General features: G+C 37.4%; 3 protein-coding genes and 2 long non-coding RNA genes across 5 annotated transcripts; 2 read left to right on the forward strand and 3 right to left on the reverse strand.

Moving 5' to 3' along the window:
- The first annotated feature begins 17,463 nt into the window (after positions 1-17,463).
- Positions 17,464-18,702, forward strand: LOC124542751. Its single transcript, XR_006967377.1, has 3 exons — positions 17,464-18,028; positions 18,260-18,450; positions 18,581-18,702. It is a non-coding gene; the product is annotated as an uncharacterized LOC124542751 (long non-coding RNA).
- A 258-nt stretch (positions 18,703-18,960) lies between these two features.
- On the forward strand, positions 18,961-19,573 carry LOC124542713 (putative nuclease HARBI1). Its single transcript, XM_047120632.1, has 2 exons — positions 18,961-19,043; positions 19,112-19,573. The coding sequence occupies exons 1-2, from the start codon at positions 19,001-19,003 to the stop codon at positions 19,492-19,494; spliced, it is 426 nt and encodes a 141-aa protein (XP_046976588.1). The 5' UTR covers positions 18,961-19,000; the 3' UTR covers positions 19,495-19,573.
- Positions 19,574-20,255: 682 nt separating this feature from the next.
- Positions 20,256-21,426, reverse strand: LOC124542711 (pre-mRNA-splicing ATP-dependent RNA helicase prp28-like). Its single transcript, XM_047120631.1, has 4 exons — positions 21,400-21,426; positions 21,115-21,224; positions 20,870-20,936; positions 20,256-20,731 (listed from the first exon to the last, which is right to left on the reverse strand). Exons 2-4 carry the CDS (start codon positions 21,190-21,192, stop codon positions 20,256-20,258), a joined length of 621 nt encoding a protein of 206 aa, XP_046976587.1. The 5' UTR covers positions 21,193-21,224; positions 21,400-21,426.
- On the reverse strand, positions 21,427-22,987 carry LOC124542714. The gene is made up of 3 exons (XR_006967361.1): positions 22,500-22,987; positions 21,921-22,053; positions 21,427-21,491 (listed from the first exon to the last, which is right to left on the reverse strand). It is a non-coding gene; the product is annotated as an uncharacterized LOC124542714 (long non-coding RNA).
- Positions 22,988-29,123: 6,136 nt separating this feature from the next.
- LOC124542638 lies at positions 29,124-29,705 on the reverse strand. Its single transcript, XM_047120565.1, has one exon. It carries the CDS (start codon positions 29,703-29,705, stop codon positions 29,124-29,126), a length of 582 nt encoding a protein of 193 aa, XP_046976521.1.
- Between the last annotated feature and the right edge of the window lie 42,384 nt (positions 29,706-72,089).

Here is a 72,089-nt window from a genome sequence, read left to right on the forward strand (position 1 = left end):
GGAAAAATAATGAATAAAAAAAACAATTGAAACAACCTATAGCTAATTTATTTAAAAATAATCTTAATTTTTAACACTAATTCAAAATATTGAGCAATCACAAACGACCGTTAATGTGAGATATGTATGACAAACACATAAATAAACACAAAACCACAATTATAAATAAACGATCTTACTGCTAAGTAGTGACAGTACCGACACTCTTACCGACCGACGACTGATGACAAAGTGATCTGCAGTCTATCGAGCGGTCGTTTTTATACGAGTCGGAAGGTACGCCAACTACCCGCAATAAGTTCGGTTTATACACTCCTGATCGTGCGTCGTCCTCGACTGCACCTGAGACCTCTCTATCGGAAGTGCTGGTAGTCACGGTGAAAGTTCGGTCGTCACTTTCTTCAGATCTGGTCCCGTCAGTAGAAGCACGAGAAGGCTTACCCATAACGTCAGAGTTGCGTCATTACAACTCAGCTAATTCCTTAGTATGTTACACGCTTAAAACGTGTCTGCAGGACATAAGTCCACTACAAAATAAACATTTTGTCTGCAAGGTGTAGGTGTAGCCTAATACACATTAAAAATGTGTCTGCCAGGCACATAGCCCAATACACATTAAAAATGTGTCTGCCAGGCATGTAGCCCAATACGCATTAAAAATGTGTCTGCCAGGCATATAGCCCAATACACATTAAAAATGTGTCTGCCAGGCTAATGCCTCATGCGTACTCAGTGAATACGACTACCGGGAAAACACCCATTGCGCATACACAGTACACGAATTCCGGGATAACACCCATTGCGCATACACAGTACACGACTTCCAGGATTACACCCGAAGCGCATACACTGTACGCGACTTCCAAAACCAGGCACTCCAGGACATCAGCCTCCGGGCTGCACCAACCACCCTTTCCACCAGTTCAAGCAAGCACCCGCTTTACACTCACACGCACATATTCTCAGTACACGTGTTACTAAAACATAAAAAAAAATATTATTGTGGTTGAAAGTTACTATCAAAAAAAAAAGTAGCAGAACTCTCGGGACACCATTCGCCTTTCCAGTGTACCACATACTGAGCTGCAGCCTGAGTTGTTTTGCCTCAAGCTCCATTTAATAACTTTAGCTCGTATCGATCACTTGGTAACACTTTAACTACGCGGTATGGACCCCTCATGGCTCGATAGAGGTCTATGCGGGCTTACATGAGACATATCTTTGCATGTGTGAATCGGTACCCATAAAAGCATGTTTCACTCTAAAATAACAACAATAAAAACACGGACGTGTATGCCTCGCAGACATAACATACCACACGAACCACGACTAGTCAGTCAATAATAATAATAAATAATCTTTATTCACATAAAAAGTTACAAAGTATAATGAAGTCCCTGATTTCTGAGCTAAGCTCAAAGACCTGTATTACAGAAATCAGTGTCCTCTCTCATATTTTAGTGTCATATCGTTCTATGTAAATAAAAATAAATGATAAATAATTATTTCTTACTGATGTATATTTCTTATTTTATTTATTTTGTTATACAAATAAACTGCTTTAAAATCATGTTGTCGTTTGGCTGAAGCTGTTCGACATACAGTAGCGTGCAAAAGTTTTGGGCCATCCTATTTTTTATAAATATTACACAGCAATACGAAGGTAAAATAAATAAAAACAGTCGATTATAACAGATATTTATTTATTTTCGAAAATAACGATTTATATACATTGATATTATTCTCAAATAGCATTTTTTTTTTTCAAAATATTTCTATTAATAACTGTTCAACATATCGGGTCACACGTTATTATGTAAATAAAAAATCAAAAACCAAAATTAACAAAGGTGAATTAAGGATAAATGTTTTCTATTTAATTATTTGACTTAATACTTTGTTGCCGTGCCCTTGGCAGCGATGACTGCAGCGCACCGACGAGGCATTGAGTCAATTAACTGTGAGATTAGGTCTTTTGGCAAATTTTCCCATTCTTTTCGCAAATGATTCCACAATTCCGTCTTATTGGAGTGATTTTCCGTTCCAACCCGAACCTTTAGGTCTTGCCACAAGTGTTCGATTGGATTTAAGTCCGGTGATTGTGACGGCCAGGATAGTACACGGACTTTTTGGCTCCGAAAAAATTTTTTGACAAGACGCGAAGTGTGTTTTGGATCGTTATCTTGCTGAAAAATCCAACCACGAGGCAAATTTTTTGTCGCAAATGGAAGCATGTGGTCTACCAGAATATTCTTATACATTACAGCGTCCATATTACCTTGAATTTCCACCAGCGGACCAACGCCATCAGCAAAAAATGCTCCCCAAACTTTGATGTTCCCACCACCGTGTTTCATAGTAGGAGTCTGATACCTTACATGATATCTAGTACCTGTCGGACGTCTTACGTACTTCCGACCATCGCTTCCAAACAATTGGAATTTCGATTCGTCAGAAAATAGCACTTTCCGCCAATCTGATGCTGTCCAGTATTGATATTTTTTTGCGAAGTCCAACCTAGCCTTCTTATTTTTTTTGCTAATCAGTGGTTTCTTCACGCCAATACGTCCAATCAGTCCCACGTCTTTCAGGCGTCGAGACACCGTACTGCGACTAATATTGGCTAGATTTTCGCTGCGTAATTCACGTGAAACATCAGCTGCAGTTTTTCGCGGATCGGCAACACACTTTCTTCTTATAATTTTGTCGACACGAACTGAAGTTTTTCGCGGCCTACCGCTGCGTTTTTTATCGCACAATAAGTTAGTTGTTTTATATTTGGAAATAATACGATTCACAGTACTTTTACCGACGGATAAAGCCCTTGCAATAAAACGTGAGCTTTTTCCCTCTGAAGAAAGCTTAATTACGATTTCGCGAACCTGAATGTTCGTGTGTTTCGCCATGGTGGCCACAAGGTAGCTACTTTTCCTTTGTGGAATATTTTTTGACACCAGCAGGCATAAAAAATTAAACAAACCGGGAGTACAAAGCCCAGGCGTGTAGTGGCCCGAAACTTTTGCACATCAATATTAGTTATTTTACGTAGTACACGTAAAATATGCTAGGAACCAATCAAATGTTTGATGTTTTCGTCTATATTCGAACTATCTTACATATTTTAAACAATGGACCAATGAAAAAAAAATTTTTTTTTTCAATCAAATGGAAAAATCAGAGTGGCCCAAAACTTATGCACGCTACTGTATAACAAGTGGACATACGTTTTTAATGACACGTTGTTTACTGTATTCGTCGGCATGATAGGGGGTTATTCTATGTTGTTGGATAACCAATTGATAGACGTATAGTTGCCTAACCGTAAGGAGTTGATATTTTTCATACAACTTAGTTGTAGAAAATCTGTATGGGCTAGAGGTCATGACTTTTAAGATAGATCTATGCGCTCTTTCCAAGTCTAATATAAAGGTTTTACAAGCACCACCCCAAGCTTTTATACAATATCCAATGACTGACTGAACTAGTGCATAATATATTGTGCGCAGAAGATCTAAATCAGCAACCTCTCTCAACTTCTTGAAAACCCAAATAAGTTTTCTGGTGCGCGTATTTGTGATGTCTATATGAGGGCGCCAGCTAAGCTTTTCGTCCAGAATAACTCCTAGATATTTGACGGTCGTACATTTAGTTATCTCAAAGCATGAACAGGAAGCAAGAGAATCACTGGTGTAGTTACATGTGTGAACCTTAAGACTAATGTTCTCTGGTTTTGTTTTGGCCATAGAAAACTGAATAAATGAGGTTTTGGAGAGATTCAATGTCAACAGGTTTACACTAAGCCATTGATTGACTCTGTGGAGTCCTAATTGAGCATAATACCGTACTTTGTCCCAAGTCTCTCCGTGGAATACAAGCGCAGTATCATTCGCGTAGGTAAAAATTTTACCATTTCTTAAAGTTTCTTCACATAGCTCATTAATATAGATCAAAAAGAGAGTTGGGTCAAGAATACTACCCTGAGGGACGCCACAAATGACAGGTGCCTGAGAACTGACGTGATCACCAATTTTTACCTGTTGTGAACGATTTTCCAGAAAGCCCTTAAATATCAAGAGCGGTTTGCCACGAATACCGAGGCATTCCAACTTGTTCACAAGGATGGGAATTGAGACGCTATCAAACGCCTTGGCTAGGTCAAGGAATATACCTAAACACTTTTGCTTTCTATCTACCTGAGAAGTAACATAATTCGTTAATTTGATGATTGCGTCTTCAGTACTTTTCCCAGACCTAAAACCAAACTGTGAGGCAGATAAAGTTTTGTTGTGTTCTAGAAAATTAATAAGTCTGTTATTTAGAAGTTTTTCTAATATTTTGGAAAGGGATGACAAAAATGATATAGGTCTATAATAAGAAACTTGGTCTTGCTTCCCACCCTTGTGAACAGGAGTGATAAGCGATCTTTTAAAGACCTCAGGGAACACTCCCTGAATTATGCAAAGGTTAAAGAGTTTAGAAAGAGCTGGGACTATTATATATATATATATATATATATATATATATATATATATTTTATTTATTTATTAAACCAAAAGAACAATACATTAATAATACACAAAACGGTACAACAAAAACCACAGTCGATTTTCCTGCGCACCGCGGATTCAAACGACGATAACAACATATTAAAATGATAACGAATTAACAATGAGTATGAGTAAAAATAATAAGTGTAACAGAAATACAAAATTGAGGGTAGAACTAAAATAATAGCTTTGTAATAATGGTCGACGCTCGCGCACTGAACTAGTTTCAGGAATTTACTATTTGAATAGCTACACTATACAGCTTGTTCCAAATAGATTTTTTTAAATTTGTTTTTATAATTTTTTTATGTTTAATTGTTTTTTTATATCATTAGGGATTTTATTAATTAGAGTAGGAATAAGATATTCCAACACTCGCTTGCCGTAGTTATTATAGTATTTAGGAATATTTATTTTTTATTTTATTTTATTTTATAAGGATCTCCAACGTTAGTACACAAAAAACTTACACTAATACATTCACAAAACTTAACCTATACCTATGCACTCACAATTATAGGAGAACACAACATGCTTCGTATTTTATAAAAATATCTTAAGACTAGACAGACATTATATTACAGATATTGAAGACTTTACATTACATTTTTAATAGTAATAATTATAAAAATAAAACTTAAGGATAAACACACAATTTACTACAAATATTATAACATACTGTAACAATTCTCACATTTTTTGGCAAACACTGACAGGCTATCGTGACCTATGTCTAAGTCCGATTCACGGGTCGCACATAAATTATATGCAATCGACATGCGAACTAGCGGCGCGTTCTTACCTAATTTAGTTTTACAAGCACCATTTGTAAAATATGCACGTTGGTGCCTAGGTGGCGCGTGAGGTACATTTATACATAGTTCATGTAATAAATGTGGACTGTCAATATCATTGTTAAATAATTTATATAAAAATTTTTGGTCTAGTATAGATCTACGAGCATAGAGCGATTGCATCCCAAAATATTTAAGTTTTTTGTGGTATGTTTCAAATTCCTGTGGGATCTTGTAACGGAATGCTAGGCGTCTAATAAACCGCTTTTGAACTCTTTCAACCCTGTCTCTATGCACTTTATATGAGGGATTCCATACCTGGCAACAGTATTCCAATCTACTTCTTACAAAACAGTTAAATAATTTTATTAAGGTAGTGTAATTTTTAAATTCCCTGGACTGACGGAGGACAAAACCGAGTGATTTAAATGCCATAGTTACGACTGAATCTATATGTTTATCAAATCTTAATTGGCTGTCAAAAAATATTCCCAAATCACGAACTGTATTACAACTTTTTATCACTTGGTCTGAAATATAGTAAGAAGTTAACATTGGTTGTTTCTTTCTAGTAAACGTAACGTGGATACATTTGGAAGAATTCAAATACATTCGATTACATTTGCACCAATTAATTAATCTATTGATGTCCTCTTGTAGTAAAATCATATCCGATTCATTCTTAATAACCTTTACTATTAATTATATTAATTAATATTAATTTTTGATTACTGACATTTCTTAATTGCATGTTATAATTATTAGTTTTTATTGTTTTATTTACATTAAAATTAAAATATTGATCTGTTAGGAGCATGAACTCAATTTTAATATTAACTGGCATTACCTTGCAATAAATAAATAAGTTGTGATAATTAGTTTTATATAATTCTTTAATTTTTTTTTGGTACAATTGTTTTTAACAATCTTAGCTGCAGTTGATAAATTTGTTTAATATGTGTTCTCCCTGTTAAACCATAGCTGCTGAGTCCGTATGAAATTATAGATTCGCCGAGAGTTTTATACATCATCAATATAATTGAATATGGAATTTTATTACGTAATAGACTAAATTTTGCTAAAAGGGCTCGTAACTTATCACAGACACTATTTATATGGTCTTTCCATTTAAGACGGTTTTCAATAATTAAACAAAGATATCGCTGGTTTTGGACCATATCTAATGAGGGACATTTACAATAATTATTACTATTTCTGTGTAAACATGTATGACTATGGGCAATGATCTTTAAACTACCTTTATATCTGTTGTGACTTGAACTAATGTACATAGAATTTGTCTTTGTGACATTTATTACAAGACCTACATCAATAGGCTATTTGACAATGCGAAAAATAAATCGTGAATTATTGTAATCAGGGTATATTATGAGTTTAAAAATGGTTATTTACTAACGAAACTTGAAAATAATAATTAATTTATTCAAAAATCAATAGATAAAAATGCATTTTTGCAAACGTTTGTTCACGTGACACAAAACGCTCTTGATTGGCCGGGCTTATGATGAAGTCACTTTCTTGTAAACCTTGCTTTTCAACCGACTTCCAAAAGGAGGAGGTTATCAATTCGTCTGTATTTTTTTTTTTTTTTTTTTTTTTATGTTTGTTACCTCAAAACTTTTCACTGGGTGGAGTGCTTCCCGTGGGGTCTCATTTTTTTTTTTATTTTTTTTCCCAATAAAACCCTACAGTATATCTATCAAAAAACAATACGAGAATACTTTAACAAATATGTTTTTTACAAATTACCTTTTACACAATAATATACTGGATCAATCAAGGGGCTCGTATCGCTTCTTTCTTTTGATTATTGGGGCAAGGGCACCGTGGCTGACACAGGCTCCAAATATACCAATAACTATAACTACATGATATAATCGTTAATCGACTTTTAAGTAGTCTAATATTTTTCATTTCATTTTACTTAGGAAGACTCTAAAAAATATGTTGAATACACAATTATTTTTATTACTTTTTCGTGCATATTCATTTATTTTAAAATAGTGTTTTGTTTGAAGTCGGTTTTTCTTTTTGTTAAAATTTTTATTTATGTACTATATATACTACAGATTAAAATACAGCAAAGTGACGTCACCGACGCCATTGCAGCGCCATATTGTCCAAGTATCGTTTTCGCGCGTTATTTAAATATAAAATTTTTAATATGATATTTTTCGGCAAATATGTACTAGAAATAAAAAAATCACCTTGTACTGGATCCCTTAACCTCTACTAAATAATATAAAATGGATTTTAAAAACCAGTCAAATAGCCTATTGACCACTTCGCAAGTACGTCAAAATCCGATTGAATTTATTTTAATGCTTCGTCTATGTTATTGTGCGCTGACAGGAGACATGTGTCGTCTGCAAACTGATACATTTCACAACTTTTAATAGCATTTTCTAAATCATTGACGTACGTTATGTAGTGCAGTGGTCCTAGTACCGATCCTTGTGCCGTTCCGTGTGAGACGTATACTTCATCACTAAGCGATTCACTGATTTTAACACTGTATGCTCTGTCTTTTAAATAGTTTTGACACCATTTTTAACAAAGGTCCTCTAATTCCATTATTTTCCAGCTTTTGCATTAAAACAGTATGTCTGAGCGTGTCAAAAGCCTTACTATAATCTATAAATACAACTATTACATGTTTTTTATCATTTAAATGCTTATTGACAGAGTCGGTAAATTGCTTATGAGATAAAATATTGTATCTCTTTATAATAACATTGTTTTTGTTGACAAATATATTTTTCTACTATTTTATCTATTGTTGGTGTAATAGGTCGATAGTTTTCGTAGTCATCACTTTTACCTTTTTTAAATAAGGGCCTGACTAATTCAAATTTTAAATCTTTCGGATACTTACCTGCAGTTATACAGGCATTAATCAATTTTGCTATTATTGGAGCAATTTTATCACTTAATTTTTTGAGATCTATGACACGTATATTGTCTATGCCTGGAGATTTGTTATTGTCAAGTGACTCAATAATATTAGAAACATTATACACACTAGCCTTTTCAACCGACTTCAAAAAGGAGGAGGTTATCAATTCGTCTGTATTTTTTTTTTACAAAAAACATATTGTTACCTCATAACTTTTTACTGGGTGGACCGATTTTGATAATTTTATTTTGTTTGAAAGGTAGTGCTTCCCGTGGGGTCCCATTTTAATTTTATTTTTTTCCGATGATGGTATCCGTATGAAAACGACATAAGTCTTAAATTTGCATTATGTATGTGCGCGATAAATAGGTGAATAACTCAAAATTGGTTGGCACAATTTTGATGATTCTTTTTTTAATATAAAGGATATACTTTAAGGGTACTTTGCTGAAAGTTTGGTAAGGTTCTGAGCACAGGATCCATGACAAATTAAGGGAACGGGAGGGAACGGAACAATTCTGAGGAGCACGTTAGCAATACTCCGTCGAATCTTTTATTTATGGGTTACTTGGATATTTGAATCACCTTCCGGAACGTGGTTATGTTCATGTAATTGTCATAATCGAATATTATAATCAACTAGCGACCCGCCCCGACTTCTCACGGGTGCAATACTGATACTAAATATACTAAAGAATTTGTTTATTTACGACATCACATTGCAAACTTCTAAAATTGTCAGTGTTTCTTTACTATATTGTTCATTTATTATATACACAAACCTTCCCCTTGAATTACACTATCTACTAAAAAAAACCGGATCCAAATCCGTTGCGTAGTTTTAAAGATATAGGGGCGGAGAAAGCGACTTTGTTTTATACTTTGTATTGACGGAACTCCTAAACGGCTTACAGTTAGGATGCGATTTGGGGCAGAATTTCTTACTGTCTTTAATCAAATTTTGTGTACATGATGTGATGTCATATGATGTACGACATAGCATACGAATAGCTCTTTTGCAAAGGTTTTTTACCGAGGTCGATTACAGCTCTTTTGAGGGTGGTACCTTGTAGTTCATGCCGCATGACGTATTAAAGCCGAATTTCGAAAGTCTATTTTTGCTTTATTCGAAAGTTTGTTTTGAAATTGTCCCCGAAGTAGTTTCTGATTCATATAAACGGCACGCTTAATCTATCCATATTAAGCAAAAAATAGTTAGTCTACATCAGCTTCACTTAAAATCAAAAAATAAATAAAATTTTAACAAAAAGAAAAACCGACTTCAAACAAAACACTATTTTAAAACAAATAAAAATGCTCTAAAAAGTAATAAAAAGAATTGCATATTTAACATATTTTTGAGAGTCCTCCTAGGTAAAATGAAATGAAAAATATTAGACTACTTAAAAGTTGATTTACGATTACATAATGTAGTTATAATTATTGCTATATTTGAGTCGGTGTCAGCCAATCCTATACTATATCTTTTAAAAACAATACGAGAATACTTTAAGAAATATGTTTCTTACAAATTACCTTTTATACGATATTATACTGGGTCAATCAAGGGGCTCGTATCGCTTCTTTCTTTTGATTGTTGGGGTAAGGGCACCGTGGCTGACACCGGCTTCGAATATACCAATAACTATAACTACATGATATAATCGTTAATCGACTTTTAAGTAGTCTAATATTTTTCATTTCATTTTACTTAGGAAGACTCTAAAAAATATGTTGAATACGCAATTATTTTTATTACTTTTTCGTGCATATTCATTTATTTTAAAATAGTGTTTTGTTTGAAGTCGGTTTTTCTTTTTGTTAAAATTTTTTACACCATATAAACTTGTACTTATCCTTAAGTTGTAGTTTTGCATTCCATAATAAATTTTTTTATACGGTGTTAGGGATTCTCGTATATATACTATTTGTTGACCGGACCTTGTACCTGTATTTACAACAACATCCTTTACAGATATCTTACACTTTTTTGATGTAGTAATCCATTTGTTTTGAATAGTTTCATTTTTCATTTTTAATAGTATCGGTCCCGGCATTTCATTTCGACTAGAGCCCACTTTTGTCTGAATACTTACTACATCATCTTTTGGTAATTGCAATTTATTTGCAATTTCTTCAAAAAAATCAAAATCAACCTTAAAAATCAGCGAAGTATCGTCAGCAAACAACACTATATCACAAATACCCTTAACATAGAAAGGAAGATCATTTATATATACTAGGAATAGAAAGGAACCCAAAATTGAACCTTGTGGAACTCTCATTTTTAACGTAGATCCAGAAGACTTTATTCCATTAATGAAAACTTGCTGGATTCTTTGACTTAAATATGAAGCGATGAGATCAAGAGCTTTACCTTTAACACCGTAATATTTGAGCTTATAAAGAAGCGTTTCGCGTTCTACACAATCGAATGCTTTAGATAAATCACAGAATATTCAATAGCGTTCTGTGATTTCTCCCAAGCATCGTAAATATGTTTGAGAAGCGCAATCCCCGCATCAGTTGTCGAGCGACCTCTTCTAAAACCGAATTGCTCACCATGAAAAATAGCATTTGTACCGAAATGGACGAGAAGTTGATTTAAAATAATTTTTTCAAAAATTATTTTGAAATTTAATTAAATTAATTGTTATTAGTCGAATTGTTTTTAGTCGAATAGTTTTTTAGACGAATTGTTTTAGTCGAATTTTCCGTAGACGATTCATCCAGCTTGTCACTCATCTGGTGGTCGTAATACTATGGAATTTCACTCTTTTTTTTTCTCGCTGGAAAAACGCATTACGCGCTTCTCCCACGTGATGGAAAGTGGGGGAGTGTGTGGGTCTCCCCGGAGCCCTGGACGCCGAGTGCGTCCAAGTATGCCGGGTTTACCCACTAAAAAACTAGCGGTACCCTCTCCGCCTTTCGATGGACGCCACGGGATCGCTTACGCATGCTACCGTGACGCCCTGACGGTCGACCCACCTATGCGGGCCTCTAACACCTAGGGGTGATTCCCGGGGTACTGGGACCCCCCTAGTCCCTGCGGCGCCTATTGAGGCGGTGGGAGAAATGGGCGTAGCGCCTTTTCCTCCTCCCCGGTCGTCTTTTGCGAAGCGAGTCAGCGACGGCACTCTCCTCCCGCTCCCGCTCCGCGGCTTCCTTCTGCGACATGACACTTTTGCAGAAGGAGCGCATCTCTGACCAGCACATCTCGCTACCGAGCATGGCGTTGATGATGCTCGGCAGCGAAAGGTCTCCGCCTACAGTCGCCGCAAGGGTGTGCCGCCGCCTCTGGGGCCCCCACGCAGCACACTCGTACAGGGTGTGGTACGCCGTATCCACTGGCGCACCACACTCGTGGCAGGAGGGTGACTCCTCCCGCCGCGCTATCCCGTGCAGGTACTTACCGAAGCATCCGTGTCCAGTAAGTACCTGCGTCATTCTGTACGACAGTGTGCCGTGCTTCCTCTCGACCCAGCGACTCAAGTGGGGACGGATTGCCTCCACTGTCGCTAAGCCCGCCGTGGGTGACCCCAGATCTTCCTGCCATCGGACGATCAGGGCTTGCTGGGCTAGAGCCCTGATCCGCCCGATCTCCGCCGACCCTGGACGTTCGCCGCGGTCCCTCGCCTCGACCCGGAACCGGTACACTTCCGCGAGCACCTCAGCCTGGAGCTCCCAGGGCGAATCGCCCGCGAGAAGTGTCGCCGCAGTCCACGACACCGTACGGTACCCTCTGATGCCTCTCACCGCTATGACCTTCTGCGGCTTGCGCAGCAGGGCCCGATTTTTAGTGGTGAGGGCGTCTATCCAGATCGGGGCACCGTACAGCGCCATCGACCTCACTACGCCGGAATAGAGACGCCGGCATAGTGACCCCGATCATAAAGTCATTAATTGTATAGTAACCTTTTGCACACAAGCATTCCTTAATAATTTTCTTAAATTTGGCAACAGAGGCATTTTGAACGCTTTCTGGGATCCTGTTGTAAAACCGTATACATTGCTCCACAAAGGAGTTACTGACTCTATGTAGTCGAGTAACAGGAGTAACAAGTTTGTGTTTGTTCCTTGTACCAATGCTATGAGTATCACATTTTCTCATGAAATCATTAATATTTTTTCGTAAATACATAACATTGCAGAATATATATTGAGAAGCAACAGTCAATATCTTGATTTCTCTAAATTTATTCCTTAACGATTCTTTAGCTCCTAGGTTATAGATTGCGCGAATAGCCCTCTTCTGTGGCACAAATATAGTATGGATAGCGGCTGCGTTGCCCCACAGCATAATACCGTATGACATTATACTGTGAAAGTAACTGAAGTATACTAAGCGAGCCGCATCAACATCGGTACATAATCTAATTTTTTTGACCGCGAATGTCGCAGAACTCAGTCTATTCGCCAATCCGTTAATATGGGGGCCCCATTGCAACTTGGCATCAACAGTAAGGCCAAGAAACTCAGCAGAATCAATTGGATCCATAGATTCCCCGTTAATGAGTACATCGGCTTTTACATTATGTACATTTGGTGTACTAAATTTCACAATTTTTGTTTTATTATTATTAAGCCTAAGATTGTTTACGCTAAACCAATGTACTATATCATCTATAGCATTGTTTACGTCGTCGTACTGTAACTGTTTTCTATTAATTTTAAAAACTAAGGAGGTATCATCAGCAAACAATACTATATCATGTTTGTTCCCAACAAGAAAGGGCAAGTCATTTATATATGTGAGAAACAGAAAAGGTCCAAGAATTGATCCCTGAGGGACCCCCATACCAACTGAGACCCCAGGAGACCTTTTTCCTTTAACGTCAACCCTCTGAATTCTATTGTTAAGATAAGAAGTCAGAAGGTCAAGCGCACATTTTCTAATTCCATAGTGATAAAGTTTCCTGACCAGAGTCTCATGTTGAACACAATCAAAGGCTTTGGATAAGTCACAGAAAACCCCTAAGGCATCCCGTGACTCTTCCCAGACTTCATAGATATTCTTAATAAGCTCGATACCAGCGTCTGTTGTCGAGCGACTCCTCGTGAATCCAAATTGTTTACAATGAAGCAGATTATGTTTGTTAAAATGTTCTAATAATTGATTCAGAATTATTTTCTCAAATATTTTGCTCAGGGTAGGTAGAATCGAAATTGGCCTATAGTTATTGGGGTCTGAAGAACTACCAGATTTAAATATTGGAATAACTTTACTATGTTTCATCAGGTCAGGAAATATACCATGTTGGACACAACTATTAAATATTAAAGCAATTATTAAACTATTAAATATTAAAGTCCCGCCCAATCGCTGTGACGAGGGTGTCGTCAGCGTAACACAACACCCCCATCCCGGGAAGGACGGGAGCCCGCAGGAGCCAGTCGAAACCGACATTCCACAGAATTGGGCCGAGAACCGACCCCTGTGGAACGCCGCAGCTCACTTGATGCCGAATGAGCCTCCCATCGGCCCCCGCCCAGAGGATCTCCCTGTCCTGGAGGTACGCCTCCAACAGCCTTCTGAGATAGGACGGCACCTCATGGTATCGAAGTGCCTCCCGTATAGTCTCAAAGGGGAGACTGTTGAAGGCGTTAGCCACGTCAGAAACCGTCAAGACGACTTGCCCCTGGGCCACCGCTTCCGTCGTCCGAGTCTTCAGGGCGTCCAGGGCGTCGACCGTCGACCGGCCTGCCCTGAACCCGTACTGAGCCTGCGAGAGACCCGGACCGACCTCCTCGAGGTGCTGAACGAGACGGGCTGCGAGGATCTTCTCGAAGAGTTTTCCAGTCTCGTTCAGCAGCACGATTGGCCTGTGTGCCGAAGGGGAATTCAACGGCCGACCTTCCTTCGGCAACAGGACCAACTTCCCTTCTTTCCAAGGCTTCGGAAACTGCCCACTGCACAGACACTCGTCGAACAGCTCCCGAAGCCTTGCACTTAGGTATTCCAGGGCGTCACATAGAACACGCCCAGGAACCCCGTCAGGACCCGGCGCCATCTTCTTGGCCTTCAAGCGACCGAGGGCCATCTCCATTTCCCGCTCCTTGATCAATGGTGAAGCCACTGCGTCTTCGGTCAGGGAGCTCGGGGCCATTTGTGGAGGGACATGCTCGCCTGGGTGCGGAAAGAGTTCCCCGACCAGGCGCAGAAGGAGTTCCGGTGGCAGCGTCTTGGTGAGAGGGGCGCCTTGGGTGCGGAACTTCCCGCGCACACCGCGGTACGGACGCCCCCACGGGTCTCGGATTGAGACCCGCCAGAAGCTCCTCCCTGGCTTTCTCTTTAGCCTTCCTTATCGCCAGCTGCAGATCTTTTTTCAACTGGCGATAAATGTCTAGCAACTGTCCCTCCAGATCCGTGTCGAGGCCGTTAAGCCTTCGACAGCGGACATAGGCCCTCCGCGCCCGGCAGCACGTCGCCCGAAGGTCGGCGATTTCGGGCGACCACCAATAGACGTGCTGGCGCTTTACTCTGCGCCGGGTCTGAGGCATGGCCGCATCACAGATCTTCTTGAGTGAACTGCGCATACGGCCCGCCAGCTCCTCTGCGTTTGCGCCCTCCCTCCTTCCTGCGGAACCCCACCGCTGCACGATGGCGGCCTCCTTGACCAGCTCTCGATCAACCCCCCCCCCCCGTTGGCGAACGCAGGTGTGAACCTGCCCCCTGTTGAGAAGGGACAGGTTGGAGAGCAGGGCCCATACTTGAACGGCCCTCCCTCGCGGATTCGTGGCGGGGTTGCCCCAGGCACGCGACTTCGCGTTTAAGTCACCGAGAACCAGTATTGGTTTCGGCGACTGCCTGGCTACCGCAGCTCTGACAAAGCCGAGATATGTCTCGAACTCAGCCAGGCTGCGGTTAGGGAAGAAGTACGTACCGACGATGACGTACTTCCTCCACCCCACCACTACGTAGCCCGAGCCCCTCTCGATGAGTGAGAGGGGGGGCCCCGTTCCACTCCTCGCGAGGATCGCCACGGTGTCGTCCACGTCCCCTACCCAATGAGTTAAGGGAGGAACGTAATAGGGCTCGCAGGCCACAGCCAGGTCAATCCCCCAGTCCGCCATGGACTGCAGCAGTAGATCCTGAGCCCCGGCGCAGTGGTTGAGATTCGTCTGAAGGAAGCTGAAGTCGGTACTCGTGTTGACATTGCAGCTTCCTCCTCGGCCTGGCGCCGTCCGACGTTGTTGGTGGTCTGGGTAGCGAGGACCACCTTACCTTTTGTGATAGGGGGGTGACATTCTTTCGACCCCATCACGTGCCCGGAGGGCTTTCCGGCTTCTGCGCACACCGCGCAGCGCAGCTTCCCGGTGCATTCAGCCGATTTATGGCCTTCAACGCCGCACCGGAAGCAAAGGCTCCCTCGATCCGCATTGAATGGGCATAATATCCTAGTATGGCCAACGCCCATGCACTTGTAGCAGCGCAATGGGCGCTGCTCTAGCACGCATACCCTGGCCGAGCTCCACCCAACCAAAAGACGACCGGCGTCAGACAGTTTCTTTGCCGCAGCTATTGGACATGTCACGCGGACCATACCCATGTAACCGGGCCCACGTGCAATCTCTCCGCATCTTAGCTCTTCAATGGCGCAATTCCCCTCGCGGGCGACTGCGGCGATAATCTTATCTTTGGTGACGGAGTCATCTAGCCCCGTCACCTTAATGTCCACTTTTTTTACGGGATGAACGACGCTGGCCACCCCACCCAACACTGTGCGGAGCTTATCGGCTAATTTTTCTGCCTGGTCCGACTGTGCTCTCGGCAGCTCCAGCACCCTGGCTCCCGTCGCGGAGCGTCGGACTTTTAACCCTCCATTGATGTCCAGTTCTTGCAGTTTAATGCCTTGCTCAGCGCGCTCTAAGACCTGAGCATATGTGACACCTTTCTGCTCCGCTCTGGCTGCAGCGTAACCACTACTGCAGTTGTACGAGGAGCAGTCAGCTTAGGCTTGGCCGTTTGAGGTGTCTTAAGCACCGTGTTCGCCACCGTGGCATTTGTTCCAGCCGGAGAGTGAGCCTGTTTCCCCTTCTTCCCCTTTTTTACTACAGTGGACCAGGACATTTCCTGGACCACCTGAGGCGGAATTGTCTCCGACACTAGCGAGGCGCTTGAACAGCCAGCAACAGGTGCCGGTGGGGCAGCTGGTGGAACCCGCTTAGGTAGGGATGCAGAAGTCAACGGTGGAGCCGAATTGACTGCCTGCGCTCGGGACACAGGAATTTGCTGTGCTGATTGACCTCTTATCAGCAGCTAATGGTGGGCGCTGTATTTTAGCCGGAGGAAGGCGTTCCTCCAATTCGGCAAATCGGGCGTTGATCATGACGCCTATTGACGATATAATTGAGGCTTTTATATTATCCACCGCCCGAGCATCCTGTGCAGAACTGGTGGATGCCTCATTGACCACAGCGACCTTGGACCGCATCTCCGCAAAATCGCGATGGTGAGCCTTCACCTCGGCCTTGAGGCTGTCCACCTCTTTGCGCAGGCGTCCATTATCAGCGCGGAGCTTTCGAGTCTCCTCGGCTTCCGTCCGAGACGCTAAGGCATCTACAATGGCCTGTAGTGCAGCCGCTGACTCCCTCAGCTTTTTGCCAAATCCTCCTTTTAAGTTGGAGGACTTTTGTGCCACCTCCAAAATGAGGGCTGCGCTTCGACCAGCCTGTGCGCGAAGTTCCTCGGCGCCCATTTTTGTGGGATCCTTGGTGTGGACATCCGAGGAAGAAGATTCCTCAGAGTCCAAAACAGCCTGAGGAGGTTCCTTTCGAAACGCTCGACTACGAAGCGATCGTTCGAAGGCCTCCTCTCTAGCCTCATTGGCCTCGGCCTTCAGCTCAGCCTTAGCCCGAGCAAGACCACTTCCACGACCTTTAGCAGTTTTGCCGCGAATAGCAGGCTTGCTTTTTGCAGCATCCTCATTTCCGTCTCCGTATCGGAATCGGAGTTAAAAATAACGAGGCCCTCATATGGCCTTTTTCGGCGAATTAGGGCATCGGACGACAATTCAGTATCGACTTCCATCGCCAAGAACAAACAACATAAAAAACAACAAACAAACAATATATGTATTTATATCAATATAAATGCATAAATCTGTAACAATAAATATGGTCTAAAAAGACCACTTAACAACAACAAAACCAATCCGTAAGCAAAACAAGTGTCCGATAAACAAAGCAAATAGTCCAGGGGGCTTAGACAAAGTAACATTTAAAAAACGATAGCGAAGTTAGAAAAGAACAAAATGTATGGGATTGACATAAGCCGCGCTAAGTCACGTGGTCAATCGACATCGCTATCGCAAATTGGTAGACAATGTTAAAATTCATTACGAAACCATAGATTAGCGAACTGTTATCGAACGTTATCCACGTCGTTACCATACAAATGCGTAGACAAGTAGCACTTTTTTTGTTCGCCTTCGTTGCGATCGCGGTTGTCAAAAAAGTTATCGAAGCGAATACAAAGATGCTGTAGATATCGAAACAACATGGCCGATTTCATTCGACAGCTATTATTTTAACTCGTAAAAAAAATGCATTCATTACGTTTATTGTGGGCTGCACATAATGAAAATACATGGCAGAGGCGCCAAAGGCGATCAACGTTAAGAAAAGATATGGAAACAATTGAGGAAATGCCAGAGTTGTTGTTCATGCAACATTTCAGGCTAAACAAAGCCACATACCGTAAATTATGTGACGATCTAAGGTATCGTGCTAGATTAAAAGGATCCGCTGAAATTTCCCTGGAAATAAAGGTAAACAATTTATATGTATATATATATATATATGTGTGTGTGTTTTATGGAAGCAATTAGGTGCTTGTGAGTACAATTTTGTTGATTGCTGTACTTAAATAAACTCACCGAAATTAACATCCTAGCATAAACGTTTGTTGGTTACAATAACTACCTGCCACACAATACTATGTACACAATACTACCAAACTAAGTAAGTAGAACTTACTTAAGTATTATTGTAACTTTCAGGTCTTGTGTGCCCTTAGCTTCTTAGCTACAGGGTCCTACCAAAAAATTGTGGGGATAGGCCATCATTTGACACAGCGTACAACAAGCCGTTGTATCAGGGAAGTTGTCAACGCGCTGAATCATAAATGGATGGTCAGCAGGTGGATAGTATTTCCACAAACACCCCAAGAAAGATCATTTATCAAAGAGAAGTATGTAATAATATAAATATATACTTATATAAAAAAATAATTGGAAGCTTTCCTGAAGCTGAAGATTATGTATAAAATTACTACCTAGCTACTTGTTTGTATTTATTGTTTATTGTCAACTGATTTACAGATATCTAAGAAAACATAATCTGCCTGGAGTGATAGGGTGCATTGACTGCACCCATATTGCAATTGTCAGACCAAATGAGGAAGAACATATTTTTTTTAATAGAAAAGGATACCATTCCTTAAATGTTCAAATGGTAAGTAGCTAGAAAAATTCTATTCATATGAAGAATATAAAAAGTGTAAAAATATAATTATGTAACTATGTTTCTCACTATTTATTATTAACTCTTTCATGCAATTATTTTGTCAAAATCAAGTCTGTGAAAACCAAGTAATATTGATATATATTGTACCTACCTACTTAGTTTTATATTATTTTCAGGTATGTGATTATGACCTTAAAATCATAAACGTAAACTCCAAGTTTGGTGGAGTAACGCATGACTCTCACATATGGTCTACAAGTCAAGTGGGGACATATATGCAAGAGCTTCATGGTAATGGGGAACAGGTTTGGTTATTAGGTAAGACATTGACCCTGGAACTGGAGTATGTACTCAATTATCCTTTAATTAAGAATTAATATTTTTAGGTGATTCTGGATATCCGCAACGGCCCTGGCTAATGACGCCTATATTAAACGCTGAACCAGGATCCCAGGAAGAGGAGTACACTCGGCGTCATGTCCAAGCCAGGTCTCGTATTGAGCGCTGTTTCGGACTACTTAAGGCACGTTGGAGGTGTCTGCTTCGACATAGAGTTCTTCATTATCACCCTGACATGGCTAGCAAAATTACCAATGCATGTTGTGTGCTACACAATATTGCAGTAGCTGCTAGGATACCACCTCCCAGTGATATGCCAGTCAATGGTCTTGAAGATAATGAAGACCATTCTATGCAACAAAGCACCACCGACGGAAATGAGTTAATTCGAGGCAGGGCTATACGCAATGTTTTGGTTAGAAGAATGTAGTTATTTTATATATATATTATAACATTTTGAATAAAACTATATTATTGATTAGTATATTTTAATTAACAATCAACCTTATAAATTTTTTAGACATAAATCATCCAATAAAACTAATAAATTGCTGGGCATAATCTAATACGAAAGATAGATTTATTGATTACAAATTAACTAACATAAATTGTGTCAATGTGTGACACTTACTAATTTTAACACTTAAAAAAAAAAACAAGAAACAGTCTTAACAGTTGAAAAACATAGTATAACAGTCTTATCGCAGTCTTAAAATTAACGAGTAAAAATTAGTAATTAGTAACAATTCAATAATTTAACAGTCTTTGTACCTATAGGTACTCAAATAAAACAATGTATTCTAAAACAATCTATACCTATATAAAAACATTTACTTAACATTTAGTTGGTGGTAGGGCTTTGTGCAAGCTTGTCTGGGTAGGTACCACCCACTCATCAGTTATTCTACCACCAAATAACAGTACTCAGTATTGTTGTATTCCGGTCTGAAGGGTGAGTGAGCCAGTGTAGCTACAGGCACAAAGGACATAACATCTTAGTTACCAATGTTTGTGGCACATTGATGATGTAAGGAATAGTTAATATTTCTTACAGCGTCATTGTCTATGGGTGATGGTGACCACTTACCATCAGGCCCATATGCTCGTCTGCCAACTTACAACATAAAAAAACAAGGTTTGAATACTATCGCAATAGGAACAGCACCATCGCTCAACACTGAAATTGAATATTTATTCAATGTTTAGCGGTTCTGTGTTGTCCCTGCTGCGATAGTAGTCGAGGCAGGCTTGTGCTATATTTACGAGAGCCCGTAAAACATCATTTCGCTCATGATCAACTTCGAAAGCCCTCATATCACGCTCGTGCTGCAACTCTAGAGCTCTTAAGTCGCGCTCGTGTTGAAGTCTTGAGCGAGTTTCCTCCGCCTCCAGTCGTCGTGTTTCGATGGCCACAAACTCGGTCGCCGCTCTGTCAAAAGGGGTCGGTGCCTGCCTCCGGCGGCGGGCGCGCCGACGCGGGCGACCGGACGAGCCCGCAGACTGCGGCGTGTCTGGCGTACGGGGGGCAGCTGTCCGCCGCCGCCGGGGGGTACCGGGCGCTACCAGCACTACCGGTGGAGATGGTGAGGCCGGTGGAGGTGGTGGGGCCGGTGAAGAAGACGGAGCCGGTGGGGCTGGTGGAGCCGGTGGCTGTGAAGTGGAAGGTTCTAGAACAAAAAATTAGAGTTGTTTTGAAAAACATCCAGTTCTATTTTAGAGAACTGGAGGCATGAATTTAATTAAAATTACAGAATTCAATGTACCTACATAATTACAATAAAATTAATCCACTAAAAAAGACATACCATCTACAGTTTCGAAGTACTCCCTATCATCTATAGCGACGACTTCTTGTGCAGAAGATTGTGATCTCTGAAAAATATGTCATTTTTTGCTATTATACCTAGGTTGATTAAAAAAGTATTACGTAGGTACAACTGCTAAAAAACCATAAAGCATAATGTAAGCATATCATATATAAAAACATTTTAATGGCAAAATGGTATAAAAACGCGAGAATGGCAGCTTTGAGGAGCCCCAAGATACTTACATAAAATCCAAGTTCTTCTATAGAAGCTTGTCCTTCCACCGCTAGAATCCCCATTATTGCCAACAGCCTCTCCTCCATTGGCGACAAAGTTTGCCGGCTTGCTGACCCTCCTATATATATATATATACATATATATATATATATATATATATATATATATATATATATATATATATATACATATATATATATATATATATATATATATATATATATATTTTATAAAAAACATTTTAAATGGTATAAAAACGCGAGAATGGTCAGCTTTGAGGAGCCCGAAAATACATAAAATCCAAGTTCTTCTATAGAAGCCCTCCTGCGTGTCGCCTTATACCTAATCCCTTTTTTTTTGTCTTGGACTTCCAATCTGCCCACACCTGTATTGAATATAGATCAGTTAAGTATATATTTGATAAGCACTGGGAAGATTTGAAATATTATTTGAACTTTTTGTTTATTTACTTTGACACGTTCAAGGCCACAACATCTATAGCAGTCTGAAAAGATTAAGCTGTACGATGATAATTTCAATAGAAAGGGATAAAAATCAATGGTTGTGTCCTTGAACGTGTTAATAATGCAATTTTTGCTACTGAAATTTGAAAAAAGGTTTAAAATAAATGGACCTGTATTACTGAGTTAAGGAGTTGCTAGTTAGGCTTGAGTTCCATTGGAGCTAGTTGTGTAATGGATACTTCATTATCCATTTTCTGATTTGAACTAGTTTAATAAGAGCTAAATATAGAAAGTATAGCTAATCACTGTTTCATACAATAAGTCATTCCAAGAATATTCATGGTTCTTACTTTTTTCCACTTATCTGTCGTCTTGTTCACTCCACCGCCTACAGCATTCAACATAGTCGACAGTTCTAGCCACAATCTGTCGGACTTAATTCGACCCTGTGCTCCTCCAAGAGGCCTAGACAGGTCACCATGACTGTAACATAAACAAACTTAGATTAATTAATAGTGTTCCATTGTTACGGTCGCGTCATTGTTTACATTAGATATAAAACTTGCCGGTACGGATTGGCCGCGGGGATCGGCGGCGCAAAACTTCTATATCAAATTTTTCTCTATATTGCTTAGAAAATAATCGTTTTTTGTTACAAGACATAATGTTTGATAGAGATTGTGGAGTGCATGATTTGAATAAAAATCGGTATATAGAGGGAAAATTACTTATTCTTTGTTCGTACAATCTCTTTACTACATGTTTCAATTTATGCCGTGGGTGACCAGACTAGTATTTCAACAATAAAAGTCTCTGTGTTCATTTTTCACCGCGACTAGAACTAAACTCGTTTGATCACGGCACCAATACGCCGCGACTACCGCCGACTGATAAATGTTAATTAATTAATATAACCTGCATTTACTTACGTTTCCATATACTCAAGCAGAGTTGACAATTGCTCAGGACTTGCCCGAACTCTTGAATCCATTTTTTTAACTCTAAAAATTAACATAGAACTTCATTTTAATTTGAACTTGCGCCATCCACAAAAATCAATCATTTTTGAATGCCATTAAATTTTGGAGACTACTTTAAATAATAATACTTAATTTACTTACCACTATCAAATTAACGCAGCACCACTTCTTTTCAATTCAATTCAATTCGTAGTTTAATGGCTTTTTTAAATTTGTACACACAACTTTCAATTCAACTGACACTTTATGACACTTACAGTGACAGCTAAAATAACAGTAGTATTCGATACCATAGCCAATATTTGTTTTTTTAGCGAATAACGATTTCGCCACAACGATCGCGACAGTTGTAGTACATTGGCTAGGAAATTGCTATCGTTATCTCAGAGACGATAGCGAATTTCGGTATCTTTTCGCTACGAAGCGATGTTACTTTGTCTAAGCCCTCAGATGTTACTCGTCAGAGATAACGAAAACCAGTTTTCAAGCCAGATGTCGTTTAAATTCCTCAAGTCGTAATATTTAATCGCAATATTCAACACAACCTCCGTCTAAGACGTCCGAACGTTGAATCTGATGGAATTACACTCTGGAGGAAACGTGAAATTTTATGAATTAGTGTTTTTTTTATTATACGCAGTTGAAGTTTCGGCAAGCTGCTTTCCTATACTAGAAAAGTAATTATTTACAGAGTCTATGCTATTATTGATATTCCTGTTAGGACTTAAAAGATTTTGAGCTGACGTTTTCTGTTTCGTATAATCTATAATTGATTTGATTGCATTCCAAGATTCTTTATTAGTTTTTGCATTACATAAAAGCGTTTTTTTCAAAGTTTCTTTTAAGCTTTCTCAACAAAGAGTTACAAAAGTTCCGGTATCGCTTATATGTAACCTCGAGCATTACGTTATTTGGTTCTTTTTTTGTGTTTTTTTGTGTAGTTTATCTCTATTCCGAATACAGCGTAGGAGTCCAGTGGTTATCCATGGTTTAAGTGTTCTTTTCTTACTAGGTATACGGCTAATTTCAGAGTTCAGTTTAACAGAACCAGACAGTATATCAACAAACCTTGATGCTGTTTCATTTGCATCGCAAGATGGTGTGATAAAAGAGAAGTCCACTGTCTCTAAGTATTTAATGCAGGCATCAAAATTAATTCTTTTCTAAGTTATTGGTTTTTTAGACTTACAGGGGGCGAGGTCAATGCTGAGCAGTACTGAGGCGTGGTCCGTTATGGTAGAATCAACTACAAATACTGATGCTCGAAATACTGTTTTTAGCATAATATGATCTATACAGTTGTGCAACCTAGTAGAATTTGTGTGCCCAGGCAATAGTCCCAGTTCCGCGGTTACATTTAGGTAAGCTGCACAGTTCCTATCAGTAGAACAGGCTTTAATATCAATGTTTATATCTCCGGCAATTATCAAGTTATTTCTCGGGCTAATCGGACGAATAATATTCAAAATCAAAAATCTAGTGAAGCTACCACCGGTTCGGAAAGTAGATTCTACCGAGTAGAACCGGCAAGAAACTCAGTAGTTACTCTTTTTCAACATTTAAAAAAATACAGTCATGTTAGTTAATTTTTAAGTTAATACAATTATTAAATTAATATATCCTGCCTGGAAGTCAACAGGTATTAATTCCACGCTTTTTTATCATCTACAAAATCTTGTATCGAATAATACGCCTTTTTCACCAATGTATTTTTTATAAACGATTTGAATTTACGAGACGGCAAAGTTAAAAATGTCTGTGGAATTTTATTATAGAAATGGATACCTAGCCCCAAGAAAGATTTATTGACTTTGCGGAGTCGGAAACTTGGCGTTATAAGCTTATCCTTACTTCTAGTGCATATACAATGATTATCACTGATTTTATCAAAGTTATCAATGTTACTGTGAATATACATGATATTGTTGTAAATATATTGCGACGCAACAGTGAGTATTCCTACTCTGTTAAAAACATCCCGAAGAGAGTCTCTAGCTCCAAGATTATAAATAAACCGAATTGCTCTCTTTTGTAAAATAAAGACAGATTCAATGTCTGCAGCGTTACCCCAAAGTAATATGCCATATGACATAATACTGTGAAAATAACCAAAATAAACTAAACGAGCGGTATCAATATCAGTTAGTTGTCTAACTTTTCTAACCGCGTATGCTGCGGAGCAGAGTCTCCCTGTTAGGGACGACAAATGGGGACTCCACTGATGTCTGGAATCCAATTCTATTCCCAAGAACACGGTAGTATCGGCTACATCAAGCGGGCCACCGCTTAAAGATATATTATAATTTTGCTTCCTAACATTGGGTAGGGTAAAAACTACACATTTTGTTTTTTGAGTATTCAAAACCAAATTATTTACATTAAACCAATCTTGTTTCTGTGATAAGGCACCGTTCACATCGTCATAGTCAGTTTTTTTCCTGTCAACCTTAAAAATCAGTGAAGTATTGTCAGCAAACAATACTATATAACAAATACCTTTAACAAAGAAAGGAAGGTCATTTATATATACTAGGAATAGAAAGGGACCCAAAATTGAACCTTGTGGAACACCCATTTTTAACGTAGATCCAGTAGACTTTATTCCATTAATGAAAACTTGCTGGATTCTTTGACTTAAGTATGAAGCAATGAGATCAAGAGCCCTACCTTTAACGCCGTAATATTTGAGCTTATAAAGAAGCGTCTCGTGTTCTACACAATTAAATGCTTTAGATAAATCACAGAATACTCCAATAGCATACTGTGATTTCTCCCAAGCATCGTAAATATGCTTAAGAAGCGCAATTCCCGCATCTGTTGTTGATCGACCTCTTGTAAAACCAAATTGCTCACTATGAAAAATTTTATTTGTACCAAAATGGATAAGAAGTTGATTTAATATATTTTTTTCGAAAATTTTACTTAAAGATGGGAGTATTGAAATAGGCGGGATCGCTCCTATTTCCATTCTTAAAAAGTGGTAAGACTTTACTACATTTTAACAAGTTAGGAAAAGAACCCGTGTCCAAACTCTTGTTAAAAATTACTGCTATATATGGAGCAATATCGTGTATGATGTTATTTATGAATTTTACCGAAATGCCCCATACGTCGTTAGTTTTTTTAATATTGAGTGTTTTAAATACTTTTATAACATCTATTGCAGAAACTGTTTCAAAAGAAAAATCAATAACGCATTTAGAAACATGTTTATTTAATAATCTAGCTGCATCTAATGTAGATGATTTTAAATGAGATGTTATTTTATTAGGTATTATTTTATCAAAAAATATTTCAAATAAATTTGCAACTTCCAAATCAGAATTTGTGTATTTACTGCATGTGTTTAATTTGATAGGTATACTTTCCTTTTTAGGTTTTCCTCTAACACTTCCAATAATGTCCCAAGTGGCCTTTATTCTATTATCGGAAGTCAAAATTTTGTTCTTTATGTATAAATACTTAGCATAAATACATACTGTTTTAAATATTTTGGAATATTTATTGACATATCCTAGAAAGGCTTCGTTTTGATTCCACTGCTTCATACCATATAGGTCATATAATTTATTTCTACTTTTATATATACCAATAGTAGCCCAGTCACTAAACTTCAATTTTGTATTATTATAAAATGATTTCATTTTGAATATTTCATTAAATTTTATTAATATTAATTCAAAAAATGAATTATAAAGTTCATTTGGATCTTGTGTCGTTAGATCTAAATAAGCTAATTTACACGCCACAATATCTTTAAAACAGTTTACTTTATGAGCCGTTATTGGCCTGTACGTTATTTTTTTTTAATGAATAATTTCTTAGGTCGTATAATTTATTTCTACTTTTATATATACCAATAGTAGCCCAGTCACTAAACTTCAATTTTGTATTATTATAAAATGATATCATTTTGAATATTTCATTAAATTCTATTAATATTAATTCAAAAAATGAATTATAAAGTTCATTTGGATCTTGTGTCGTTAGATCTAAATAAGCTAATTTACACGCCACAATATCTTTAAAACAGTTTACTTTATGAGCCGTTATTGGCCTGTACATTATTTTTTTTTGAATGAATAATTTCTTTGTGTTCTAAAGAAAACTTCTGACCACAATGATCAGAAGTTAAATTATTTATAATTGAAAATTCATATATTTCACAGTCACAAAACACATTGTCAATACACGTAGAAGTATCGTTGGTTATTCGTGTTTGTTCATTAACTCGGTGCGTTAAATTAAATGACCTACAATGTGACTAATCGAACAATCAGCGATGTAGCTTTTAATAAGTCTACGTTAAAGTTGCCACATACAATTATATATTTATTACTTTCGCTTATCTTTTTAAGAACATCCTCCATAGTGGTCTCAAATAAGCAAAAATCTCCCGATGGGGGCCAATACACGCATACTATAATGTACTGCGGAAATTCCACGCAGGATAATTCGATAGTACGTTCGACATAAAGAGCCACAATATATTTTCGAGATTTACAAATGATATCATTCCGTACTAATATTAATGAGCCACCGCGAATAGCATTCCCTCTTACGAATGTACTTGACAATTTAAAGTTTGGGATATTAAATATGTCAAAACTTTTAATCCAATGCTCTGTGAAACAAAATACATGAGTTTTGTAATTTTCTGAAAATAATTCTATTTCATGATCTTTGCCACCTATGCCCTGTATATTTTGATGTATAATATTTAAGTAAGAGGGCATAGGTTTTGTCATTTTATTCAGTTTAAACTATGAATTTTAATATTCTCACTTATCAATAGAGTTTAAAAAACTGTCTGTGCATTGTATGGACTATAAATATGGATCTATAAATAGCTAAAATGAATATGTCTGGTTCAATTTTAATAAGTAAAAAGTTGCCTCCTATTGCTTTGGGTTCCGTTATAGAACATTTTATGTCTTTTTTCACGTATATGACTATACCGTCGTTTTGATTAAGGCAATTACTCGAGTAATAATAATCATAGTTATCAATAGTAGGAATAGGTTTGTGACTATTTAACCAGCATTCTGTTAGTATTATAACGTCACACTCAAACTTGAAGCGCGACAATTGATGTGTTAAATTGTCGAAATTTTCAACCGACTTCCAAAAGGAGGAGGTTATCAATTCGTCTGTATTTTTTTTTTTATGTTTGTTACCTCATAACTTTTCACTGGGTGGACCGATTTTGATAATTTTTTTTTTGTTTGAAAGGTAGTGCTTCCCGTGGGGTCCCATTTTTTTTTTATTTTTTTCCGATGATGGTATCCATATGAAAACGACATAAGTCTTAAATTTGCATTATGTATATGCGCGACAAATAGGTGAATAACTGAAAATCACGTTAACCAATTATGATAATTCTTTTTTTATTATAAAATATATACTTCAAGGGTAATTTGGTGAAAGTTTGGTAAGGTTCTGAGCACAGGATCCATGACAAAGTAACGGAACGGAAGGGAACGGCACAATTCTGAGAAGCACGTTAGCGATACTCAGTCGAATCTTTTATTTATAGGTTATTTGGATATTTGAGTCACCTTCCGTAATGTGGTTATGTTTATGTAATTATCATAGTCGAATATTATAATCAACTAGCTACCCACCCCGGCTTCGCACGGGTGCAATACTGATACTAAATATACTACAGAATTTGTTTATTTACGACATCACATCGCAAACTTCTAAAATTATCAGTGTTTCTTTACTATATTGTTCATGTATTATATACACAAACCTTCCCCTTGAATCACACTATCTTTTAAAAAAAACCGCATCAAAATCCGTTGCGTAGATTTTAAGATATAGGGACAGAGAAAGCGACTTTGTTTTATACTATGTAGTGATGGAACTCCTATACGGCTCGCAGTTAGGGTGCGATATGGGGCAGAATTTCTTACTATCTTTAATCAAATTTTGTGTATGTGATGTGATGTCATATGATGTACGAAATATAGTTGGTCTTTTTCAAAGTTTTTTGCTGAGTTCGATTACAGCTCTTTCGAGGGATCCTTGTAGTTTACGCCGCGTGACGTATTAAATCCGCATTTTCGAAAGTCTATTTTTGCTTTATTCGCAAGTTTCCTTTGAAATTGTCCTTGAAGTAGTTTCTGACTCATATAAACGGAACGCTTAATCTATCCATATTAAAAAAAATGAGAAGAAGACTACTTAAAAGTCGATTTACGATTATATAGTGTAGTTATAGTTATTGTTATATTTGGAGTCGGTGTCATGTCATGTCATTTGAATCAATCATTGCAAATGACAGGTATTAATTTGGTACAAAATAGAATGTTAAAGAATACATGCTTTGTAAGAACTACGAATGCTAATTGTAACAAATCTGTATTGAAATTGCTATTTGTGAAACATGATATTGTGTATAAAAGTTAGTCGAGGTACATGTGAGTGAAATATGTGTACTGGTGTGGGTGTGTTACAGTGATATAATATGATGAGAAAATTAAGCTTAACATTAAAAAGGCATATCAAACGTAAGAGATAATTAATTGCAAAGGGCAAACAAACAGTATAAATACAAATTACCACTAGTCATTTTTCTTGACGTAGTCTGTGAAGGTCCTCTTCATTTATAATATGGATTTGCTTGTGGCCGTCCATTCTTCGGAGGAACACCTTCCCGAAAGCAGTCCAACAGTACTTATATTCATTTTCTCTCGCAAAGTTACGTTCCAGATGGTATATACTATAGATATTCGGGGTCAGCTTTTCAGAAAGGAAGACTGGTTTGGCAGGCCCATCCAATTTCAGGTGGGTCGTGTTGAGTTTATTTTCCTTATGCCTATTATTAAACTGTCGAGCGCCTTTAATCACATTTTCTTTAACGTAAGCACTGTTGAAGTCGACTAGTATAGTTGGCGCATCCTTTTTTCCCGTGCGGAATACATCCCTGATATCATGCCGTTCAATTGGAGTTTTAAGTACCTTAGATATTTCCTTCACAATCTCACAGATGTCTTCCTTGGTTTCTTCTAATATTTTTGGCACATTTTTAATTTCAAGCTTTGTTGAGTATAGCTGATGTTCCAAAGTATCAACTTTTTCTTCAAGATATTGAATATGACAGCGGTCCGCTTTACGTTCCGACTCCAAGTTATCCAGTTTAACAATCATGTCGTACTGCTTGGAAATGAATGAAATACTTTTGTTTAATTCAATATTTTGAGCAAGAATTTCCGATATCGACGCCTGGAGGGCTACAAACTTAGCCTTGGTTTGTGCGGCGGATGTTGACAACAGTAAGCGGTCTCCTCAAAACAGGCATCTTCGCGTTTTCGTTTGAAATGAGAGGTAATGTTTTCATTATCAATGGCTGTTAAGTTCGGAGTAGAACCAGATTGTGGTATCGACCGAGCACTTAAGTTCATATTACTATCTTCAGTCAGGGTACTCGATGTTTTAGGTGGTGTACGATTAAGCGGCATTTCAATTTAAGTGTAGAACAAACGTAAGATAGTGTTATTAACAACGCAAACTATAATTAACAAAGTCCAGTTTACTCAATCGACGGCCGTCTGTCGAGTTCGCGAGAAGAACATCGTAAGTGATCGATATAGGCCGTCGCTTACGCGTATATTTTTTATTTATTTAATTTATAAACACTTTATTGCACACAAAAGACAAAAGATACAGTGTACATAACATTACAAGAACATATAACAAAAAAGAGAAGCGTGCAAAGGCGGTCTTATTGCTTAAAGCAATCTCTTACAGACAACCCTTTAGAGTATGAATTTGTTTGTGGGAAACGGGATGGTGCAAACAAGCATGTTTTATTCTTAAACAGCTAAAAATTAATTTTTAAATAATACAAATAATATATAACAAAATACATATATATATAACATTAATAAATACATATGTATTATATATACCAAATAATTATTATTATTATTATAAACCTAGGCTTACGCCGCGACTTTGCTTGGCGATTTCTTGTCGCAGACGTGACTAGGGCGATTATCGGTGTAGATTTTTTATCATACTACAATTTGATCATTGACTGTCGCAATAAACTATTAATCGATAACACGACTAGTCTCGCCGCCCCGGCTTCATCAACCCAGTCACTTAAAAATATTTCGTCAGTCAAAGTCGCGACTGCTAGTAATTCGATGTACCATAAACTATTAAGGGACTTTCCACAGATCACCCGCCCAGCAGGCCTACCTCGTGTAATCAAACATAACACACTACACTACATCAAAACTACACCTGGTCCACCAGTAAGTTGCACACCTCGACGATTAGCGCCTGACAAACTGAAAGTTGCTAGGGACGAGTTTTCGGATATGCTCAAAAGCGGTACAGCCAGACTCTCAAACTCACCTTGGGCATCACCACTCCATCTAGCGCCCAAAGGTGATAGTGGTTGGCGTCCTTGCGGCGACTATCGGATGCTCAATGCACGAACCGTGCCCGACAGGTATCCTATCCGCCATATCCAGGATTTCACTCATAGTATAGCCGGTTGCCGGATCTTCTCGACTATCGATATGGTGAAGGCTTATAACCAAATTCCTGTTAACCCTGAGGATATTCCGAAGACAGCAATCACCACCCCGTTTGGCCTGTTCGAGTTTCCGTTCATGACGTTCGGACTTCGTAACGCAGGCCAAACTTTTCAGCGTTTCGTGGACGAGATGGTGAGAGGTCTAGATTTCTGTTATCTTAGTATTTTCTCGCGATGAGGCTAGTCATACCGATCACCTTCGCCAACTTTTCACTAGGCTGAGTGAATATGGCATGGTGATTAACATCTCAAAATGCATCTTTGGGGTACCTTCAGTAAAATTCTTAGGTTACAGTATATCTGCTGAAGGCACTAAGCCTTTACTAGATAAGGTTCAGCCAATCCAGAACTTCCCAGAGCCCAAAACATTGAGGGAGTTGCGTCGTTTTCTCGGGATTTTGAACTTTTATCGGAGGTTCATCCCTTGTGTCGCGCATTTTCAAATACCAACATAATACCACAAATGCTCTTTTAACAGACTCCTTTAAGGGTTCACATCCCGTCACCTTCACAGACAAGGAACACGATGCTTTCATAGCGTGCAAAAACAGTCTTTGCAATGCAGCACTCCTGGCACACCCAGACTGTAATGCTAAACTGGCCTTGATCACCGATGCATCAGATACGGCGATAGGAGCAGTTTTACAACAGTTCAAGGAAGGTCAGTGGCAACCACTAGCATTTTTTCGCGGAAATTATGCCCTCGCAAAAAAAATACTCTCCATACGATCGCGAACTCCTCGCCATCTACGAGGCAATTAAATATTTTCGTCATATGGTAGAGGCCAGGAACTTCATTATTTACACGGACCATAAGCCTATCGTCTTTGCGTTCCACACGCATAGGGAGAATTGCTCGCCCAGACAGTTTCGGCATTTGGATTTTATATCACAGTTTACTACTGACATCAGACACATTTCAGGGAAGGACAATGTTGTGGCTGATACACTGTCTCGCGTTGAGGAAATTTCTCAACCTATCGACATGACCGCACTTGCTAACGCCCAACATTCCGACCCTGAGCTGCAGCGGTTGCTGAGTGGTAATGATTCTTCCCTACGCCTTAGGAAGGTCAAGGTCCGTGAATCCAATGCCGACCTGTACTACGACGAGGCGTGCGGTGCTCCTAGACCATACGTACCCAAGTCAATGCGGCGACAAGTATACGACAGCCTACACTCGCTGAGCCATCCCGGCGCGAATGCAACGGTCAAGTTGGTGGCAGAGCGTTACGTGTGGCCAAATATGCGGAAAGACTGCAGGGAGTGGGCTCGCTCCTGTATAGCATGCCAAGGCGCGAAAGTGACACGACACGTGTCGTCACTCCTAGGCAACTTTAAGCTGCCGCGATGCCGTTTTATGTTTGTCCATATCGACATCATAGGCCCCATCCCAGGAATATAGATACTGTCTCACAGCCGTTGATCGCTTTACCCGAAGGCCAGAGGTAATACCAATTAGGGATATCACGGCTGAGACAGTAGCTAAGAGCCTGTTGAATGGTTGGATCGCACGATATGGATGTCCGACTGACATTGTGACGGATCGTGGCAGACAGTTTGAGTCGGCACTCTTTTCACAATTGTCGAAAATTGCCGGTTTTCAACATCGACGAACCACCGCATATCACCCTGCATGTAATGGACACGTGGAGCGGTTTCATAGACAGCTGAAAGCAGCCATCACTTGCCATGAAAGCGCTAACTGGTTGGAAATCCTTCCACTATTAGGTATCAGGGCTACATTCAAGGATGACATACCAGCCTCACCCTGTAGTATATATGTATGCGACTATGAATGCGAAAGCGCAGAATTAAAGCAACATGCGAGAGTGACAGACGTGCTATTAATTTACTCCCCATATCCCAACATTACATGGCGACCCTGCCTGTTTATCGGCGGTCTGCTTGGGATTGATCGTGGCAGCGTTTAAAATGTGTGAAAATTAAAATTTAAAAAACAATTGAACTTATATTTAAAGTAAAATGTGTCGTTCCGATATACAAAAAGACGAAGTGTTCATTACACAAAGCGCCTCAGGAGGCTCGAACTCCGCCCAGGTAGATGAATTAAAAAGTCATCTGACTGGGATAACCGTCGTGTTGATTATAATCTGCACCATTTTGGGCTTGGCCTTTATTTATGGAGTATACAAAATATACAAGAAATGCCACACAACATGGATGAGAAATGAAATGATGATGCATAATTTGCGTCGGTCTTTCATGTGGTCACCGGACTCCGGACCTCGTGTATCTCGGGTATGCTACGAGTGCCGCCACGAAAAGCGCCAGGAGACACCAAATATGTGAATATGTGACTATGTGAATAATGTAACATTTTTTTTTTATTTTTTTTTTTTTAACATTTGTATTTTTTTAAACTACATTTTAATGTCTAGTGAATTAAGTAAAATATATGAAAAATTAAAAAATATAAAAACCAATTTCGAAAATTTCGACTTTAAAACAGCGGTGTCACTCCTACCAGTGATGACGGGGGAGGAATCGATCACCAAAAACTTGATGGACTCGATAGAGTTATATAGCTCTTCGCTTAAAGAAGAATAATAATAATAAGTAACTTTATTCACCAAGAAGAAACATATACAAAATTAAGGTACAAAACCATAAAAAAAAGAGTTAACAATATGATATTTGATGATTTGGTGAAAAGGTCGTAGTCTCAGCTAGGCTGCTTTTCAGTCTACGCCTTGTACATATGCTGCCAACACAAACGTTACAGTCATTGCAGTAGCAGTTAAACGAAAATATAATTACCAAATAATAAAAGTGAATACAATTTACACGCCCAATAGGCTAAAATAAAAACATGCAAGCATTATTAAAACAGAGAGGTTTGTTTTTTTTATTCTAGTAAAAGGAAAATATTTCATATTGAATAAAAATAATAATATTTAAAATGTATAAGTAAATAGCGATATATATTTTAATAAATTACAATCAAATTAATAATCAAATATAATAAGTTTATTTACACACATTTGTCCAGACACATTGCGTCTTTTGCATAGATAGAAGCCATTGCTTGCATTGTGCCTTAAATTTACTTTGAGACGTACTATTCTTAATCGGAGGTGGGATATCGTTCCAACACTTGGAAGCTGCGAAGCGAAAGCTACCTCTAAATTATTGCAAATGTGGTCTAGGCAGTATTAGTCGCGGAACTCGGCTCAATCTACAATTTGATTCATTTGTTTCGGACCATTTAAGTTTATCCGCCAAATAATTGGGAATTTTACCATATTTTAAGTTGAAAGTGATATTATTTAATTTAAGTATACGGCGTATATATATATATAATATATTAAATATTTCATATTAAATATATTCTTGGAATTTAAATAAGGTGTAATATGTGAATATCGAGGTATATTGTAACAAAATCTTAGACAAGAATTTTGTATCCTCTGTATTTTCCTTTCAGTCTTTTTATAAAGGCAGGGGCCATAAAGAATATCACAGTAATCCAATTGAGACAGAACCAAGGATTCCACAAGTTTAGATCGCGCTGATTCACTCAAAAATGGTCTAAACCTATAAATCATTTTGAGTAAACCGTAACACTTCGAAGTAACAGATGATATGTGTTCTTCAAAGCGTAATGACCCATCCAACTTCACCCCAAGGTTCCTCGCTAGCTTAGACTCAACCAAAGAATGACCATCTATATAAATCCTATGACATATTTGACCAATCGATACCATTTGTTGCCTAGTACCAAAAATTATGTAAGTACATTTTTGTGGATTTAATGACAGGTCATGGTTCTTCGACCAACTAAAAATTTGAGAAAGATCATCATTAACATTTTGGATAGTTTCATCATTATTTATATATGGATTGATGTTCAATAATAACTGTGTATCATCTGCGTACATGTGGACTAAACTAGTTTTGACACATTCGTGAAGATCTGCCGTATAAATTGAGTACAAAATTGGTCCAAGTATAGAACCTTGGATAACACCTCTATTAACTTTTATAGCGCTAGACCTTGTAGGCCTTCCATTCATGCCAGAGACTTCTACTATTTGTAATCTATCTTTAAAATAACTAGAAAACCACGTGCATACGAGATCAGAACAACCATAAAATTTCAATTTGGCCAGAAGTAAATCTATATTAAGACAGTCAAATGCTCTACTGTAGTCTAATAGTATCAAAATTGAAGCCATATTATTATTAGATGCAGAAAGAATTTCATCAACAATATGTAATAACGCTGTAGTGGAACTGTGTGACTTTCTAAAACCGGATTGACATTTCGGAATAATGCAATGTTTTTCAAAATAGGAAACTATTTGTTCATTTACTGCCTTTTCCAAAACCTTTGATAAAACAGGCAAAATTCCAATCGGTCGTAAGTCTTTAGCTGAGTCCACATTTGTCTTTTTCGGAAGAGGTTTAATAATTGTAGTTTTCCACGATGTTGGAAAGTATCCCGTGCGTAAAGAAGTATTTATTATATGTGTTATAGCAACTAACGAGTACGGGAGGGTAAGTTTTACCATTTTAATAGATATGTCATCAATACCTACGGCATTAGAGACTATAGAATTAATAATTTTTAAAATGCTTTCGGTAGAAAGTTCTGTAAAATCACATCCAGAATAAATCGGTTGGTTATACTTATTTATAATGCTACTATTATGTGAAACACTAGGTACAGAGTCAAGGAATGCTTTATTTATTATATTTGGATCACATAGATGAGCTGGAATTGTGTTAATGTGAGTGCCTAAAAACTTTTTAAGTTCACCGTGCATTTTTTTCGGATTATTAATAAATTTATTAATTTTATTTGTGAAATAAAAAGATTTTTCTTTTTGAGTTACCTCAAATACAGTATTTCTCAATTGTTTGTATGAATTTATATCACGGTCAGAGTTCGTTTTTTTAGCAATATTACAAGCCTTATCTCTGTCTATCATCATTGCTTTAATGGTATCTGTAATCCATGGGGAAGGGGGATATTTGAAGCGCTTAGTTTTCAAAGGAACAAAATGATTGAAAAGGCCCAGAATTAAAAAATTAAAACAATCTACCATAGCATCAACATGGTCAAACTGTAATATCATATCCCAAGGTGTAATAGATGATGCGAATTGGTATGTATCAAGATCAAAATTATTAAATGGTCTGTACTGAATAACTCTTGGAATTGGTTTATTTACTTCCAGAGGTATAATTGCCGTAATGAAAGCATGATCACTCAAATCATCATTATATTGAACATTAATTTCACTTATATTTAAGCTATCATTACAGCAGATAACGTCTATTAGAGAGCTAGATGAATTCGTGACTCGAGTAGGTTTGTTAACTATTTGATTCAATTTATATTCCGCTATTAACGTTAAAAATTCATTTTGAGAAATACCATGCGAATTTAAATCAATATTTATGTCACCTGTTACAAATACGTATTCATATTTTGGTGTTAAAAATGATAGATTGTCATCTAGCCCAGATAAAAAAGTGCTAAAACTAAGTTTAGGTGGTCGGTAGATGACTCCTACAGCAATTATGCATGTTTTAATCTTAATTTCAAACCACTGTTGCTCAAGTGCCGAAGAATCTACTGGCAATATTTTTACTCTCAAATTTGAACGTATATATGCGCCTACTCCTCCTCCTCTAGATTGCGAGCCTGATCGTGGTGCATGAAAAAAATCATAGCCTGGAATATTGTAATTTTTTAGCGTGACATTCTCAGATAGCCATGTTTCCGTAATAGTAATGATGTCTGGATCAAAATATTTTATAGTGTGTGATAATTCGTCTCTTCCAGTATTTAGTGATTGAGCATTCAGCACAGATAATTTTAACCTTGTAACTTTTTTACCCATTTTTTAGAATTAAGCGTATAAATAAATATATATAAAATTACATAATATAAAATAACATAACTTTTTTTTCTTAAAATGTTTGCATGAAATATTTTCCTCATAATAATTGCAATATATTTATATTTTACTTGACCGACATCAATTTCGCAATTGCCTTTGAAAATACCAAAAGGATTACAATATTTTTTTATTTCTGCTATTATAGTATATTCGCAATAAACATAGATTATAAAAAATTGTCATAATATAAAACGACTAATGTCGTGTATGGAGTTTATATGAAAAACAGGTGACTTTGTTGATTTACGCACTAAAATTTTACAATCTTTAACCCAAACAAAAGAAAAGTTTCGTTCGCGAGCCTTATCCTTTACAGTACGAAGGAGACGCTGATTTGCGAATGTCAAATTATCTCTTAAGAAAATTTTATGGGAAACACCGCTTATTCCTATATCCGATGTTGTAAGAAGCCCCCTTTTATTTGATTTTTGCCATTTTTTTACTGAACTGATTACTTTTTCTTTTATTTCCTTGTTCTTAAAACGAACTAATATGCGTGATGGCTCTTCTCCTTTTGGTGTTGAAGCTATATTAGCAAAAGTCAAATCAGTTGTGGGTTGTTCTTCATCATATGCAGATGCCATTTGGAATTGATGTTTTCTAGTTTTCATCCTATATACACATTCTAAGTCACTGGGTAGAATCGATATTCCCGTGGTTTTCGCTATTAGACATACAGTATCCGCTAGGTTTTCATTAGGAGTTTGTGTAACACCGCATATCTCCAAGTTATTGATACGATCTTTTTGGTCCCTTTTGTTTATTTCATTTTGTAAGTTTTCATTTTGTAACATTAAATCTGATAATTTCTGTTCTATTTTTTCGATTCTTTGTCCCTGATGTTCGACTTCTAAGACTTTTGTTTGTAATTCAAATAAGTCATTTTTCATCTCCATAACACAAGATTGTAGCTTTTTGAATTCATTATCTTGTTCATTGAGCCTAGCATTTATTTCTGCACGAAAGTTTCTTATTTCTGTTAAAATTAAATCATTGAAGTTTTTGTTTCTCATGTCTGCTTGATCTCTTGACGTAGCTATACCACATATAGGCGACTTGTTACTATGCAATGAAGTGTTGATGTCCTTATTACTCACTGTTTGCATTTTTTTAGAATTTGTTTTACAAGTTGTACACTTCCATGTAGATCTAGCGTTACTCGAATCACTGTTAAAATTAACGCAATCCGAATGAAACAGACAGCTACAACTATTGCACTTAATACGTTTTTGCCCAACTCCTATGTTGATCTTACATATCTCACATGTATTAACCATCTTTTAACTATTTTTAAAAATTATCATGAAAATAAATGTGTGATATACCGGGGTTTGAACCATCAACTTCTCGAGTATAATATTAGAGCCGTTACCAATGCGCCAAACGTTAGTTAGTAGACGATGTTGAAAATATGCACTACTGTTTACTGTTCTGTCACTTATGATGTTTGCAGAGTACAGTAACACTTATATTGTGATTTATGAAGGTAGACAAAAAATTATCTACACTGATCTCCGAACCACAAAACTATATGAATGTTATTTATAATGTTAATTCACAATTTATAACACTTTTTTATTAATGATTACGTGCATCACCTCACTCAATATATATAACAGCGAATTTTTTATACTAAGAGTCACTAATTTACTGGAAATATTTTTTTATTCGAGGAGCACTAAACTTTACTGCGTACGCTGTGGTGGCAGCACTCGTACGCAAGAAGGTAAGTCTATGTTAATTAAATTGTTTTAAAAACTCGTTTGAATGAAAGCGCTAAATTACGCTTATCAGACACATATGAGTCATGCGAGGCGCTTATAAAAGATATGAGAAATCATCTTTTAGCTAAAAAATCTAGCACTTCCATTCATAATGAATTAATGCAAATAAGACAAAATAGCAGTTCTATTAATAATTATGGTAGTAAAATCGAAAAATTATTCGTGGATTTGACAATTTCTCAAGCCAATGGTGACAAAAATGCGCATAGCATTTTACATCCCATAAACGAAAAAAATGCTATTAAAAGCTTCACAAACGGCTTGCGAAATCGTCAACTCAGTACTATTTTGTCGGCACGTAATTATAGCACATTAAAATACATGATTAAAGCAGCAAAAGATGATGAGTCGTCCTGTATTTAATATTATGGCGAATTAATTTTATGACTCCAACAGAAAACATCCAAACTTCTCAAAATAGTCAAAATAACCCTAATTACCATAAAAATGAAAATAACTTGGAATTTTTTCGAGGCTAATAGTATATTAGGTAGCGAATATAGTAATTCCGTTGAATTAGAAATCATCATCATCAACAGCCTATTTTTGTCCACTGTTGGACATAGGCCTCTCCCAGTGCACGCCACTGTGGTCTTTCTCCGGCTACTCGCATCCAGGTCCTGCCTGCCGCCTTGCGTATATCGTCACTCCACCGTGCCTGAGGACGTCCTACACTACGTTTGCCGAGACGCGGTCTCCACTCTAGAACACGTTTTCCCCAACGGTTGTCGGTTCTACGACAAATATGACCAGCCCACTGCCACTTCAGCTTACTAATCCGGTGGGCTATGTCGATGACTTTGGTTCTTTGACGGATAACCTCATTTCTGATGCGATCCCTCAAAGAAACGCCGAGCATAGCCCTTTCCATAGCACGCTGAGCGACTTTAAGTTGGTGGACCAGCCTTGTCGTGAGTGTCCACGTTTCGGCTCCGTATGTCATGACGGGTAGGACGCACTGATTGAAGACTTTCGTCTTAAGGCACTGTGGGATCGACGATGTTAGGATTCGACGTAACTTCCCAAACGCTGCCCAACCCAGCTGAATTCTTCTATTCACCTCGTCCTCAAGGTTGTTTCTACCTAATCGCAGAGTCTGCCCGAGGTAGACATATTTTTGAACAACTTCGAGAACGGTACCGTGTATCGTAGTCGGTTCCGGTAGAACATGTTCATTGAACATGACCTTGGTTTTATCCAAGTTCATCCGTAGGCCGATACGCATAGAAGAATCAGCCAGCTCGTTCAGCATTTGTTGTAGGTCCTGCAGCGTTTCTGCCACGATGACGATGTCGTCTGCGAATCTCAAGTGAGAGATGTATTCGCCATTGATGTTAATGCCACGTCCTTTCCAGTTCAGCGTCTTGAACATATCCTCCATTGCATTAGTGAACAATTTGGGGGAAATAACGTCCCCTTGTCTCACTCCTCGATGCAATGGTATGGGATTTGTTTGCTGATTTTGTACTCGGACGGACATGGTGGCAGCTTCGTAGAGACATCTCATCACTTGGATGTATCGCCAATCAACTTGGCAACGCTGCAGGGACTCCAGAACAGCCCAGATTTCAACCGAGTCAAAGGCCTTCTCATAGTCCACGAATGCAAGACACAGGGGCCGATTATACTCATGGGACTTCTGTATAATCTGCCGCACTGTATGGATGTGGTCTATGGTGCCGTATCCGGTCCGAAACCCGGCCTGCTCCGGGGGTTGGAATTCGTCGAATCTTCGCGCAAGACGGTTCGTGATCACTCTTGAAAACAGCTTATAGACATGGCTCAGTAGGGATATGGGACGATAGTTCTTCAGCAGGGTTTTGTCTCCCTTTTTGAAGAACAGGACGACCACACTCCTACTCCACGCCTCCGGAGTTCTCCCTTCGAAGAGGACAGAGTTAAAAAGCGTCTGAAGTTCCCTAAGTACCGGTTTACCTCCCGCTTTTAATAGCTCTGTGGTAACGCCGTCCTCTCCAGGGGCTTTTCCATTTTTAAGCTGTCCAAGAGCAGTCTCGATTTCGCCAATACTGACTTCAGGCAGGTCTTCGGAGAAATGGCGTGTTAATGTAGCTCTAGGATCCTCATTTTCGGGATCAGGTCGAGATGCATGCGATGCGTATAACCGGCCGTAGAAGTCCTCTACTTCCGAAAGTACTGCCGGCTTAGAAGAAACGACTTCTCCACTTGCTGTGGTCAACTTCGTCAGGTGGCTCCTTCCAAGAGATTGTACGAACACCTTAGACCCCCGATTCTGCTCAATAGCTCTTTTTATTGCAAGAGTATTGGAGCACCGGAGGTCGTGTCGTACGCGCCTGCTGATCTCTTGGTTTAATTGCCGTTTCTCTGACGAAGTGACAGGTGGGTTTTCACGTCGTTTCTTCATGAGCCCCAAAGTCTCTTCCGAAAGGTTCGACTTCCTGCCCTTACGCTGCATGCCACAATATCTCGTGCCTTCTTCCCTGAGAATTCGAACTACATTTTCGAGGTTCTGGTTTACGTCCGTTGTGGTTTCCACGGCAGCGAATCGGTTCTCCAGGATTGACTGGAATGTTTCAGATCCCGCAATGGTTTGGAGCAGCTTTGGTCGGAGCGTGGACTTCATCAGACGGGCGCGCTCGGCCTTAAAATTGATATTCAGAGAGCCTCGGAGGAGTCGGTGATCACTACCGGTATTGAACCTGTTAATCACTGAGACGTCTCTGAATATATGCCTCTTGTCCGTCATTATGAAGTCGATCTCGTTTTTCGTCATAGTGTCGGGGCTTTGCCACGTCCACTTCCTTTGCGGCTGCTTCTTGAAGAAGGAGTTCATCAAGAAGAGCCCCTCCCGTTCGAGGAAGTTGACAAGCATTTGCCCCCTATGATTCCTGCTTCCAAGTCCATGGGGTCCTACTACCGATTCGCTGCAGTTCTGTACTCCCACTTTAGCGTTGAAGTCCCCCATGACAACGTTGTAGTGGGTTTTCGTGGTGAAGTGGAGGGCCCTCGATATGTCATCGAATAATTCTTCCACTTCATCGTCCGAGTGTGTCGAGGTCGGTGCGTACGCTTGCACCACCTTGAGGCTGTACCTCTCGGTGAGCTTTATAATGAGGTACGCTACCCTGTTCGACACACTGGAGATTTCCATCACGTTGTCAACTAGGGACTTATTTACCAGAAACCCAACGCCACCTTGGGATTGTTGGTCACCCTCTCGGAAGTACATTAGGTGGCCTGATTCGAGGGTTACGGTGTCCTCTCCCTCTCTACGGACTTCACATAGCCCTAATATGTGCCACCTAATTTTCCCAAGTTCTACCTCAAGTTGCGCTAGATGCGAGTCAAGCCGTAGCGTGCGTCCGTTGTACGTCGCAAGGGTCAGTCGGTTGTGGTGGCCTCCCGTAGCCCGGTGATTCTTAGCACCCCCCGTCCCGCCGTTACCATCGTCGCCACCATGACGAGGAATAGCGGGGCTGCCGGGAACTGGGGGCCGTGGCTTGCGTGTGTGCTGTATGTGGAGGTTGTGCCCATAATCGCCACGCTGGGCAGGCGGGTTGGCGATCGCAGGGCGTAGCTTCTCGCACCGGTGACGCTGCTGCCCGTCACCGGCCTGTGGTATTTAGCTACGCCTATTATGTTGATGGTTATACCGCCATCAGTCGGTCGCCAGAGCCTCGTTTGCTGGTCGGCAGGATGCACCACGGGCAGGTGAGGTTGGCTTGGGGCACTAAGGTGTAGTTTGCGCCCCCTTACATCCCATTTTATGAATTAGAAATAGTTAGTATTAAATATAAATGGCTTGTAGATACCGGTGCATCGGTATGTGCAATTAAATATGACACGCTAAGTAATCTGAACGTATCGTTACAAAAGGAGCCGATTACCATTAACGGAATCGGAGGTAAATTACGAACCGTGGGATATGTTTATTTAGCATTGTCTGTTAACGGATTGGAATTTAATCATAAGTTTCATGTTATAAAGGAGTTGCCATCTGAAACCGCTGGGATTCTTGGTATAGATTTTTTACGTAAATTTAATTGTAGCATAAACTTTGAATTTAATAATATTACACTGCGTAATACGAATGATTCGATTACTTTACCATTGCATATGGGTATTTTAGGAAGTAATAGTTATTTGAGTATACCTCCGAGATGCGAAAGTATATTTTATATCAACTCGAATATAAAAGAAGATTGTGTCGTCTTTCCGAGAGAGTTATGTGAGGGAGTTTTTTTGTCTGGTGGAATTGTCAAAATAAACAACGGTAAAATACCAATACAAATATTAAATACACGAGAGGATCAGGTCAATCTTAGTTATTTTAGGCCCGAAACAGATAGTTTATTTAATTATTCAATTTGTAATTTTGATAAAAATCTTATTAATCCTGAACGCGTTCATAAATTGTTAAATTCTTTAAATTTAGAACATTTAAATAAAGAGGAAAAGACTTCTATTATAAACATTTGCGCTAAATTTTCCGACGTATTTTTATTGCTAGGAGATCAATTAACAACTTGTAATCTATACAAACATAATATACAATTAAAACCAAATAGTGACCCAGTTTATGTAAAACAGTATCGATTACCTTATTCTCAGAGAAATGAAATAGAAAAACAAGTTAAAAGTATGTTAAAAGGCGGAATTATTGAACCTGCCTGTAGTGAATGGTCAAGTCCTGTTCTTCTTGTTCCCAAAAAATCAGAAAATGACGAAGGCAAGAGATGGCGCCTAGTTATCGATTTTCGAAAATTGAATGACCGTATAGTAGATGACAAATTTCCGTTACCTAATATAACAGACATATTAGATTCTTTATCAGGAGCTATGTATTTTACCCATCTTGATCTCAATCAAGCTTTTTATCAATTAAGTCTTAATCCATCTAGTAGAAAGTATACGGCTTTCACTACACCCTCTGGTCAATATCAGATGACCAGAATGCCAATGGGTTTAAAAACAAGTCCAAGTTCCTTTTCTCGTGCTATTACAGTAGCTATGGCTGGCTTAAATTACGAAAAAGCGCTTACTTATTTAGATGACCTTATTTGTTTTGGACGAAATTTGGATAGTCATAATAAAAAAATAATAGAAATATTATCTCGCTTAAGAAAAGTAAATTTAAAGTTAAACCCCAATAAATATATTTTCCTAAAGAAATAACTACTTTATCTAGGCCACGTTGTTTCTTCCGAAGGTATTAAACCTGACCCGAAAAAGGTATTTGTATTACAAAATTACCCAACTCCTCAAAATACCAATGATGTAAAAAGACTAGTAGCGTTTGTAAATTACTATCGAAGATTTATTCCAAATTTCTCTAAAATCGCTTTACCCTTAAACAATTTATGTCGTAAAAATGTAAAATTTCATTGGGATGACAATTGTAAAAAATCCTTTTGTATGCTCAAAAACGTTTTAACAACTCCTCCTATACTTCAGTATCCAAATTTTGACCAAAGTCATAAATTTATTTTAAAAACTGACGCTTCTGGTTTTGCTATAGGCTCAGTACTATGTAATCAAGATAGACACCCGGTTGTATATGCTAGTCGCACATTAAACAAAGCCGAGAAAAATTATCCTACTATCGAAAAGGAATTATTGTCGATAGTAGGGGCTGTAAAGTATTTTCGACCTTATTTATATGGACGAGAATTTATTATTGAAACAGACCATAAGCCTCTCGTATATTTATTTAACATGACAAATCCATCAAGTAGACTTATGAAGTGTAGATTATTGCTTGAAGAGTATAAGTTCATTATCGAGTATGTAAGGGGAGCGGACAATGCAGCTGCAGATGCTTTGTCACGTATCCAAATTTCGAGTGAGGATTTGAAAGAAATGAATGAAAAAATCATATATAAAATCAAATATAAAAAGCCTAGAATTCGACCAACACGTAGGCTCGTACTGAAAATGCCCGCTCATAACAGTAAATTTTACGGCCAGTCGTTCACTGTTCAGGCTGTAACTCTTTGGAACGACTTGCCATTGAGTATTCGACAGTCAAAAACATTACATGCATTCAAAAACGCTGTTAAGAACTACTATCTCTCATCATAGTAACGATGACGACATGATTTTAATACGTCATATATGTATGTATTATGTATATATATATGTATTTATTTATATGTATACTTGTATGTATGTATGTATGTATGTATGTAGTTATATGTATTCATATGTATAAATGTAAGTATGTATGTAGGTATTTATTGATATATGAACGTATGCACATTATTGAATATTTATTACTGTTATTTATTTATGTATGTGTTTAGCTTGTATTTATTTTAAGAGTAGTTATAATTGCACCACCTTATACTGTCTTCCACAGACAACCTTCTAACCCAAGGTAGTCTGGAAGAAATGGCTAGTAAGCCATAAGGCCGCCTTTGTTTCACCATTAGTTTTTAGTTTGTGTATTCTGTAATCGTTTGTAATTGTAATTGTGGTGTACAAAAAGTGTTAAATAAATAAATAAATATCTGTGTCGTGGGAGCCCTTAAGCGACCAAAGGATTGCACTGAATTATTGTTTGTTAACGAAAATGAATGGAAAAAGATAGACAGGGTGAAAGAAAAGCTCTATTCTAATACTAAATTATTCTGTTTTGTCTCGCCAAAGTCAACTATTTATGTAAATCCTTCTTTTCGATCATATTATGCACGAGATGCTTTTGTGAGAGAGTTGGATTGCTTATGTAATGAGCGAAAGATAGATCGTCTGTATATTATACAAAATAATGATAATAATATATTGATAAAAGAGTTAACTCGTATTTTAAATGAGACACCAAATAGGTCCGGACCGCGATTATTAATTTTAAACGGTGTCCATAAAGTCGACGATCATGAGACAAAACGCATAGTAACGCATAGTAGTAGTTAGTACTAAACGATTATCATTTGTTGCCAACTAGCGGGCACGCCGGTATAAGGCGTATGATAAATAATATAAAGAAAAGATTTTTTTGGCCAGGATTAGAGAAAGATGTTACTGATTACGTAAATCGATGTGATATGTGTTTGCGTCATAAGCACTTAAATAAATATATAAAAGAACCAATGGTTATAACCGATACGGTATACGCCGCTTTTGATAGAATTTATTTAGATTTAGTAGGGCCCTTATGTAAGGATAGCGATAGTAATGTTTATATACTCACACTACAGTGTGATTTAAGTAAGTTTTTACTATTCATTAGCATAAGTTGTTTAGTTATTCTATTTTAGTTTCATTACTTTGATCATGTTACTATAATTATGTTTCGGATTCCGTTTAGTATTAACTTGTATTTGTAAACATGTCAGTATAATTTTATAACTGAAGGTATAATGTTAATGTCATCAATCTGACGTTTGATTTGCGTTTAGTAATTGGTTTTGGACTATTGCAGTTTGTCATTAAGCATTGCATTATTTAACATTCTTTTTTTTTTAATAATGTCTATTTAGCATTATTTTATTAAGTATTGTTTTTTTATTATTATTATTTTTTTCTTTTTATAACATTTCCTATTAGGATTTAAATCGTGCTTTGTGTTTTATTGGTTACGTTGTGTTGCCTTTACAAAATTATTTATTATGTTACTCAAATTATTATTACTTCTCTATTTCTTAATTTCATATCTGACGTGATGTGATAATGTTTATAATAATATTAGGTATATTTGTTTTACTTTTTCTTTTTCTTTTTGTACTTTCTTACTCACAAATAGCTGGCGGGATGGAGAAGTAGCTTATCGAGAACTTAATATTAGTAGTTTGATTTATTTGGTATTTTAGTATTATTATAATTATTTTTTCAACTATCTATCTATTATTTTAATATATATATATATATATATATATATATATATATATATATATATATATATATATATATATATATATTTAAATACATCAATTATTTATTTATATGAATAGTATGATTTCAAACCTTTACAGCGTAAGCGATATGAATGATAATAGTACCTACTACCTACCTACTATAGCGACTCAGTATTATCAAGTGATGATAGTTTCCATAGTGCTTCTCTTCCTCTAAATTCTCTTTTAGAATCAAATCTCTCCGGTTTTTCTAAAAACTTTAATGTAGTGCATATAAATGCGCAGAGTATTCCTTTTTTTTTTTTTTATTATTCTTTATTGCACACATCAAAGATGTACAAAGGGCGGACTTAACGCTATTACAGCATTTTCTACCAGCCTTCACATTACTCTGATTTCCTGTCTTCCTTCGATAGTCAAAATATTCATGCCATTCTTGTATCCGAATCTTTTTTGAAACCAAGCTTACCCTCAACTTCTTACTGTTTGCCTGGCTACCACCTGATCCGGAATGACCGCATAGGTAAAGGTGGCGGTGGTGTAGCTATATATCTCCGCAGCCATATCCCTTTTACAATTTTAAGTAAATCTCCTTCACAATACACTGAGTCATCGGAACATATATTTATTGAGGTCTTATTCGGACATATCAAACTACTACTGGGCGTATTTTACAGTCCATCACTCAATATTAATTATTTTAATGATTTTGAAAATTTATTAGAGCAATTTAGTACATCCATTGATCACACGATAATTATGGGCGACTTCAACACCTGCCTACGCTTAAAGTATATAGTTGATAGCTGCAACCTTAATGTCCTCCCAACGAATGCAACACATTTCTTTCCGAATTGTTCTCCCTCGCTGTTGGACTTAATGATTGTTTCCTCTCTTTATCATGTTGACACTCATGGTCAGTTCCCCGCTGAAGCTTTTTCTTACCATGACTTAGTTTATTTATCCTATAAAATTCGGCCTCCGCGGGCAAAACCAACAATAGTGATGCGGCGTAATTTCCAAAAGATCAACACCAATTTTATGAGTGATTTGAACAATATTGACTGGACTGCTATCTATAATGCCAGCTCAATTGACGAAAAAATGGGTATTTTTAATTCTTTGTTAACTGATTTATTAGATAAACATGCTCCGTTGAGACCTATAAAGCTTAAGCATTTACCAGCACCTTGGCTAACTCAGGACATTAGAACACTCATGGTCAAACGCAATGTTGCGAAGGCCAAATATAAAAGAAATGCGACAACCAGTAACCTGGAAAAATATAAACAGCTGCGAAATCGTTGTAATAAACTCTGCCGTGATGCTCAGCGTAAGTTTATTGAAATGCTATTGAAAATAGCGATACATCCAAGGTTTGGCGGTTTTTAAAATCATTGGGAATTGGGCGTCAACGGGAAAACTTTTCTTTTAACTTCGATCTCGATGATCTTAACAAACATTTTATTTCTTCTTCCTCTATAAATGCACAAGACAAACTTAATACAATCAATTATCTCAATACACTGCCCACCCCTTATAATCCTTCCTTCCAATTCAGTTTTGTCACCATTGGCGAATTAAAGAAGCACATCTTTAGCATCAAATCAGACTCAATTGGTTGTGATGGAATAAGTCGAAGTCTGATTATCCTTACCCTTAATAGCATTTTACCTGCTTTATGTCATATATTTAACTATTCCTTATCAACTGGTACTTTCCCATATCTATGGCGCAAAGCCGTAGTGATCCCTATTCCTAAAGTTCCCAATCCTTCTTTACCTTCTCATTTTAGACCCATATCTGTTCTTCCTTTTCTTTCAAAGGTGTTGGAGCGTGTTGTTCATTTACAACTGAACCAATTTTTCTCAACTAACAAAATCCTCTCTCCTTTCCAATCTGGGTTTAGAAAAGGCCATAGTACAGTTACTGCGCTTACTAAAGTATGTGACGATATACGCTGTGGAATTGATAATAAATCTGTAACTGTTCTAGCTCTCCTAGACTTTTCAAACGCCTTTAATAGTATTGACTACGATATATGTTTGGCAATCCTAAGATCTCTAAACATAGATCCTACTGCTGTAGATTGGTTTCGCTCTTACCTATTAAATAGACAGCAATGCATAAAGGCGAATGGTAAGTTCTCGACTTATTTAGATATTCCTTCTGGTGTCCCGCAAGGTGGTGTACTGTCTCCCCTTCTCTTTTCTATTTTCATCAATACTCTCTCCACACTTATCTCTTCCTCCTATCATCTATATGCTGATGATCTTCAAATTTATGTTACCGCTCCTGCGGACGGTATCGACAAGGCTGTTGCAACGTTGAATAATGATTTGGCAAAAATCTGTGAATGGTGTAGATCTTACGGGCTCCAAGTGAATCCGAGGAAGTCACAGGTGGCTGTTTTTGGCAGTGTTAAGCTTCTGTCGAGGATTAAAGACAAAAATCTACCTCCAATAATGTTTGATGGTCACATATTACCACTGCAAGAAACGGTTAAAAATCTTGGGCTAATTCTGGATGCTTCCTTCTCCTGGGTCCCTCAGGTTGCAGAAATGAGCCGTAAGATGTATGCCATCATTGGTTTTTTAAGGCGATGGAAAAATCTACTGCCAATCAAGGCTAAGATCAACTTAGCCAATTCGTTCCTGTTTCCAATATTAGATTATGCCGACGCCTGCTACACTGACTTAACTGAGAACCTTCTAAACAAATTAGAACGACTGCAAAATTTAGCCATTAGATTTATCTTTGGTCTGCGTAAATTCGATCATGTCTCGCAGTATCGGTCTCAGTTAAAGTGGCTGCCAGTCAGGCTTCGACGAAATTTGTACGCCTTATCTCTTCTTTACTCTTTGCTATATGTTGAACATACACCACCTTACCTGAAAGAACGTTTCAAATTTCTTGGGTGTGACAGTATACTCAACCTGCGTTCTAGTAACGATAATAAGCTTGTAACGCCCTGCAGCCGGACACAAACTTACAGTAGCTCTTTTACTGTGAAAACCTTCAAACTTTGGAATGCACTACCCAACGACATTCGGCAATCAAAATCCTTGTCCATCTTTAAACATCGCTTGAAAAATTATTATCTGTCCATATCCCAAGAATGTATGTAAGTATGAAATAATATGTAGTTATAATTATATATATATTTTGATATATAATATATTAATATATATTATTATATGTGTATTATTTGGATGTAGTTGTGTGTAGTTTATTATTATACTGTAATATTAGTCTACTTAAATTATTATCATCTCTTAATTCTATTTGCACTTACCTGTTCTCTCGTCTTAAGTTTCTGTCACCAAAGGTTGTCTGTAAGAGATCGCTATAAGCGATAAGACCGCCTTTGCGCACCATTTGTTGTTTTTGTCTCTCTGTTACCCATTGTCGTGTAATGTGTTGTGCAATAAAGTATTTTAAATAAAATAAAATAAATAAGTATGTAGAAGCTTATCCACTTAGAAATAAGGATACTGTTTCAGTGTCATCGACTTTTGTCAACAATTTTATTTTAAGATATGGTGTTCCTCGACAAATAATATCCGATCAAGGAACAGAATTTGTTTCAAATGTTATGAAAGATGTGTGCCGTATCCTCAACATTAAACAGGTAACGTCAACGGCATACCATCACCAATCTATAGGTTCCTTAGAAAATAGCCACAGAAATCTGATGTCATTACTCAGAATACAAACAGGTAATGAACCATATAACTGGTGTTCTTGGTTACCGTTTTGGTGTTTCGGTTATAATAACACGGTACACACGGAAACCAAGTATACTCCATTTGAACTTGTTTTTGGGAAGCTTTGCCGTTTACCAACTAATTTAACTTTAGATATAGACCCTTTATATAATCCATATGATTATCCACAACAACTTAAATATAGACTTCAAAAATCGCAATATGATGCAAGAAATAATTTAATATTAAGCAAACAAAATAGAAAGCTAAAGTATGATTATTGTATAAATCCAGTGAAATATGATGCCGGCGATATGATACTCCTTAAGAATGAACAATGTGTAAACAAATTCGATCCTCTTTATCTAGGACCATTTAAAGTAATTGAAGATTGTGAACCGAATGTTAAAATAGATTATAAAGGTAAACATAAGTTAGTACATAAGAATCGCACTAGAAAATATATAAAAGAATAAAATTTTTATCTATACAAATATTATTAGTATTATTGTATTTTTCTCTTAAAATTTAAATAATGTTTTAAAATTACGTGTTTTACATTTTTTATGCTGTTAGTAATAATGTTATAATATAAGAATGTCAATTAAAAAAAATATATATTATTACACCTGTTCTTGAATTTTATATCAAATTTTATTACAAAAAAAAAAAATTGTAACTTCGTCCTTTTTTTTCGCCGATAGGCATGTAGTATATATGTATGGTATACGGCGAAACCCTGAGATTACCAGGCGATTTCTTTGAGCCCCAATTCGATGGCACAGAGGACGTGACGCAATATGCGACACGACTTAAACGACACGTTCAATGTCTCTTGCCATCGCCAGGTTCCCGCCACCTCAGCAATCGCCCCGTCTTTATATTCAAAGACCTGCCAACTGCTTCCCATGTCTTTCTAAGGGATGATAGTGCCCATGGGTCATTTAAGCCGGCTTACACGGGCCCGCATCAGGTACCTTCCAGAGGTGACAAGGTTTACAAACTTCTGGTGCGAGGAAAAGAGGTCACAGTATCAGTAGACCGACTGAAACCAGCCTACATACTGCAAGACCCCACCAACACCATGGATTCCCCACCACCACAATACATCACACCTTTTTTTTTTGTTTTACGAGGAGGAAAGGCATTTACGCCTCCCGCCCGGCCGGGGGACCGGGACGGGTATGTGGGACTCGACCGGGGCCATAAGGGCCCCATGCCAGGGCAGAAGGCCCTGTCCTACCCACTAAAACCTCCTCGGGTTTCCACCGTACCGCGTGATGGAGAGGCTACGGGAACGCTTAAGCATACTTCCGCGGCCCCCCCGCGGCGACCGCCGTAAGGCGGTCAAATCTTTGAATGCACGCCGAAGGGCGCGCTTTCCTCCGTTGCCTCCGTCCAGTAAACGTGACGGACTCCCCCGAGTCCGCCACTGGAGGCTGGGCGTCAAGAATGCTGACGCCCTGGTGGCGGCGGATAAGATGGCAGGCTCCGCCGCCGACCACCGGTGTATCTCCACACCTAAAGCGGTCCACCACGTGCCTATGGTGGACCACCCCTCCTTCAACTCTCATAACGAGCCCTCCGCTATATACATATATATATATATATATATATATATATATATATATATATATATATATATATATACACATTTATACAACTATTTACAATATTTACATAAATACATTATTTACACAAATACTTTTTTTCGCGGGTAGGTGCTTAAATAGTAAACACACATTATTTTATGCTCTTGCAATTTTTATTAATTTTAAATAAATTTATGACTATATAATATATATGGAATTGATCTAAAAGTCCTTCAACCTACCAGCTTTAATTCCTTATAAGAAAATCCACACACAGTGAGCAAAATATTTTTATTCACTATTTATAATGGACGCACTTAAAGTCACTATACGTGAACTAAGAGAACATTTTGACACAAAAATGGCTGATTTTCAAAGGAGTCTCCAAGCTTCTGCTAACCCAGCTTCAAGTCCCACATCCAACATCGCTGCTCAATTCAATGTATTCCGAACCTTCGTAATGAGTGCTCTGGAAGGTCTTCAAGCTCAACTCGGACTTTTGGCTTGTAAACAAGAAGAATTGGAGATGAGGACTCGAAGAAAAATCCTCTTGGTTCATGGCATCCAAGAGAGCAAGAATGAAAAGGTTGCCTCAGTTGTTGTTGAAGCTCTCTCGGAACGTCTTAAGATCTCCGACTTAAAGACAGAAAGCATTAGCCGTTGTCACCGTCTGGGGCGGACTAAAACTAACAAGCCTCGGGCTATTCTTATAAAGTTTCGCGATCTTGGACTCAGAAACAAGATCTGGTATGCAAAAACCGGTCTTAAGAACTCCGGCATAACTTTGTCAGAATTCCTGACCAAGGATCGGCACGGCGTCTTTACAGCTGCACGACAGCGATTTGGTGTCGATAAATGCTGGACAAGGAATGGGTATTTGATTGTTATGGGCTCTGATGGTGCTCATAATAGGATTACTACTTTAACCGAGTTAAATTCTTTGCCATCTTCATCCGGTCAAATTCCTTCAACAAACTACGTTACTGGTGCTAGTGCAACAACCTCTGCTAATACACCCGTGCATAAGGAAAGTAAATCTTCTTATATTAGACCCAAAAGAGTAGTTAAAAAGTAATTGTATGTGCTGGTTAAGTAATTTTTGTTTCTAGCTTCTCTTAATAATAATTCTCCTTTTATATGCCTAAATGCATGTAACATATACGTTGTTTTCGCTTTTACTATTACGTTGTAGTTTTTTTGTATTATATACCCACTTCTCACTTTTTATTAGTAGCATAATTTTACTAACTTCACCTTATCTTATATATATATGTCTTAAATAAACAATTGTGATTTGTGCGTGACAATATGTCAGTTGACATTGTCAAAGTCGACTAATGTCACAGACAACGTATAGTAAGTAAGTATAGTAAGTACGTAAGTCCTTATATTTAAAGAAAAAAATCCTGAATTCTGATAATAGAATTAAAGTCACATGGGATGTTATTAGTAGTGTTAGTGGAAAACCCAAAAAGGAAATGATACCAATAGAATTGAACACAGGTAGTAGATACACGAGTTCTGAATTAGAGGTTGCTAATTTATTTGAATCATTTTTTGATAAAGTACCCCATAAAATAACATTTCATTTAAAATCATCTACATCAAATGCAGCTAGGTTATTAAATAATAGTGTTTCTAAATGCGTTATTGATTTTTCATTTGAAACGGTTTCTGCAATAGATGTCATAAAAGTATTTAAAACTGTAAATATTAAAAAAACTAACGACATATGGGGCATTTCGGTAAAATTTTTTAATAACATCATATACGATATTGCTCCGTATATAGCAGTAATTTTTAACAAGAGTTTGGACACGGGTTCATTTCCTAACTTGTTAAAATGTAGTAAAGTTTTACCACTTTTTAAAACTGGAAACAGAAGCGATCCCGGTAATTACAGGCCTATTTCAATACTCCCATCCTTAAGTAAAATCTTCGAAAAAATTATTTTAAATCAACTTCTCGTCCATTTCGGTACAAATGCTATTTTTCATGGTGAGCAATTCGGTTTTAGAAGAGGTCGCTCGACAACTGATGCGGGAATTGCGCTTCTCAAACATATTTACGATGCTTGGGAGAAATCACAGAACGCTATTGGAGTATTCTGTGATTTATCTAAAGCATTCGATTGTGTAGAACACGAAACGCTTCTTAATAAGCTCAAATATTACGGTGTTAAAGGTAAAGCTCTTGATCTCATCGCTTCATATTTAAGTCAAAGAATCCAGCAAGTTTTCATTAATGGAATAAAGTCTTCTGGATCTACGTTAAAAATGGGAGTTCCGCAAGGTTCAATTTTGGGTCCCTTTCTATTCCTAGTATATATAAATGATCTTCCTTTCTATGTTAAGGGTATTTGTGATATAGTGTTGTTTGCTGACGATACTTCGCTGATTTTTAAGGTTGACAGGAAAAAAAATGACTATGACGATGTGAACGGTGCATTATCACAGATACACAATTGGTTTATATACAATAATTTAGTTTTGAATGCTCAAAAAACAAAATGTGTAGTTTTTACCCTACCTAATGTTAGCAACCAAAATTATAATATATCTCTAAATGGTGACCGTCTTGAAGTAGCTGATACTACGGTGTTTTTAGGAATAGAATTGGATTCCAGACTTCAGTGGACTTCTCATTTATCATCCCTAACAGGAAGACTCAGCTCCGCAACATACGCGGTTAGAAAAGTTAGACAACTAACTGATATTGATACCGCTCGTTTAGTTTATTTTGGTTATTTTCACAGTATTATGTCATATGGCATATTACTTTGGGGTAACGCTGCAGATATTGAATCTGTCTTTATTTTACAAAAGAGAGCAATTCGGTTTATTTATAATCTTGGAGCTAGAGACTCTCTTCGGGATGTTTTTAACAGAGTAGGAATACTTACTGTTGCGTCGCAATATATTTACAACAATATCATGTATATTCACAGTAACATTGATCACTTTGATAAAATCAGTGATAATCATTGTATATGCACTAGAAGTAAGGATAAACTTATAACGCCAAGTTTCCGACTCCGCAAAGTCAATGGATCCTTCTTGGGGCAAGGTATCCGTTTCTATAATAAAATTCCGCAGAAATTTTTAACTTTGCCGTTTAGTAAATTCAAATCGTTTGTTAAAAATACATTGGTAGAAAAAGCATACTATTCGATACAAGATTTTGTAGATGATAAAGAAGCGTGGAGTTAATACCTGTTGACTTCCAAGCAGGATACATTAATTGAAATAATTGTATTTAATTAACATGACGCTGTATTTTTTGAATGTTGAAAAAGAGTAACTACTGAGTTTCTTGCCGGTTCTTCTCGGTAGAATCTACTTTCCGAACCGGTGGTAGCTTCACTTAATTGTAAAATGACGATTCAAAAGTGCTTGTAGAGGCCTACTTGAATAAAGTTTATTTTGATTTTGATTTTGATTTTGAACATCTGCTGACCATAGACTATAACTGTGTATTAAGTCAGTTTTACACTATCAATAAAATTAAATGCACTTAATTATTGATGGATATCTACTTGTTTACGTCTTGTATATTATATTGTTTTTATTTTTAATCTACATTTTTTTTTTTTTTTAAACTTTTGTTTGTCACTTTTTTTTTTTTTTCCTTGGCTTCTGTATACTAAGGTGAAACTTGTTTTTCTGCCTGTTGTGGTAGTTATATTTTTGATTCTTTATTTATTTATTTTTCTTGTTAAAATAGTTTTATTTTGTTTTAGACTTTTAGTATATTTTAAATGTAAGTGCTTTTGGTACTGCTTTTAGTACTGCCACTGCCTTTCTCTCTTTATTATTAGATATTACTTTATTTTTATTTTTATTATTAGATAGTTAGCCTGCATATTGTTTTTAATATGCTCGTATGTCTTACTCTCTTAACTTACTATTATTAGATGGTTATTTTGCTTATTGTGTCTATTATGCTCGTATGTCTGTGTTCTCGCTTAACCTTCTGTTTTATGTATATTTTAACAATTATCTCGAGTGATCTCTCTCATGATTCTGGTGGGTGAAAGGACTTTGTGTATTCATATTATTACTATTTTTTTTTTTTTCATTTATTGTTAGTATTTTATTTTGTCTTTTACTATATCTTATTATTATATATTTATTCGCATATTTTATAGTATACAATTATGAGTATCGATGATATTGAATGTAATATTTTTTCAGACGACGACAGCAATAGTTTCACCACAGCTTATTCCACGGATGATAGTTTTCACAGTTCTTATTCTCCTCTCTCCTTGTCACTTGATAATGCCTTCTCTTCTATTCCTAAAAACTTTAATGTAGTTCACATAAACGCTCAAAGCATCCCTGCTCATTATTCCGACCTTATATCCTCTTTTGACAACTCCAACATACATGCTATCCTTGTTTCCGAGACTTTCCTCAAACCCTCCTTGCCTTCTTCCTGCTTCTCTTTGCCCAACTTTCATCTCATTCGAAATGATCGAGTGGGTAAGGGAGGTGGAGGCGTGGCAATTTATATCCGAAACCATATTCCTTTTACAATACTTGATATGTCTGACCCGCAATATTCTGAATCTGCAGAGCACATCTTTATTGAAGTTCTATTTGGCCGTGTTAAGTTACTATTAGGTGTTTTTTACTGTCCGTCTCTTCACATTGATTACTTTAATTCCTTCGAACAATTATTGGAGCTTCATACGGCTAATATAGAATATTCAATTATTCTGGGTGACTTTAACACATGTCTCATTAAAAATGATGCACGTGCAAAACGTTTGTTAAATATTGTCAGCAGCTTTAATCTTAACGTTCTCCCTTCGAAAGCAACTCATTATTTTCCCGGCTGTTCACCATCTCAGTTGGATCTTAGCATTGTTGCATCCTTGGAGCATGTAGAATGTCATGGACAATTTCCCGCAGAGGCCTTTTCTTACCATGATCTAATATATTTATCATATAAAATTCGACCTCCTAAGTTTAGGCCTACTGTGGTAATGCGTCGCAGTTTTAAGGATTTTAACAATGATGCGTTTATGAGTGAGCTTAGCCAAATTGACTGGGATTCTGTATTTAGAGCTGAAACGACTGATGACAAGTTAGATCTTTAATTCGCTCCTAACTCAACTTTTTGATAAATACGCTCCTTTACGTCCCATCAAATTGAAAAATCTTCCTGCTCCTTGGTTAACCAGTGAAATTAGAACGTTAATGACTAAGCGTAATAGAGCCAAATTTAAATATAAACATAACCCCAGCACTGAAAATTTAATTAAATACAAGCGCTTGCGTAACCGTTGCAGCAGGGTTTGTCGAGATGCTCAACGACGTTACATTCACAGTACAATTAAGAACAGTAATTCTTCTCAGACATGGAAATTTCTACAGTCGCTCGGTATCGGACGCCAAGCTTGCCCTGTCAATCCAAACCTTGATCTCAATGCTCTGAACGGATTTTTTGCTACTACTGTCCCTATGGATATCAAGGAAAAAATAAAAACGCTTAGTATTCTTCGCTCTCTACCTACTCCTAACAACCCTCCTTTCCAGTTTTCACCAATGGCGCTAAGTGATATTAGGGCTCATATTCTGGCTATCAGGTCTAACGCAATGGGTAGTGACGGAATCAACCGCAGAATGCTTCTCCTAATTCTTGATGAAATCTTACCTGTCATATCTCACATCTTTAACTCCTCCCTCTCTTCCGGTCAGTTCCCAAGAGCATGGCGTGTTGCTCACATCCTTCCAATTCCTAAAAATAAAAATCCAGTATCCTTTTCTCATTATCGTCCTATATCGATCCTTCCCTTCTTGTCGAAAGTATTGGAACGTATTGTGCACCGCCAGCTAAACGACTACGTTTTAATGTACAACATCCTCTCCGAATATCAATCTGGCTTTCGTATGGGCCACAGCACAGTTACCGCTCTGGTAAAAGTATGTGATCACTTACGTTCCAATATGGACAACAAGCAGTTGAGCATCCTTACATTGCTGGACTTTAGCAATGCATTCAATGCGGTTGATTTCGAGCTCCTGTTGGCTGTCCTCCAGTCCATCAATGTTGCTACGGACGTAACTGACTGGTTTCGTATTTACTTGTTTGGTCGTCGGCAAAGTGTACACATTAACAGCCTCTTTTCTTCCTATCTCCCTCTCACAGCTGGTGTACCGCAAGGTAGTGTCCTTTCACCTCTCCTGTTTTCTATTTTCATTAATACCATCCCAAAAATCCTTTCATCGTCTTTCCATCTCTATGCCGACGATCTGCAGGTCTATGTTACTTGTACAGCACACGATATTGATGATGCCATCGCAAGACTCAATCAGGACCTGCTTAACATCTGCAATTGGTGCAAGGCGTATGGACTCTATGTTAATCCTGCCAAGTCCCAAGCCATTATAATTGGTAGCACCTTACAACTCTCCAAACTTAATTATAGTAAATTACCCGCTATTCTTTACGACAATGTTTCCTTAACCCTCTGTTCCCATGTAAAAAACCTTGGTCTCCTTATAGATACTAACCTCTCCTGGTCCGTGCAAGTTGCAGAAGTAAGTAGAAAGATTTTTGCCACTATTAGCTCTTTCAAACGTCTGAAGCACCTATTACCGGTTAAAACAAAAATTTGCCTGGCTCAATCACTACTGCTCCCAATACTGGACTACGCTGACTGTAGTTATACAGACCTAACAGAAGAACAGCTAAACAAGCTTGAACGATTACAAAACGTCTGTATCAAATTTATTTTTGCGCTACGTAAATTCGATCACGTCAGCGAATACCGTAACCAACTGAAGTGGCTTACAATTAGACATCGCCGCAACTTGCATATACTCTCCCTTCTCTATTCTATCCTTTATAATCCTCTATCTCCTAATTACTTAAAAACTCGTTTCTCTTTTTTAGGCACTGACTCTGATTGTCATCTTGATCTGCGGTCACGAAGTGACAATCGCTTAAAGATGCCAACAGCTCATACTCGCTTTTACAGTGAATCTTTTACTGTTAAAGCTGTGAAGCTATGGAATATGCTTCCCCCGGAAATCCGTCGCTCTAATTCTATTTATATATTTAAACGTCGTGTGAAAACTCACTATCTTTCCTTACAATAAGTAATGTATGTACGTTTATTGAATATGTATTATATATAAAAATGTTATATGTGTGTATTTATATTTATTTTTTATGTATCTATGTATGTAAGTATATACATATATTTATATGTAACGTATGTAGGTTATATATATTTTATATTAGTATGTATATTATAAGTCATTATTTTCGTTTATCATGAATATTATTTTATTTTTATTTTTTGCACTATCCTGCTTCTGCTTTTGCAAATCCTTTCACCAAAGGTTGTCTGTTAGAGATTGCTTTAGCAATAAGACCGCCTTTGCACGCTCTTATTTTCTTTTCTTTGTTGTAATTGTTCTCTTTATTTGTATGTCCTTTCATTGTGTGTGCAATAAAGTATTAAATAAATAAATAAATACATTTAATACATATATACAACTCCTCCGCTATTTGCCAACGAGGCCGCTCACATAGTCCACTTCGCTGTCCTCGGAGAAGTACTAGGAGCGACCCCGCGGCCTTCCTCCGCGTCAGTCTTAGCCGCGGCCAGCGAGCAAGCTCAAGCCGGCCCCGTTGCCCAGGGTGCGCCACGAGGAGGCAACTGACATGCACCCCACAATACACTGCTGAGATGGCCCAGTGGTTAGAACGCGTGCATCTTAACCGATGATTGCGGGTTCAAACCCAGGCGAGCACCGCTGATTCATGTGCTTAATTTGTCTTTATAATTCATCTCGTGCTCAGCGGTGAAGGAAAACATCGTGAGAAAACCTGCATGTGACAAATTTCATAGAAATTCTGCCACATGTGTATTCCACCAACCTGCATTGGAACAGCGTGGTGGAATATGTTCCAAACCTTCTCCTCAAAGGGAGAGGAGGCCATTAGCCCAGCAGTGGGAATTTACAGGCTGTTACTCTACTTTACTTTTCAACCGACTTCCAAAAGGAGGAGGTTATCAATTCGTCTGTATTTTTTTTTTTTTTTTTTTTTTTTTTTTTATGTTTGTTACCTCATAACTTTTCACTGGGTGGACCGATTTTGATAATTTTTTTTTTGTTTGAAAGGTAGTGCTTCCCGTGGGGTCCCATTTTTTTTATTTTTTTTCCGATGATGGTATCCATGTGAAAACGACATAAGTCTTAAATTTGCAGTATGTATATGCGCGACAAATAGGTGAATAACTGAAAATCACGTTAACCAATTTTGATAATTCTTTTTTTATTATAAAATATATACTTCAAGGGTAATTTGGTGAAAGTTTGGTAAGGTTCTGAGCACAGGATCCATGACAAAGTAACGGAACGGAAGGGAACGGAACAATTCTGAGGAGCACGTTAGCGATACTCGGTCGAATCTTTGATTTATAGGTTATTGGGATATTTGAGTCACCTTCCGTAATGTGGTTATGTTTATGTTATTATCATAGTCGAATATTATAATCAACTAGCTACCCACCCCGGCTTCGCACGGGTGCAATACTGATACTAAATATACTACAGAATTTGTTTATATACGACATCACATCGCAAACTTCTAAAATTATCAGTGTTTCTTTACTATATTGTTCATGTATTATATACACAAACCTTCCCCTTGAATCACACTATCTTTTAAAAAAAACCGCATCAAAATCCGTTGCGTAGATTTAAAGATATAGGGACAGAGAAAGCGACTTTGTTTTATACTATGTAGTGATGGAACTCCTATACGGCTCGCAGTTAGGGTGCGATATGGGGCAGAATTTCTTACTATCTATAATCAAATTTTGTGTATGTGATGTGATGTCATATGATGTACGAAATATAGTTGGTCTTTTTCAAAGTTTTTTTGCTGAGTTCGATTACAGCTCTTTCGAGGGATCCTTGTAGTTTACGCCGCGTGACGTATTAAATCCGCATTTTCGAAAGTCTATTTTTACTTTATTCGCAAGTTTCCTTTGAAATTGTCCTCGAAGTAGTTTCTGACTCATATAAACGGAACGCTTAATCTATCCATATTAAAAAAAATTAGTTAGTCAACATCAGCTTCACTTAAAATCAAAAAATAAATAAAATTTTAACAAAAAGAAAAACCGACTTCAAACAAAACACTATTTTAAAACAAATGAATATGCACGAAAAAGTAATAAAAATAATTGCGTATTCAACATATTTTTTAGAGTCTTCCTAAGTTAAATGAAATGAAAAATATTAGACTACTTAAAAGTCGATTAACGATTATATCATGTAGTTATAATTATTGTTATATTTGGAGTCGGTGTCAGCCAATAAAACCCTACAGTATATCTATCAAAAAACAATACGAGAATACTTTAACAAATATGTTTTTTACAAATTACCTTTTACACAATAATACACTGGATCAATCAAAGGGCTCGTATCGCTTCTTTCTTTTGATTGTTGGAGCAAGGGCACCGTGGCTGACACCGGCTCCAAATATACCAATAACTATAACTACATGATATAATCGTTAATCGACTTTTAAGTAGTCTAATATTTTTCATTTCATTTAACTTAGGAAGACTCTAAAAAATATGTTGAATACGCAATTATTTTTATTACTTTTTCGTGCATATTCATTTGTTTTAAAATAGTGTTTTGTTTGAAGTCGGTTTTTCTTTTTGTTAAAATTTTATTTTACATCAACCGTACCACCAACATCACAATCTACCATACTATCTCACACCACATCCACTGGCGTAAATAACGAAAAGAACATTATTTCTAAAACCAGGTCAGGACGACAAGTTCGATTCCCGGACTATTACCGCCCGTAAAACGGTCGCTGGAGGGGGGTGATGTGGCGTCCCGCCACATTTAGTACTTTCATAAATAAATAAATTTTCATAATTATTTTCATAAATAAATAAGTAAATAAATAAATAATTATGTACAATAAAACATTCAACAAACAAACAAAGTTCCAACCGCGCGACGATAATTTTTATATTAGCTAGTGACGCGATGTTAGAAGCGATCGTACGATCGCGCGCCTCGCTCCTTCGCCCCGCTGCCCACCTACCTCGGCAGCTAGCGGCCGGCGGAACGACGCGCGCGCCGCGCGGTCCCCAGTCGGGTCTCGATCTCGATGCGCACCGCTTTGTTTACTTGCTTACGGCTTTCACGCACCTTGCACCTTTTACCACTACTTTCACTGTTTGTTTCTTGCATTTGCTCGCGCTGTTACCCTAAGAACTATATCTTCTGTGTGTGTAGACTTATTGTGCTGTGTGATAGTAATAAGAGTAAAACAATAAACTGTTGATCATTCATTGTCTTATTTTATATACGTGAATACGTATACACTGAATTGAGCCGCAATATTGGAAGTAGGACTTGTGGCCCGGATGAAAGCACTTTGAAGATTTTTTTGAAACTCGGCCATTTTATTATCAAAGTGATCTCTGAGTTCAAATATTGTGTGTTTCAAGGACTCCATTGTTCTGCTGCTGTTGTATTGTTTGAACAATTGGAAAAAAATTATGAAAATTTTTATTGTGAATGCGATAGGCGTTTAGTGTAGACTATAATTGTTGTCATTAAAGGAATGTAATACTGGTAAGTGACAAGACCTTAACAGCATATTTCTCATTAATTTAATTAAATGTATGCGTATTATTGTGTTACTTAGAACTCTAATTTAATTAGACTGTCATTGAGTACACTTTATCATTTATCGCCAAATAACACTTCACAATACACTTTTTTCCGCGAATTATAATTATAAATGACGGAGCTAATTTACAAAGATGTTTACTGTGCGGTAGCTTGAGAGAGGTCGCATGTGGCATGACCCTGCGTGTACACAGCTCCAGGACCACATGTCTGAGCAGCTACAAGACAGTGTCCGAGTACACACACAAATCAGAACAACTTGCATATAAAAAAGTGCATAAAGAAAAAAAAATCACTCAAAAAAATTACATTTGAAATGTAACAGAAGACAGAGACCCCGGCATAGGCATGTCCACAAAAACTTAAATACAGATGAATTAACTAAATGCTGAAATAAATGAATTAATTCATCATTAGACATAGCGGAGCACACATCGGAAGTCCACTCTCCTTGCCACTGAATCATGTATTCCGCAGCCGCTTGCGTTGATTTCCCGTACGAACCAGCAACAATCTGAAGCTCGTAGCGACTGTGGAGAAGAACTCTCACCAGATGGTAGCGCCTTTGCGTTCAGGAATTCAGCTTCCCAGTCGATCGTGCCTGTTTTCATTCTGCTTCGCATTCTGCGGTTCAGGTGTGTCAACCAAAGCCCTAACTTTTTAGTGACTCGGCCTAACCTGACTTTCGCTAATTATACGCCGTAACAATCGTGTACGCCGGCTTCGCGATGGCGATCTCACACGCACTTGTTCTGACACTAAGACATCGCAAGTGCAACCACCAGAACCCACTATATGTTCGAAACGCGCTGGAATAGAGATAGCCTTAGACTTGTTTTATAATGCCCTAAGACGAGCCATCATTTGTCGACCTCCATGGTCGAGTGGTGTGTACACCCGTTTTCATGGGTACGCCACGCTGAGGTCCCGGTTTCAATTCCTGGCCGAGTCGATGTAGATTACCATTAGTTTTCTATGTTGTCTTGGGTCTGGGTGTTTGTGGTACCGTCGTTACTTCTGATTTCCAAAACACAAGTGTGAAGCACTTGTGTTATGGAAATCAGAAGTAAGTAAGAAGTAAGTAATCAGCTGCTTACATTGGGATCAGAGTAATGTATGTGATGTTGTCTCATATTTGTCTCATATTACTGTTTGTCTCATTGTTGTAATTTCGACCCTCAATCGAGTATTCTCGTCAGGAGATCGTTGATTGATGACTCGATCTTTCACGCGTTATCATCATGTTTAATACACGAGCGATTGCAACGTGACCGCGAATGAGTTATATCGTTACGTGAGCGCGAGCGATTCCTATCACGACGCGAATGCGAACAATTTCTGAACAATGAACGTGAACGATTTCTTTTATACCGTAACCGTTAACGAGTTCTATCGTTACGTGAACGCGAATAAGTCCTATCACGGCGCGAGTCCAAGATATTTTTACGATGACGTGAGCGTGAAGGGGATCTATCATTGCATGAACGTATTCTGTCGTGGGGCGATCATAAAATATGCCTACTCTCTTGTCGTGATTAACTGCGGCGGCTACGCCTAGCCTCAGAAAAAAGACGGCGACTCAATAAGCCGTTTACGTGGCATTCTAAATTAAAATTAACGGTTGTTTGAGAGGTATCAAGGCTATTAATTGTGGGCAAATAAGTTGAATCCCACTTCTGATTTTAGCAATCAGAAGGAAAAATAATTAAAAAAAAAAACAATTGAAACAACCTAAAGCTAACTTATTTAAAAATAATCTTAATTTTAACAGTAATTCAAAATATTGATCAATCACAAACAACCGTTAATTTCGGATATGACAAACACATAAATAAACACAAAACCACAATTATAAATAAACGATCTTACTGCTGAGTATTGAGAGTACCGACACTAGTGTCGGTACTGTCACACACTGTCATAGGTTGTTTCAATTGTTTTTTTAATTAATTATTTTTCCTTCTGATTGCTAAAAATATGTATATTATATGATAATATGATAATGGTATAAATTAATGTATTTTTTTGTATTTAGTGTGTAATATATTCATTTATCGTTAAGTCTACTTGAATTTTATAATATAAAACTAATTGATATTGTATACACCATAAATATGTATTACAAATAATCTCCACTACATTTAGGGTTTCTGGATCTCTGAGATCTCTTGTTAGAGATAAGTTATCCCTTTGTACACATTTTTCATTTATATAATTTTTTGTATACTCTGTTGGTATAAATAAATAAATAAATGTCGTAGCGGACACTCTCAGTCGTCCGGTAAGAAAACTTCTGGAAGATGGTACTAACTCTTGTCATTTAAGCCCAGTCGTTGTTGACTTGCCACGTCAGAAGCCTGAAGACATTCGAAAAGCTCAGTTAAAAGACCCTGAAATTAATAAAAATCATCTCAGATTTGGAGCAATCGGAGAGTTCCGAATCTGCTAAGCGTTGGACTGAAAGAGGCTACTATCTGTCCCAAGGGATATTATATCGCTGCGATCCAGATGGAGAGTCCGAGGAACCTCAATTGGTCAGAGTCAGTCAGTCAGTCAGTCAGAGTCTCTGAAATTAGAACTTATGAAGGAACTTCATGACGCCCCTACCGCTGGACATTTGGGCTTGGAGCGCACCTTAAATAAGATTAAAGAAAGATACTTTTTTAAAAATATGAGAACATACGTTGCTCGATATCTTAAAGCCTGCGACCTCTGTCAAAAATACAAAGGCAGTAATTTAAAACCAGGAGGGTTATTTCAGACCCCAGTACAGCATCAGAGATAAGAAGTTCTGGCAATAGACCTTTTTGGGTCTTTACCAGGGCCAGGGCTAATGGAGAGAAATGGATATTAATCGTGGAAGACACTGCAAGTCGGTGGGTCGAGTTGTTTGCTTTTTGCGATGCCACTGCTGAATCGTGTGCAAAAGCACTGATAGAAGAAGTTTTCTTGCGGTATGATTTACGTCGAATAATATCAGACAACGGAACGCAGTTTGTTTCTGCGATAATGCAAAAGGCAATGTTTGTGCTTGGAATCCATCAATCGTTTATACCCGTTTATCACCCTGAAGCTAACATCGCAGAACGCAAAAACCGGGAACTGAAATTCCGGGGACTGGCAATTTTGGTAGGTCCTGAACATCGCCGTTGGCCACTCTTGTTACCAGTAGTACGATTTTTTTTGAATAGCGCGTACAACCAGGGCACAAGCCACAAAATCAAAAAAAAAATCAAAATCAAAATATACTTTATTCAAGTGGGCTTTTACAAGCACTTTTAAATCGTCATTTAACAATTAAATGAAGCTACCACCGGTTCGGAAAGTAGATTCTACCGAGAAGAACCGGCAAGAAACTCAGTAGTTATTTTTTTTCAACATTTAAAAAAAATACAGTCATGTTAGTTAATACAATTATTTAAATTAATAGTGCTGCGTATCTGACTTTTGCTCGGGAGATGCGTTCTCCAATGACTGTGCACACTGACCTTAGAGAAATCGTCTCACAGTAGAACTTCATACCCCGTATTACTCCATATCTGAAACAGTTCGTGCGTAATTTGTATGATGTAAAGCAACGAATTGAACATCAACAAGACCTTCGGATGACAGAAAGTGACAAACATCGCAGGAGTAGTCCTCCTTACAAAGAAGGAGATTTGTTGTTGGTGAGTTCCCACTCACTGAGTAACGCGTCAAAGGACCAGTAAATTCGCGCCACGAAGAGAGGGTCCTTATCGTATCTCACAGATTTTTAGTCCATCGTCATTTGTAGTCACTGATAGCCTTGGCTAAGTAAAGGGCAAATACTATGCCAGTGCCCTGAGTCCCTATGTGGGTATTTCGGAAACTATTATGCATCCACGTCGAAGGGGCCGTCCGTCCAAGTCTCAGACGAGTTGTCCTTGTGACTTGGAGGGGGAGCGACTAGCGCTTCCCCGCGTTCCCACACCTCGCGTCGGTCCGAGCGACTCCGCACAGGAGTCGGTGTTCGGTACTTCCCGGACCCCGCCCCTGTGTAATTACTAGTTAAGTAGTCCGACCTCGTCACCCGACCGGTGTGTGTATTTATTTTAACTCTCTTCCGCACAATACGAATACCTAATATATATAATTAATAATTGTTATCCTTAGATCTAAAATAGTGTTAAGCAATAAAATAGTGTAAAAGTGAAGTAATAAACATTATTTCTTATTAATTAATTGTAGTGTTTGATTTAGACTGCTATAAGCTGTAATCGACCTCAGTAAAAAACTTTGCAAAAGAGCTAATATACGTCGTACACCATATAGCATCACATCATATATACAAAGATTGATTAAAGACAGTAAGAAATTCTGCCCCAAATCCCACCCTAACTGTAAGTCGTTTAGGAGTTCCATCAATACATAGTATAAAATAAAGTCGCTTTCTCAGTCCCTATATCTTTAAAACTACGCAACGGATTTTGATGCGGTTTTTTTTAATAGATAGTGTAATTCAAGGGGAAGATTTGTGTATATAATACATGAACTATACAGTAAAGAAACACTGACATTTTTGAAGTTTGCAATGTGATATCGTAAATAAACAAATTCTGTAGTATATTTAGTATCAGTATTGCACCCGTGCGAAGCCGGGGTGGGTAGCTAGTTGATTATAATATTCGACTATGATAATTACATAAACATAACTACATTCCGGAAGGTGACTCAAATGTCCAAATAACCTATAAATAAAAGATTCGACCGAGTATCGCTAACGTGCTCCTCAGAATTGTTCCGTTCCCTTCCGTTCCGTTACTTTGTTATGGATCCTATACTCAGAACCTTACCGAACTTTCACCAAACTACTCTTGAAGTATATAATTTATAATAAAAAAAAGAATCATTAAAATTGGTTAACGTGATTTTCAGTTATTCACCTATTGGTCGCGCGTATATATAATGCAAATTTAAGACTTATGTCTTTTTCATTAGGATACCAACATCGGAAAAAAATAAAATTAAAATGGGACCCCACGGGAAGCACTACCTTTCAAACAAAAAAAATATCAAAATCGGTCCACCCAGTGAAAAGTTATGAGGTAACAAACATAAAAAATAAATAAAAAAATATATAGACGAATTGATAACCTCCTCCTGTTTGAAGTCGGTTGAAAAAGGCGTATTATTCGATACAAGATTTTGTAGATGATAAAAAGGCGTGGAAGTAATACCTGTTGACTTCCACGCAGGATATATTAATTTAAATAATTGTATTAACTAACATGACTGTATTTTTTAAATGCTGAAAAAGAGTAACTACTCAGTTTCTTGCCAGTTCTTCTCGGTAGAATCTACTTTCCGAACCGGTTGTAGCTTCACTTAATTGTTAAATGACGATTCAAAAGCGCTTGTAAAAGCTCACTTGAATTAAGTATATTTTGATTTTTTGATTTTTGAAGTCACTATCCATAAGCTAAAATCGAACAATGATCATTTGAATTCTACAGTTAACGATTAAACTATTAGGTTGAACCTTGCGGAATAATTTATGCGAGAGAATAATGTCGAAATAAACGGCCTTCCTGAACATAGCAATGAAAACCTTGTCAACACACTTGGTCAGTTGGCTAAGACAGTGAACGTCAATCTCTCGAATGACGATATAGTTCAAGTTACTCGCGTTGCTAAACTCAATAAGGAAAATAAGAAACCACGAACCGTTATTGCCAGACTTCGCACTCCACGTCACTGCGACACACTACTAGCTGCCGTCCAAAACTTGATCTGAATTTCCATCCACTACCATCGAATGACTGCGTAATTTCTAATTTTTTAAAGGCAGATTATAGTAAAATAACAACGGAACTTGAACTTGTAAATTGGGAAACCGAGTTTTTCTCTTGCGTTTGTGTTAATGTGATGGTGTCTGTATTTTACAGTATACTCAACAAAATAATAGAACAATTTGTACCAAAAAAAAAAAAAAAAATTAAATTTAAAAACTATCCTCCATGGTACACAAAGACTTTGATTAGGCTATTGTCCGAAAAGTACAAACTTCGTGTAAGGTATCGGAAGTATAACAATCCCAGAGATGAATATGAATTTCGGTTGCTACGAGATCGCTGCAATAGATTATATGATGAATGTCACCAAATATATAAACATAAGATTCAGGAGACTCTTACTAGAGATGGTAAAACATTTTGGCGTTTCTTTAAAAACAAGCGTTCAAATTCCTCATCATTGCCGTATTGCGTATCACTATATCTATATCTATTACTATAAATCAAAATTGTAAGACTAGTAATTACGAACAAATAAGTGAATTAAAATTTAATAAAGTGGAAGTCTACAAGGTATTGCGGGACATAGACAGTAAAAAAGGCCCTGGTCCTGCTAATATTTCTCCTTATTTTATTCAAAAATGTGCAACAAAATTATCATTGCCCCTTACTAAAATTATTAATAGATCTTTGGCAGACGGCATATTTCCTGAATTGTGGAAAAAATCTAGAATCATACCTATATTTAAAAAGGGGTGTAATTTTGGAATGGTTCCGATCATATCTTTTCAATCGCCCGCAAGTGGTTGCTGCACAGGGTTATGAATCTATTACATACTATGCAAAAACTGGGGTCCCCCAAGGATCACACCTAGGCCCATTGCTGTTTCTAATTTACATAGATGATATATGAAATATTTCATACATAATTGCCATTTTGCTCTTTTTGCCGATGACCTTAAAGTATATAAAACTATTAAATCATCTGTTGACAGTACACAGCTTCAAAGTTATCTACTTGAAATTCAGCAATGGTTTGATAGTAACAATATGTTACTTAATCCAACAAAATGTTTTCATATCAAATTCTCATAAAAAAGACTCCCTATTACTTCTTCATACACAATTATGTACGAAATCGACAACAGTAAACAGCTGCTATTAATCGCTAAGCAAATAATTATTCTATAAAGTGTATAAATCGATAATCAGGAGTGAATTTTGAAAAAATATTTAAAGTTTGTGTTAAAGTCAATAAGTATAGCGTTAAATTAAATCTAAATTTAATCTTTTTTGAAATAAAAACAGCAAATTTCAAATTTATTCTTTTAATTGCAATAGTGGTGTGCAGTGTTGGAAATGAACGCGTAAGCGACGCATAATCCACGGCGCTTACGATCTTTTGGACGCTAACTTGACTGCAATTCAAGTATCGGTGTTAAGTAAAGTTGATTCCTCTAAGCTTCATCTACCTACATTATTGTTATTGTTATATAAACAAAATGGATTGTAAGCATTGCTCAGAAATTTTAAGACCTGAGAAAACAATTAAATGCATAGCTTGTCAATGTATGTCACATTACTCATGTATGGGTATAAATGAAAGTGAATTTAAAAAGATTCTGCCTATGAATAAAGCGAAATGGAGATGTCCAGCTTGTAAAATATCTAAGAAAAACAATACTATAAGTCCAAAATTAAATACAGTGTCAGGAAATAATAATAAAGCTCAAATCATAGATGTAAAATCGTTGATTGCTCACTTTGATGACCGTTTCAATAGTTTGCATTCCACAATGGAGTCATTCAAATCCTTTATCACCGAAGAATTTAAAAAGCTTTCAGAATCTGTAACTTTTTGGTCCACAAAAATTAATTCGATCGAATCTTCCATCACTTCTATTGTTGATCAAATAAATGATCTCGATAAGGAGGTGAATAAAATAGACAAATTTGGAACAGAACTCGAAGAGTTGAGACTTAAGTTTAAGGAATTATCAGAGAGTAGTAACAGAAATGAACAGTAGGTCCGACGCTCCAATATTCAAATTAATGGGATTCCACAGAAAAAGGGAGAAAACCTAGTTCATATTATCGAGACCCTTGCTTAGAAAAGCGGTTACTCCATAAACTTTGGTACGGGTGTTGATTTTAACAAGGGTTGCGGTAAGGAATGATTCGTCTGACAATAAATCGCGACCTATTATACTTAAAATGCAAGCACGTTACAAGAAGGACGATTTTCTTTCATCGCTAAGAAAATTAAAGAATTTGAAGGCGAGTGACATTGGATTTTCAGGTAGTAATAATCCTATTTATATAAATGACCACCTATCCACCTACAACAAGGCTCTTCTGAATGAAGCGCGACGTAAATGCAAAGAGAAATGTTATCAATTCTGTTGGGTTCGAAATTGCACTGTTATGGTTCGCAAGACCAACAGCTCACCAGTTATTCACATTACTTCCAAAGATTCTTTAAACAAAATTTTATAAGCGTTATTAATTTGTTAGTTTATCATATTAAATCATGTTACTTTGTTGAGGTTTTTAAGATGTTTATTTACTTTTTCATATTTTTAGTTACTATTGTTATTATTTTAATAATATTTTTAAACAAGTTTATCCTAACGAGGTATGGATTTATGGACTTACAGGTATGTTTTATTTCTTATTTGGTATCTAAGTACATTGAAAAAAAATGTTTATTTAATATTACTATACACAATAATTATATTTTTAAATATATAGCACTATGTCCTTAAATATTTACTATCAAAACGTCAGAGGCTTGCGCACTAAAACTGTGCAGTTCTATTCTAATCTGTTAAATTCCAATTATGATGTAATTTGTTTAAGTGAAACCTGGTTGGTTCCTAGCATATTTGATGAAGAACTTTTCGATTCACGCTATAACGTGTACCGAAATGATCGTGATTATGCACTTCTAGGTGTTAGTAAAGGTGGCGGTACATTTATAGCGGTACGTCGTAGCCTCTGTGTTGACATGCTGCACACTAGGATGCCTTTGTCTCTTCCAGGTGCTGATGTAACATTTGTTAGTATAGCAGTCGGACAGAGTTCAAGAAAACATAAATTATGGCTTTTCTGTTGTTATTTCCCACAAAATCAACAACAGTGCGAGTCTGAAGCCACGTTTTTTGAATTCTTATCAGATTTAACGTTAAATAACCCTTTTGATAAATATATTGTTGTACGAGATTTCAATATTGGAGGTATTGTATGGTCACATAAGTTTGATAACACACTCGCTATCCAAAACCCGTCCGAAAATAATTTAAGTATGCAACTGTTTGCTTTTGTTTGCTTCTCTGGCTGGGGTCAGTATAATGGAATTTTTAATAGCAACAATAGACTGTCTATGGGCGATGGTGACATCTCGCAAAACGATTCATCAAAGGGCAGTGGGCCAGATGGTTTACATGCTACATTTTTAAAACAATGCAGTAAGTCTTTATCACTACCTTTATATTTACTTTTTAACAAATCCATTAAATCAGGTATATTACCACCTGTTTGGAAAAGATCCCTCATTTTTCCTATTTTTAAACATGGTGATAAGCATAATGTTAAAAATTATCGTGGAATATCAAAGTTGTCAATCATACCAAAATTATTTGAGAAGATTATTTACGATGTTTTGTTTCCTTTAATAAAACCTCTGCTTATTAC

Source organism: Vanessa cardui, chromosome W, assembly GCF_905220365.1.
Source record: "Vanessa cardui chromosome W, ilVanCard2.1, whole genome shotgun sequence".
In the NCBI taxonomy this organism is placed as follows: domain Eukaryota; kingdom Metazoa; phylum Arthropoda; class Insecta; order Lepidoptera; family Nymphalidae; genus Vanessa; species Vanessa cardui.

Coding starts and splice junctions, on each gene's coding strand:
- LOC124542711 (XM_047120631.1), bottom strand. CDS start 21,192: ATGGAGGAGAGGCTGTTGGCAATAATGGGGATTCTAGCGGTGGAAGGA. Junction 20,937..21,114: donor TAGAAGAACTTGGATTTTAT/GTAAGTATCTTG, acceptor CATATTTTTCAG/AGATCACAATCTTCTGCACA. Junction 20,732..20,869: donor GTACTTCGAAACTGTAGATG/GTATGTCTTTTT, acceptor TTTTTGTTCTAG/AACCTTCCACTTCACAGCCA.
- LOC124542638 (XM_047120565.1), bottom strand. CDS start 29,705: ATGATTGTTAAACTGGATAACTTGGAGTCGGAACGTAAAGCGGACCGC.
- LOC124542713 (XM_047120632.1), top strand. CDS start 19,001: ATGCAAGAGCTTCATGGTAATGGGGAACAGGTTTGGTTATTAG. Junction 19,044..19,111: donor GGAACAGGTTTGGTTATTAG/GTAAGACATTGA, acceptor TAATATTTTTAG/GTGATTCTGGATATCCGCAA.